Source organism: Stenella coeruleoalba (genome assembly GCF_951394435.1).
Source record: "Stenella coeruleoalba genome assembly, chromosome: 11".
Lineage (NCBI taxonomy): Eukaryota > Metazoa > Chordata > Mammalia > Artiodactyla > Delphinidae > Stenella > Stenella coeruleoalba.
This window is the reverse complement of record NC_137157.1, coordinates 49,307,993-49,380,081: the sequence shown is the minus strand read 5'-3', so window position 1 is coordinate 49,380,081 and position 72,089 is coordinate 49,307,993. Positions and strand designations below refer to the sequence as shown.

At 37.1% G+C, this 72,089-nt stretch overlaps 1 protein-coding gene across 2 annotated transcripts; it reads left to right on the top strand.

Moving 5' to 3' along the window:
* The first annotated feature begins 12,395 nt into the window (after positions 1-12,395).
* Positions 12,396-67,628, top strand: CAND1 (cullin associated and neddylation dissociated 1). Of its 2 annotated transcripts, XM_079936329.1 has the most exons (16): positions 12,396-12,794; positions 12,997-13,081; positions 35,439-35,582; positions 45,919-46,073; positions 47,886-48,009; positions 49,530-49,786; positions 49,867-49,972; positions 51,199-51,344; positions 54,555-54,847; positions 56,405-56,546; positions 56,900-58,393; positions 59,470-59,565; positions 61,954-62,123; positions 62,202-62,366; positions 63,496-63,603; positions 64,366-67,628. In XM_079936329.1, exons 3-16 carry the CDS (start codon positions 35,443-35,445, stop codon positions 64,588-64,590), a joined length of 3,621 nt encoding a protein of 1,206 aa, XP_079792455.1. In that variant the 5' UTR covers positions 12,396-12,794; positions 12,997-13,081; positions 35,439-35,442; the 3' UTR covers positions 64,591-67,628. The 2 variants fall into 2 exon arrangements, with proteins under 2 accessions (XP_079792455.1, XP_079792454.1); XM_079936328.1 differs by lacking the exon at positions 12,997-13,081 and having other exon boundaries at positions 12,397-12,794.
* Positions 67,629-72,089: the final 4,461 nt, after the last annotated feature.

Here is a 72,089-nt window from a genome sequence, read left to right as displayed (position 1 = left end):
ACAGGTGTGTGGGTTTATTTCTGGGCTCTCTATTCTATTCCATTGATCCATATGTCTGTTTTTATGCCAATAACATGCTGTTTTGATTACTGTAGCTTTGTAGTATTGTCTGAAGTCTGGGAGGGTTATGCCTCCTGCTTTGTCTTTTTTCCTCAGGATTGCTTTGGCAATTCTGGGTCTTTTACGGTTCCATACAAATTTTAGAATTATTTGTTCTAGTTCTGTGAAAAAATGTCATGGGTAATTTGATAGGGATTGCATTAAATCTGTAGATTGCTTTGGGTAGTATGGCCATTTTAACAATATTCTTCCAATCCAAGAGCATGGGATATTTTTCCATTTCTTTAAATCATCTTCAACTTCCTTTATTAATGTTTTATAGTTCTCAGTGCATAAATCTTTCACCTCCTTGGTCAGGTTTATTGAAGTTATTTTTAATACAAGCATTGGTTAAAAAGCATTTTTTTTAGATTAACCAAAATTTATGCTGGGAAAAAAATCAACCAGAGCATCCTTCATTCCCCCAATTGAGAGGATCTCTCATTAACAGCCTTCTTTTTTTCTTGGGGGGGGTGGGTGTCGGGGCAAGGGTGGTGGGTGGGGGAGGGGTGGTGTTGGTGGTCTGGGGCTTCCCACAGGAAGAGTTAACAAATGGTTTCTACATTCGAGATTAAAGTCCTCCTCTTCTGGAGCCAAGGCAGGTAAAAGAAGCCTATCACTGTGATCCATTATATTTTCCATGAGATCCAAAATTATTCAATAAGCAACAACAGTGTACTTTGTTTCATTATGAAGCTACTATTAATTACTTGTTATTGACAATCTCAAGCTGATAATCAAAACAGTACAAAGATATTTACTAAAACCAAGGCCATGGGATATAGAGTACTTTTGTGGTTTAAAACAAAACAAAGCAAAACAAAACAGCAAAACACCTACACCCGTGAAGCAAGTACAAAAGTCCAAATCTCACAAGTGTATCTAGTCTCTGACAGAAGATATGTTGAATGACATCGTGGGTCTGGCTTCTTCCTGCTGTGTAACCAACCCTGGCATAGTCCCCAGAGCACAAGATTCAAAAGGCACTAATTCTCCTTGTGCAGTGTTTCAGGACCGCAGCAGCTTCTGACAGGAGCACAGGGGTGGTGCCCACAGCCCACAGAATGAGGCAATCCAGGCTCTCTTGGACCTGATGCTGCATCTGCAAAATGGGAAGAAGGGGGTGTGATGTTTCTCCATTTCACCCCCCATCCAGTGTTTTTAATTGCATATCCCTAACATGTAAAAATGATTGAGCACATCCCCCCAATATAGGTAGATGTATTTATTTACAAATTGTATACATACATTACTATACTAATAAATGATGCACATAATAAAACTTATACAAATATAATTTTTTAATAAAAATACGTAAACCAAATTTCTCCTATTTTCCGGCTGTATCTCAACGGGTTGTTTTCAGCAATCCCTGGAGTGCACACACCCACCCTCCTCCCACTGTGTGCACCGCTGACCTGGATGGGACAAGTACAGGCTGGTCTGTCCTTTCTTTCAAATCTACGAGTTCCCCGATTAGCAACTATCTTGATGGCTTTAATTGTTAAGAACAATATGAAGCAACATTTGAAAAAATTACCACACTTATTTATTCAGGAACAACATTTCTAGAGACTGTGTGCCATGGTGAAAAAGAATTTTCCTGGTATCTAAGCTATTGGTCACATTGTGAAACATTCTGCTCAAAACAGAGTTAAAGCCAGTTTGAGGGCAGCCAGTAAAACACATTCAGGGCTATATAAGATTTTAATACAAGTTTAGTAAAAAGAATCTACTGGATAGAGATGGGACTAATGTGTGGAAATCCTCAGTTTTTACTTTAAAAGTAATTTTTGGCTAATTATATATTATAGTGAGTTTAAAATGTATGTATTTTGGGTTATATCAGATCATAACTTTTTCACAGCATATTCATTCGGATATTTCACAAAATATAAACAGTAAAAAAGCAGATTTATATATATATATATGTAGTCATAAAATAACATTTATATTATTTAAATGTTTAAGTCAAATAATAAGGCATAAATATTTTTAAACTTTGAGTGTTTTATTCATAAACCAAAAAATATTGTTTTTCTCCTGGCCCTGCTGCAGTTCCACCTTCTGTAGTCGTAGCCATGTTTCAAAGCTCCCCTCTAATTTTATTTCTTTATCAAGTACTTCGAAATCACTCCTATAGTCAGAACTAGTCACTTCCCTCTAGTCCACATGTTGCATATTGTGGTGCTTTTCATCATCAGCCTGAATAATATCAGCTATTTTGCTCAAGATCATAGTTTGTAAATGACAGATCTAAGAAGAGCTCAAGTCTATGTGACTGCAGAGGCCAAACCCCTCTGCATACAGCATCTTATGAAGTATAGCGACTATACTGGGATCCTCAAAGGCCTGGCATGGTAGTATTGCAGCATCTGACCATCTAACCACTAATGTATCATTAACCATCTACTGTGAATTGGGAAGAGTCAAAGAAGAACAAAAATTTTAGACATAGATTGTAAAATGAGCCCATTCTCTCAAGTGATGAATTTATTTTCTTTTCAGTATCTCCCCATCTAAATTGTATTCCCTTGTTTCCTGATCTTTTCCTTTAGAATAGTACATTATTGTAATCCACTGATTTTCTCCCCATATTCCTTTCCACATTCTTTCCCTTAAAAAACTAAAAAGGGTGTCCCTGGTGGCACAGTGGTTAAGAAACTGCCTGCCAATGCAGGGGACACGGGTTTGATCTCTGGTCTGGGAAGATCCCATGCTGCAGAGCAACTAAGCCCGTGCGCTGCAACTACTGAGCCTGTGCTCTAGAGCCCGTGAGCCACAACTACTGAGCCCATGTGCCACAACTATTGAAGCCCGCACGCCCTAGAGCCTGTACTCTGCAACAAGAGAAACCACCGCAATGAGAAGCCCGTGCACCGCAATGAAGAGTAGCCCCTGTGCACCGCAACTAGAGAAAGCCCGTGCAGAGCAACGAAGACCCAATGCAGGCAAAAGAAATAGATTTTTAAATGATTTTAAACAAATCAAAAGAAGAATATTTTATAACATGTGAAATGAATATAAAATCCCAAGATAGGTGCCCACAAATACTGTTCTATTGGAACAGTCACTCATTTATTTGTGTATTTTCTGTGGCTGCTTTTGTTCTGCCATGACAGAGTTAATGCAAGAGACTGCAGGCCCACAAAGCCTAAAATATTTACTGTGTCTTTACAGAAAAGGTTTGCCAATCTCTGATTGACAGTGATGAAGAAGAAAAGGGGAGGAATATAAAGTGATGAATAGGAATGCATAGAGAATTCTCCAGTGAGTTCATGAATTCATATTTAAGACTTGGAAAAATGTGAAAAGAAATATGAGGGAAAGGTTCATAAGGAGAAGGAGAGGAAGAAATAATTTGGAGAAGTAGCAGGAAGTGTATGGAAATGTCAGTGAGGCTAAAAGCTCAGAAGATTCTGAAGCTTGTGACAACTATAAACAGCAAGAAAAATGACTCTTGTTTATAAGTTAAGGAAACAAGAATGGTGTATAAGGCTACCACTTGGGGTGAACGGCACAATGCTACTGAATAGAGAAAATTAAGCTGATTACTCAACTCTCTAACTCTACTACCTCCCTAAGTATGTTTCTATCTTTTATATGAAGATTTATAATCATCTGAGAAGAACAAAATTAATAGTAATAAGAAATGGAGATTAACAGAGTAAAGTAGTGAAAAATACCCATCTACTCTAGTTTACCTCGGGCTTGGGTGAACAATATCTCAAGATTCCAAAAAGATATCATCATCTCAATCTACCAAAAAGCTATTGGTAATCTTCAGGAATTTGGAGAGAACTGAAAACGTGCTTAAAATATAGCGTTAGATTAAAAGTCTCATTAAAAAAAAAAAAAGAGCTGCAAACTATGGGACTGAGAGTTTGCTATGACTCCCAGTAAAACTGTACAATAAATTGTTGAGTCTTTAAGAACTGAGGAAGGAAACTTGCGATCAGGAAGAGAATAGGTTTATTAAGAAAATCATACCAGATAAAACCTCATATCAGTTTTAGATAGCATTATAATATATATCTTGATTTTAGAAAATCCTTTGATAGGTTCTCTCAAAATATCCTTTGTAGAAGATTTAGAAGGGATGATGTTTGCAGATTAGGAAGTATCATCAGTGCAGTTATGTGGATTTGTAATTAAAGTACTTGATTAACGATATTCTCCAAAGTGCTGACTAATGAATTAATGCCAAGCTATGGAGAATTCTCCAGGAGTATGTTACTATTTCCCTCTCTCTCTCTCTCTCTCTCTCTCACACACACACACACACACACACACAAATGATTCGGTTAAGGATATTGCTGCACAATACCTAAAGTTGCAGAAACTCAGTAGCAGCAAGGGGTACCTAGCATGTCTCATAGTAAAATCAAGATCCAAATAAGATCTTCAGAACCTGACGCAAATCCTACAATTAGATCCCAAACAAAACTAAGCAAAACATGAACAAACAAAACCAAAAGCAAACAAGCAAAACAAAATTGTGTTTCTCAATGCCAGTTGCACATTAGAATTAGAGATTATTATTTAATTGGTCTTGGGTGCAGCCTGAGCAGCAATAATTTTCAGAGGCATTCCAGTTGATTCTAAGTTCAGCCAGAGCTAAGAATCACTTGGAATACACTAACTATGAAAGATGAGGAGGGCGTGGTAAGTGGAATAACCACAGTCCAGTGCAAGTATGGAAATCTTTAGAGGATTCTGTGGACCATAAAATCAATGAAGCAATGGCAAGATGCGGCAACTTAAAAAGCTAAAATGGGGCTTCCCTGGTGGCGCAGGGGTTGAGAGTCCGCCTGCCGATGCAGGGGACACGGGTTCGTGCCCCGGTCCGGGAGGATCCCACATGCCGCGGAGCGGCTGGGCCCGTGAGCCATGGCCGCTGGGCCTGCGCGTCCGGAGCCTGTGCTCCGCAACGGGAGAGGCCACAGCAGTGAGAGGCCCGCGTACCGCAAAAAAAAAAAAAAAAAAAAAAAGCTAAAATGACTGTAAGTTATAAATATTGAACAGAATTAGGAAATCGTAAAAGTAGCACCCACTTGTCAGGCAATTACTCTTGTATCAGGCACAGTAAAAAGGACTTTTAGTGCATTATACAGTCATCCCCAATTTACAGTGGAGAAAACTAAAGTTTAATAAGGTTAACTAACTTGCCTAAATCACCCAGCTAGCATCTAGTGTGGCTAGAGTTTACTGAATTACTATATAGTAATGAATTGACGGCCTGAAGAGACTAATTGCACTGGGCATTTATTAGAAAGGGAAAACCTAAGTGTCATTTTAAGGAAGAATTTGTATTAAAGTGAATATAGATAATGAATATAGAATGTAGATAAATACAAAATTCAAATATTTCCCAAGATTTTCAGTCTAGGAGATTTGTAGGACCTATGAAGAGAAATGTGGTGGTAGGCAAGAGGGCTCAGTATTTGTAGAAAAATAATTTTGGTTTTTAATAATAGGTATTATTTATAAAGTACATGTGCCAAGCATTTTACATTCATCTCATTGAAACCTCGTACAATCCTAGGTTCTATTAACATTATTCTATTTTAGAGAAGTTGTCCAGATGGAATAAGTGGTATAGCCAGGATCTGAACCTAGGTCTTTGTGAGTTAGAGCCTGCACTCTGAATCACCTGGCTATACAGTATCACACAGTGAGTGTAAGGTGACTTTGTAATATCTAAGCAGAAAAATGCCAGAACAGTTGGAAATATGGGAGTAGAACACAGGCAAAATGATTGGATTATATGTTCAGGTAACTAATAGTTTATAAATATATCTACTAAGTCCTTTTATTTATTTATTTACTTACTTATTTAATTGAAGTATAGCTGATTTACAATGTTGTGTTAATTTCTGCTGTACAGCAAAGTGATTCAGTTATACATATATATACCTTCTTTTTTGTATTCTTTTGCATTATGGTTTATCACAGGGCATTGAATACAGTTCCCTGTGCTATACAGTAGGACCTTGTTGTTTATCCATTTCATATATAATAGCTTACATCTACTAACCCCAGCCTCCCAATCCATCCCTCCCCCACCCCCTCCCCCTTGGCAACCACAAGCCTGTTCTCTATGTCTATGAGTCTGTTTCTGTTTCATAAAGGTTCATTTGTGTCATATTTTAGATTCCACATACAAGTGATACCATATGGTGTTTGTCTTTCTCTTTCTGACTTAATGTGGTGGTAGGCAAACTTCACTTAGTATGATAATCTCTAGGTCCATTCATTTTGCTGAAAATGGCATTATTTCATTTTTTATGGCTGAGTAGTATTCCATTGTATATATGTACCACATCTTCTTTATTCATTCATCTGTTGATGGACATTTAAGTTGTTGCCATGTCTTGCCTATCGTGAATAGTGCTGCTATGAACACAGGGGTGCATGTATACCAACACTTGGTATGATCACCCTTTTTGATTTTAACTATTCTGATGTAGTAGTGTCTCATGTAGCTCTAAATTATCTTTCCCTGATACTAATGATATTGAGTACCTTTTCATTTGTCATCCTGTAGCTTCTTCTGTGAAGGGTCTGGTCAAATCTTGCTCATTTTAAGCAGGGATTTCTGTCTTCTTATTACGGAGTTATATAAGTTCTGAATAAAAGTCCTTTGTCAAATATATGTTCTACAAATATATTTTTCCTGTGTTAAGCCTTGGTTGTACTGTTAAAAGAAATAGTTTGCCCCTATCAATAAACATTTTCTTCTAAACCAATTCTAGGCTGCAACATATCTTAAGCGTTAATAACTACATCCATTATAACAAAACTCTCACATTTAGAAATTGATGGAAAAATATTATTGCATTCTCCATGAAGTAAAAAGAGTTTACCTGATCATATAGAAAATTCTGTATTTTCCAAAATGATATAAATAGAGCAAGAACACATTTTACATAATTGGCAACTTTTTTCTAGAATGTGATACTTTTACCACTTTATCTAATAGTATAAATAATAATGATGGACTTATTTCATTGTATAAATATTCATTGCTGAGGGAATCTCAGTACCACTTCATTTAATTTCTTTTCACTAAAGTTAGTATTTTTCCCCCGCCTCATTTTTTTTCAATTTTTTCCAATCCATGATCCTGTGGGCTAATAATTTCTCTTTAATTAGTCTTTCACACCTTTTTTTCCCCCAAATCAAAACTTTCATCTTGGTGGTAAGCAGAATACCTTTTTAAGCAGTGCTTCAAGTCATCAGCAAACATCTGTGTTTAAAGCAAAATGCAGCATTTGCTGAATTCTAGCCTTTTCTTCTGCCTCCTTCTGCCAAAACTGATAACGAGCTTTACATATGTAAAGTTATATTTTTAGTTGTTTGGAAATCCTGGACAGTGCTTTTATAAATTCATATTGGAAAATGTTACGATTTTAAAATGCCAGATGATGGTTAATACTACTATAAAAGTCAAAAGTGAGAATGAAATGGAAGATATTCTAAATGAAGCAACTTTGTGACTTAGTCTTTGTAATTTTCACTAATATGATGCAAATGTATTTCTAACTCTAAAAAAATAATTCCTTCATAGAGTAACAATTAAATTTGATTTAGAGTGCCACTAAAAATTAACCAAGAGCTTCTAGCAGTTGTTTAGAAGAGAGTAAATCATAGAAAAATTCTAGTTGCTGGGCTGTTTTCAATCAAATGGAAATCTTCTTAAGATTAGTGTTATATAGCATTTACTTCCTTTTGCATCTAAGTTGAATTCAGTGTTGACAAATGGTCTGTAACAGGAAGCATTTTGTGTCTGTTTATTTGTGTGCAAAGCTGTCTACACTGAAATGCAAATCAGAGCTGCCCTTTTCCTCTCTCGATAACATATCAGCTTTGACATTCAACAAAGAACTGTTTCAGAAACTAATAACTAGTTGAATAAATAGCTCTATTTTCTTTATTTCCTTTAACTCAATTTATAGCAAATGTATGAAGTAAGCACAGTCCACATTTACTTGGCATAAGGTTGTGCTAAAATGAACGTCAAATAAACTTATTTTCTACCAAGACTCTCCTCCTCCACACCACCCATTCATCATTCAGTTCAGAAAAAAAAAATATTACCAATGGAACAGTGATTTCCAAATTATGTTTTATGGTACTCTCATCCCTTGAGATGGTAATAGGTAGGACCTTAAAAAATTCTACACTTGAATATGTCAGGTAGCTGCACACTTGTATTAGTCAGCTTGGGCTGCCATAACAAAATACCATAGAGTTCTCTTCCTGGCTTTCAGATGGTTGCCTTCTTTCTGTGTCTTCATATGGCAGAGGGAAGGGGGAGTGGGGGGGACACTCAAACCGAACTTACTTTGGAGGGAGTTGTCTACTTTGCCTGCTGGAGACTCATGCATCCTTGCCACACTAAATGGAGGGAGTTGGTAGTACGACGGTAACAAGTCATTTCTAAATGGGGTGATTGGCACCCCCCTTGGTGTGTGTCTTTATAAGTAGGAGGGAGTGCAGCTGCTACAATGCAGTACCCCTCTCTATCCTCCATTTCTCTTCTTCCCTCCTCAAATGGGCACAAATCAGTAGGTGGCCAGCCAAGGGATGAATAATCTGAAGTTTTGAGGGTACCAACGTGAAATATTTCTTTGTTGTTTTGTTTTCCAATTACTGCTTTCTAACACACTCAGTCAAATATTTTCCTTCACCCAGAATAACATCTTGGGCAAACCTCAGAGCTTTCCAGGTCCTTCTCTTCCTATAGGGATTCTCATTTCCTCTGAGTGGTGGGGTTTTTTGTTTGTTTTGGTTTTTTTTTTTTTTTTTTTTTTGAGTGGGAAGGGAAGGAAAGACCCAGCACCCAGCACTCTGCCAACTAATAAGTATATTTCTCTTAGAATCCTCTCTTCCCATGGTGGTCCTGATATAGACAGGAGGGTGTGCTTGGCACAGTGTAGACACTCAATAAATGAGAAACAAGTTAAACTACTGGTTGATATTTGAAGAACCTCCCAACAGCTTGAAAGACTCCATTTTTATTTTTTTTACTTTTATCAAATTTCTTATCTCAGTTTTGCATTATAACCACTAAACAGAAAGAAAATTCTTAGAGGATAACCTTATCTAGACTTATTTCCTTTTGCACTTAACATTAATTTAGCATTTACAGATCCTTAAAGGAAAACATTTTCCCACTGTTTAGCAACAAGCTATATTCAGTGATACACAAATCAAATTTCTAAGTGGTCAAGAATACAAAATAAAATTAAGTACTATTGAGTGCCTATTACGAATTTGGCAAGGGCTAAGTACTTGAAAGAAGCAGAAGTGATTTCAAGTTGGTATAAGCTCTTAAGGAACTTACACTGTAGTTGGAGGCTAGCATATAAACACTATGACTGGTCAAGATCTTAGAAAGTGAGATAGGGGAGGTGAGAGGCCTTCCAGGTAGGGAGAGGCATTCCAGTACAGAGGTTTGGAGTATGGGCTCTGAAGCAACACTGCCTGGGTTTTCATCCTGACTGCTCTTTATTGCTGATCTTTGGCAAGTTACATAACCAGTCTGCGCCTCTCATACTTAAAAAGCAGATTAAATTAGTTAATGCAGCACCTCACCTATAAGTAAGTGCTCATTATTATGATGACCATAATGATGTACAAAAACTTGGAGCTGGGTCTTTGAGGTACTCAAAAAAATTGACCTGAGCAATTCCTATACTGTATTAGAATAGTGGGAGAAAGATCAGAAAGGGTTAGGGACAGATGAAGGAGGTCACTGATTGCAAACATTTGGACTTTATTTAGTAGCAGAAACCTGCTGAACTTTTAAAACTGGTGAGTAGCCCTATAAAAACAATGTTTTGGGAAACTCTAAACTGGCTATGTAGGATGGTTTGGGATAGGGACAAGACTGAGAATGTAGTAATAATAACAATAGCCAACTTTTATTAGATGTGTTCCATGACCTTTGTAAGTATGCAAAAAAATTAGTTATAAATATTATTATTATGTTCTGGACAATGTGCTGAGCACTTTATATGGGATATCTGTTACGGACTGAATTGTGTCATTCCCGCCCCCCCCATTCATATATTGAAGCCCTAACCTCCAGTATGACACTATTTGGAGATAGGTCCTTTAAAGAGGTAATTAAGGTTACATGAGGACACAATAAAGGCTAAATGAGGTTAAAAAGGTGGGGTCCTAATCCAGTATGATTGGTGTCCTTATAAGAAGAGAAAGAGATACCAGGCTGTGAGTGCATAGAGAAAAGGCTTTGTGAGAACAAAGGAAAAGGTGGCTGTCTGCAAGCCAAGGCCTCAGGAGAAACCCACCTTGCTAGCTCACTGACCTTGGACCACCAGCCTCAAGTGAGAAAATAAATTTCTGTTGTTTAAGCCACCCAATCCGTGGTATTTTGTTATGGCAACCCTGGCGGACTAAGACAATAGCTAATTTGACTCTTAAAACAGCTCTATGGGGAAATACTCTGATGATCATTGTGTTACCCATGAAGAAAGAGAGGTTCAGAGAGCTTAAAATGAATTGCCTACGACAGCTAATAAGTGGCAGTAAACAGGATTTATATTTAAGCTAACTACAAATATTATAGTTCAGTTGGAAATTGATAAATGAAAGACTTGTACATACAAAAGGAAAAAACATGACTTGGTTCTCATTAGATTCAGGCTAAAAAAAAGGTTATCACTAGATGATTGAGATTTTAGGCCTTGGGGTTCACACAAGATAAATGACTGGCTTGTTTGTGTGTGATGTGTCTGGGGTGTGTGTGTGTATAGTTTATATTAAATACTGTGAAAAGGTTGTTCAGAGCAGAATGGAATTGTGGCTGAAGCACTCATGGAACCTAATAATAGCTAACTTGGGTAAAGTACAGCATACATGTGGGTAAACGAGTAATGAGGGGAAATTTAAATATGAATTATTAGGTCAGAAAGTGTTTCATCTATTTTGTTATTGCCTATAACTATGCCTGTCTTTTCTAAGACACTAAATAACATTTGGTGAATATAGGAAAGAACGGTAAAGAAATGTTGAGATTTAATACCTGGAAGAAAGGAGCTATTTAAATTCTTTTTTCCCCCAACTAGAGGAATAACAGATTTAGACCGAATTTTCCTCGTCTCTTAACTGGGCTTTCTCTCTCTCTCTCTCTTTTTTTAAATTTTATTTTTAGGAAGGCCAGCTCCAATTCGAATGAAGGAGATAAAAACATGGATACTGAAACACATGATTCAGTATCTCCGATTGCTGTCTGTGTATGTTTTAGGGAACAATAAAATAGCTGCAGGATTATTAATTCCACAAATGCTGAATACAGAGAGTAATCATTTAGCTATTCCAGATAAAAGGAATAAGCCCTGAATACAATCATCGGTCATCGGCCCTTGGTCTTTCTATGGTCCTTATTGCTTTAGGGGGCTGGCTCTTCAATGCACGTTGGGAGTGCCCAGAAGAGGCTCAGCTGCCTTCAGAGGATGAGGCGACCGTCACTGTCATGGATTAGTGCTAGGAAGCCGCTACTAGGCCTCTGCCAAGAACATCAACTCATCCGCAATGCGCCTGCCCAGACCGCAGCAGCCTAGCTCTGCAGACACCCCACAACAGCCAAAAACAACTGTAAGTGAAAATTCGAATCTGCTGCAGAAATCTAATCCACCGTACTCCGAAGGATTTACTCAACACAGCTGCCTCGCCAGACTACAAATCCCAGCATTCAGGCCTCCCATGGAGCCAATGAGGAAGCTACAAGTTCCTTCAGCCAATCATATCTTGACCCAGTGTAACATGCGGACTGAATTCTGGGATTTGTGGTTTTCACGTGGCAACTTGCACCATCGTGGTTAAGGCAATGCAGGCCACGCGTCCGATTCAGAACGAAAGCTCCTTCTAATAACTCTTCTGTTCGCCCCGAGTCTAACCTGTTAATTAACTTTACTCCTAGGCCTTATGCGCCTTAAAAATCGTAAGCTTTTTCTCTTACTGTCGTACAGGAAAAACAAGTTATTTTCGGATGAAGGTCTCCTCCTCCCACTGGCCCCCAATCCTTTAACCGCCGCTTTCAAGTCTCGCGAGAACAGCCCCTTTTGGCCGTTGTCATGCCTCCTGAAGGGCGGGTACGCGAAGATTGACACAGGCTTCAGCCAACAGGATTGTCCTTTACCTAGCGTCTCCACAGCGTGCGTGGGGAGACTTCCTTGAACCCTGACCTCAGCTTTCCGTAGCGTCCCGCGTCTGCCGCGCCCTCCCCCGGAGCGAAGGAGGCGGGTTTTGGCCTCTTGCCTTAGGGAGCGAGTGCGGAGGGGAGTGGGAGTGGGACTGCCCCGAGTGGAAGTGGCTGCCTCTCCGGAGAGAGCCTGCTGTACTCCTCGCTGCTCATGAACTCGTTTTCCGGCGAGCAGCGCCGTCGTTAGGCCGGCCCCGTAGCCTCTGCTTCCCCCGGGACAGGCCCACGCCTCGCCGGGGAGGGGGCAGCCCGTCCAGGCGCCTCCCTTGTCAGCGTCTGCGTCGCCCTGCGACCCTGGAAGCGGGAGCCGCGGCGAGCGAGAGGAGGAGCCCCAGCGGCGGCGGCGGCGGGCAGCAGCACGAGCAGCGCCGGCGGGCGGGATCGAGGCCGGCAACATGGCGAGCGCCTCGTACCACATTTCCAATTTGCTGGAAAAAATGACATCCAGCGACAAGGACTTCAGGTGAGGCCGAAATCCGACCCTCAGCTCCCCTCGGGGTCCCCCATCCGCGGCCCTGGCCCTCACACAGGCCTTGCCCCACCCCTTTGGCCTTAACTGGTTGCTCGGCTTTGCGGAGGTCTCCAGGCCACCCTCCGCTCCCCGATCCCGGCAGGTCCCTTTCCTCGCCCACCTTCTAACCCCCTTCCCCCATTCTTTCCTCTAGGCCGTTGCCCGTCTCTGGTCCTAGGCCTCTTCTGCGTCCCCCACCGCATGCTCTGCCCTCCCAGGACGTGACTTTCGCGTCCCAGGTAGCGTGAAGGAGCGAGATCACGCACCATTGTGAGCAAGGGAGTCGCTCTACGCTTGGAGACCCGGAGGCCAGGCCTACCCGCCGGCCTGCCCGAGGCGCTAGGCCGCCCTGCTCCCGGGGCCAGAGCTGCTGCTGCTGCCCACTCGGGGTCCCAGCTGCCGCCTCCTTTCTCGCAGATGTGAGCGGGCCTAGGTGCATTCAGCTCGAACGATTTGCTTTCTTTTCCAGCCCTTCGGGGATTGGGCTATAAACTTTCTTTGGATTATCCCTTTCGTCAAGGTGGGAAGAAGGTGGAGGGGGAGCCAGGAGGGTGGAAACTTGACTCGTAGGGTTTTCCCGCCAGCATTTCTTGTCATTTTCCCTCGTCAGGCAAAAACCCAAGCAGGATCTCGGGGTTTCAGTCTCATTTCCTTAGATCCAAAATTACTGCCAGAAAGGTGAATTACTGAACCTGAAACAAAAAGGTGCAACAAGCAAATGGGTCTTATTGAAAGGAGTTTTCTAACATGGGGATGGTGAATGTGAAGGTTTGTTATAAAGTTCTGTTCCAGGAGACTTGTACGGTTGGTTCCAAACCTTGGTCACATGCATATTGAAGAATTGTTATATTTTCACGGGTAATCTTGGTTTCTCTCCCTCTTTTTTTTTTGCACTACAGAAATTGTTACATTCTTTCCTTCCCGCCTTCTATCCCATCACAAAATCAATCAACTCCCGATCTAATTAGCTTTTTATAGCTTGGATACTTGTTTTGTTCTCTAGTGGTTTTATTTTCTGTGCACTTTAAAGGGAAGAAAAAATAGTCTTCAATTTAAATTGTGGCTGACGGGCTTATTTGTTTTTTTTGTATGAACGGTACGTTTTAACACCTGAAAACACGCCCAAACCTTATGTACTGGGGAAATAATTTTTGATTTGTGAAAGGAGAACCAAGAAAAATGTAATAATCTGTTCCTAATTAAGTTAATATGCTGGCATATTAAAATAGCCAATGACATTTTGGTTCTGTGACTTCATAGCCAGAAATGATTCTCAAAAAGTTTTGCTATCTAGGGAGTTTTTAAGTATTGTATTCAAAAGTTTTAAAATTAGTTTGCTAATAATAAAGGTTCGAGTGTTCGTTTTTGGAAGAGACGTGTTTATTTTGGGCATTAATATTTTTAGATTTGTGAGTTCTAGGGTCAAAATCAGGATTAAAATAAATAAAAGGTTTTGTTTGTTTTTTAAAGGATTAGAATGCTGTTTACTTCCCTTTGGAGCTTTGCTTGCTCCCAATGCAAGCCATTAAAATTTAAATAAACATTTGAATGGAACATACATAAAAAACTTTAAGTAGGTAGAATGTGTGGTGTGATTTTTACCCCCTCCCATTTCTGTCAGTTTGGCTCATTCTGTAAAAGTACTGACTTTCATTCTGATTGTGTTCAGTTTTAGTCTAAAGATAGGACTTTCCCTATAATAGTACAGTTTTGTTCCACTAGTCAGACTTGTGTGTGGATAATATGTTTAGAATAAAGAAGTCAAGTCATGTGATAATACTGCATATGTGATTATTGACTGAAGCTTTCTTTCTTACATTTCCTCTAAAGGAAAGGTAATACGTACATGCCTGAGGAGTTTTTTGTTTTTGTTTTTTCTAATTATATGGAAGAGTAATGCTCTGATGTTAAGATATACTAGTGTTGAACTTGATAAGGATTATCTACCAATTTGGGCTTGAATAAGTTAAAACATTGCTTGGAGGATTACTCCTAAAAATGTGATACTGATAATATTTTTAATAGTTGGTGAATATTATAGAAGATATGCCTAAGAACAGTAAATGACTTCCAGTAATTTGTCATTAAGATATTTTTAACAACTAAGTTTTTAAGACTTAATACGCTCAGACCATTCAGTAATAGACAAGTCTTGGGAACCAAAGCACTATATATATTAGATTACTGACACTTAAGAGATTAATTAAAATAACGTTTGCGGTCAAGTGTTTTGAAGATTTTTCCGTATTTGAGTACATGTGTTCTATTTTTAAATGATGCTTTCTAATTTCTCACTAGAAATTTATTTACTTGTTTATTTTGCTGTAAATATCATAGTTATTGTTACATGTTTTAAAATACCTAGTGCTAGAAGGATCTTGAGGACAAGATTAACATTATAGAAAATCTAACATGTGCAGACCACTCTACCTTGTGCTAAGGGGAGAAGAAGATATTACATCCAAAAGGAAGAAAAAACCATTTTTCTCATGGTGGAATCCAAAGGGAATATGACCTACCAGTTACAAATATGGGTTCTAGTCCTGTAGGATTCTTTGCTGTGTACTATCTGATATCTTGGCCAGGCTACTTAGTTTGGGATTAAATTCACTTTTGAGAGACTTGTACATGGGTAATTACAAAAGGTCCCTTATAGGCCCAAATTTTCAGGTCTCTGAATAACTAAATAGTTTTTTTAATGTAAAGAAGGTAAAGAAATGGATGCAGACTTCAAAATTTTGGAATGTCAACGTTTTTAAAGATTTTTTTTTTTTGGTAGGACTTAAATTATAGGCGCAATTTATTGGGGGGAAAAAACCCTAGTGTCCTTTTTTCTTTCATGTTTTAGTGTTCTTCGAAGGTAGGATACTATGGTTTAGTGGCAGTAAGTAGTGATTCTGTAGATAACAGAATGAAAATTTTAATGTGTATAAACAAAGTGAATGCTGCACCTATAAATATTAATACTGAATATTCAGTAGGTTGAGGTAACTAATAAGGTTCTGCTTTTATTTTCATATGCTTCATCACCAGCTTTTATTTTCATATGCTTCATTACCAGCTGAATTCCAGTATTCCAAGGAATCAAGAGCTAAAAAAATTTTTTTACCGTTCTTTTATTTCTCTGTACATAATTGTTAATGCTTACTGTGGACTTTATACACTTGATCCTTACAACTTTAGTAAAGTGGATACTAGTAGCAATCTCTGTTTCAGCTGAGGAAACTTCAATCTGGTGATGCTGAGTGCTTGCCCAAGGCCAGTTAAACAGTAGTAGATCAGGGATTTCCAGATACCCCCAGAGCATGAACTCTAAATTACCATATTCTACTTCTGCAAGATTTTGACTAGGGGACATTAAGAGTAAGACCTTAAATTTCAGTTCCCTCTAAGTTAGGCTTAGGGAGTATTTTGTGCTAGAAGATTAAATAATTCCCTGAGAGGGACGACAAAAAGTTGAAGATAGTGCTTGCCTTCAGTATTCTCTGCATGCTTGTTGAGTGGTTAAGGCATTTGTAAAAACATAAATAACCCAGGGCAGTATATAGTGTTCAGGCTTAAGTGGCAGAGAAGATGAAAGCAAGGAGATTCATTCATGTTCAAGGAGTGATCTGAGCTAGGTCTTGAAGTTCTAGGTAGGTGTGAAAGCACACAATACAAACAGCACTCTTGGGGTGGGGATAGGAACGGGTAGGGACCTTGTCTTACTGAACTGGATTCTCCACTTTATTTAGTGCCTTGGCCATGTGAGTTCTCAATAGATAACTTGTTTTAGTTGAATTTGATTTTAATTCCAGAGTAAAAAAAGCATGTAAGGATTGGGGAAGTTTAAGAAGTCATTGTAAAATCTACCAATCTATTATTTTTAAATACCATTTGATACAATCTTAAAATAATTCACTGCATTGTAGAATTTCCTAGCTTGATTATGGTTTATGTCACCAAATATATTTATGTGTTTTGCCTATTGGAAGGCATATGCCCTTGGAAACTGTTTAAAATGCTAATAAAAATCTCGGGCCTGTTACAGAATCATCAGTTTTCAGAGTTGGAAGGGAGCTTAGAGATCCCATAACATAGCTGAAAGTACTGTGTGGGCATTTACAATAATGTAACAGGAAAGACTACATTATCTGGACTGCTTGTGCTTGAAGAAAAGTAAGTTTAATCCGAAGAAATAGATTTGCAGAGATTAAGAAGGTGATTTCTGAGCATTTTCTAAGTTCTTTGTACATTGATGGCATTAAGTTACACGATTTCACTTGTGATTTGGTGGGGAGGGATACAGGTATAGTACTGCTAACGCTTATTATCAGCAATGATTAGGGCTCACTACTGAAAAAGAGGAGAAAGGGACCTCATTGAGGAAACTGAAGAAGAAAGATGACTAATAATTAGTTTTATTTACGAGAACGATATTAAGACTGTCCCAAGTTAATTCATAACTCTAAGAGAATAAATGAGAAAAAATGAGAACAGCAGTGTGGTGTGTACAAGATATATGAAAGATAATTGGTTCACTGGGTGATGCAGTTGGCCCATAGCATTTAGATTTGTTGGAAACAAGGGTAAAATTGTGTTTATATAATAAGGGAAGGGTTTTGGAAACCACTCATTGTGCAGTACAAAGGATCTATTTCTACCATTATTTTTTTTTTTAACATCTTGATTGGAGTATGATTGCTTTACAATGGTGTGTTAGTTTCTGCTTTACAACAAAATGAATCAGTTATATATATACATAAGTTCCCATATCTCTTCCCTCTTGCGTCTCCCTCCCTCCCACCCTCCCTATCCCACCCCTCCAGGTGGTCACAAAGCACGCAGCTGATCTCCCTGTGCTATGCGGCTGCTTCCCACTAGCTATCTACCTTACGTTTGGTAGTGTATATATGTCCATGCCTCTCCCTCGCTTTGTCACAGCTTACCCTTCGCCCTCCCCATATCCTCAAGTCCATTCTTTAGTAAGTCTGTGTCTTTATTCCTGTCCTACCCCTAGGTTCTTCATGACATTTTTTTTTCTTAAATTCCATATATATGTGTTAGCATACGGTATTTGTGTGTCTCTCTCTTTCTGACTTACTTCGCTCTGTATGACAGACTCTAGGTCTATCCACCTCATTACAAATAGTTCAATTTCGTTTCTTTTTATGGCTGAGTAATATTCCATTGTATATATGTGCCACATCTTCTTTATCTGTTCATCTGATGATGGACACTTAGGTTGTTTCCATCTCCGGGCTATTGTAAATAGAGCTGCAGTGAACATTTTGGTACATGACTCTTTTTGAATTATGGTTTTCTCAGGGTATATGCCCAGGAGTGGGATTGCTGGGTCATATGGGAGTTCTATTTGTAGTTTTTTAAGGAACCTCCATACTGTTCTCCACAGTGACTGTATCAATTTACATTCCCACCAACAGTGCAAGAGGGTTCCCTTTTCTCCACACCCTCTCCAGCATTTATTGTTTCTAGATTTTTTGATGATGGCCATTCTGACTGGTGTGAGATGATATCTCATTGTACTTTTGATTTACATTTCTCTAATGATTAGTGATGTTGAACATTCTTTCATGTGTTTGTTGGCAGTCTGTGTATCTTCTTTGGAGAAATGTCTATTTAGGTCAGCCCATTTTTGGATTGGGTTGTTTGTTTTTTTGTTATTAAGCTGCATGAGCTGCTTATAAATTTTGGAGATTAATCCTTTGTCAGTTGCTTCATTTGCAAATATTTTCTCCCATTCTGAGGGTTGTCTTTTGGTCTTGTTTATGGTTTCCTTTGCTGTGCAAAAGCTTTGAAGTTTCATTAGGTCCCATTTGTTTATTTTTGTTTTTATTTCCATTTCTCTAGGAGATGGGTCAAAAAGGATCTTGCTGTGATTTATGTCATAGAGTGTCCTGACTATATTTTCCTATAAGAGTTTGATAGTTTCTGGCCTTACATTTAGGTCTTTACTCCATTTTGAGCTTATTTTTGTGTATGGTGTTAGGGAGTGATCAAATCTCATACTTTTATGTGTACCTGTCCAGTTTTCCCAGCACCACTTATTGAAGAGGCTGTCCTTTCTCCACTGTACATTCCTGCCTCCTTTATCAAAGATAAGGTGACCATATGTGCGTGGGTTTATCTCTGGGCTTTCTATCCTGTTCCATTGATCTGTATTTCTGTTTTTGTGCCAGAACCATACTGTCTTGGTTACTGTAGCTTTGTAGTATAGTCTGAAGTCAGAGAGCCTGATTCCTCCAGCTCCGTTTTTCATTCTCAAGATTGCTTTGGCTATTCGGGGTCTTTTGTGTTTCCATACAAATTGTGAAATTTTTTGTCCTAGTTCTGTGAAAAATGCCAGTGGTAGTTTGATAGGGATTGCATTGAATCTGTAGATTGCTTTGGGTAGTAGAGTCATTTTCACAATGTTGATTCTTCCAATCCAAGAACATGGTATATCTCTCCATCTATTTGTATCATCTTTAATTTCTTTCATCAGTGTCTTATAATTTTCTGCATACAGGTCTTTTGTCTCCTTAGGTAGGTTTATTCCTAGATATTTTATTCTTTTTATTGCAGTGGTAAATGGGAGTGTTTTCTTGATTTCACTTTCAGAGTTTTCATCCTTAGTGTATAGGAATGCCAGAGATTTCTGTGTATTAATTTTGTATCCTGCTACTTTGCCAAATTCATTGATTAGTTCTAGTAGTTTTCTGGTAGCATCTTTAGGATTCTCTATGTATAGTGTCATGTCATCTGCAAACAGTGACACCTTTACTTCTTTTCTGATTTGGATTCCTTTTATTTCCTTTTCTTCTTTGATTGCTGTGGCTAAAACTTCCAAGACTATGTTGAATAAGAGTGGTGAGAGTGGGCAATCTTGTCTTGTTCCTGATCTTAGTGGAAATGGTTTCAGTTTTTCACCATTGAGGATGATGTTGGCTGTGGGTTTGTCATATATGGCCTTTATTATGTTGAGGAAAGTTCCCTCTATGCCTACTTTCTGTAGGGTTTTTAATCATAAATCGGTGTTGAATTTTGTCGAAAGCTTTCTCTGCATCTATTGAGATGATCATATGGTTTTTCTCCTTCAGTTTGTTAATATGGTGTATCACGTTGATTGATTTGCGTATATTGAAGAATCCTTGCATTCCTGGAATAAACCCCACTTGATCATGGTGTATGATCCGTTTAATGTGATGTTGGATTCTGTTTGCTAGTATTTTGTTGAGGATTTTTGCATCTGTGTTCATCGGTGATATTGGCCTGTAGTTTTCTTTCTTTGTGACATCCTTGTCTGGTTTTGGTATCAGGGTGATGGTGGCCATGTAGAATGAGTTTGGGAGTGTTCCTCCCTCTGCTATATTTTGGAGGAGTTTGAGAAGGATAGGTGTTAGCTCTTCTCTAAATGTTTGAAAGAATTCCCCTGTGAAGCCGTCTGGTCCTGGGCTTTTGTTTGTTGGAACATTTTTTTTTTTTTTTTTTTTTTTGCGGTACACGGGCCTCTCGCTGTTGTGGCCCCTCCCATTGCGGAGCACAGGCTCCGGACGCGCAGGCTCAGCCGCCATGGCTCACAGGCCCAGCCGCTCCGCAGCATGTGGGATCTTCCCGGACCAGGGCACGAACCCGTGTCCCCTGCATCGGCAGGCGGACTCTCAACCACTGCGCCACCAGGGAAGCCCTGTTGGAACATTTTTAATCACAGTTTCAATTTCAGTGCTTGTGATTGGTCTGTTCATATTTTCTATTTCTTTCTGGTTCAGTCTTGGCAGGTTGTGCATATCTAAGAATTTGTCCATTTCTTCCAGGTTGTCCATTTTATTGGCATAGAGTTGCTTGTAGTAATCTCTCATGATCTTTTGTATTTCTGTTGTTACTTCTCCTTTTTCATTTCTAATTCTGTTGATTTGAGTCTTCTCCCTTATTTTCTTGATGAGTCTGGCTAATGGTTTATCAATTTTGTTTATCTTCTCAAAGAACCAGCTTTTAGTTTTATTGATCTTTGCTATCGTTTTCTTCATTTCTTTTTCATTTATTTCTGATCTGACTTTTATGATTTCTTTCCTTCTGCTAACTTTGGGGTTTTTTTGTTCTTCTTTCTCCAATTGCTTTAGGTGCAAGGTTAGGTTGTTTATTCGAGATGTTTCCTGTTTCTTAAGGTAGGATTGTATTGCTATAAACTTCCCTCTTAGAACTGCTTTTGCTGCATCCCATAGATTTTGGGTCGTTGTGTCTCCATTGTCATTTGTTTCTAGGTATTTTTTTATTTGCTCTTTGATTTCTTCAGTGATCACTTTGTTATTAAGTAGTGTATTGTTTAGCCTCCATGTGTTTGTATTTTTTACAGATCTTTTCTTGTAATTGATATCTAGTCTCATGGCGTTGTGGTCGGAAAAGATACTTGATACAATTTCAGTTTTCTTAAATATACCAAGGCTTGATTTGTGACCCAAGATATTATCTCTCCTGGAGAATGTTCCATGAGCACTAGAGAAAAATGTGTATTCTGTTGTTTTTGGATGGAATGTCCTATAAATATCAATTAAGTTCATCTTGTTCAATGTATTATTTAAAGCTTGTGTTTCCTTATTTATTTTCATTTTGGATGATCTGTCTATTGGTGAAAGTGGGGTGTTAAAGTCCCCTACTATGAATGTGTTACTGTCCATTTCCCCTTTTATGGCTGTTAGTATTTGCCTTATGTATTGAGGTGCTCCTATGTTGGGTGCATAAATATTTATAATTGTTATATCTTCTTCCTGGATCGATCCCTTGATCATTATGTAGTGTCCTTCTTTGTCTCTTCTAATAGTCTTTATTTTAAATTCTATTTTGTCTGATATGAGAATTGCTACTCCAGCTTTCTTTTGGTTTCCATTTGCATGAAATATCTTTTTCCATCCCCTTACTTTCAGTCTGTATGTGTCTCTAGGTCTGAAGTGGGTCTCTTGTAGACAGCAAATATATGGGTCTTGTTTTTGTATCCATTCAGCCAATCTGTGTCTTTTGGTGGGAGCATTTAGTCCATTTACATTTAAGGTAATTATTGATATGTATGTTCCTATTCCCATTTTCTTAATTGTTTTGGGCTCGTTATTGTAGGTCTTTTCCTTCTCTTGTGTTTCTTGTCTAGAGAAGTTCCTTTAGCAGTTGTTGTAGAGCTGGTTTGGTGGTGCTGAACTCTCTCAGCTTTTGCTTGTCTGTAAAGGTTTTAATTTCTCCATCAAATCTGAATGAAATCCTTGCTGCGTAGAATAATTTTAGTTGCAGGTTTTTCTCCTTCATCACTTTAAATATGTCCTGCCAGTCCCTTCTGGCTTGCAGAGTTTCTGCTGAAAGATCAGCTGTTAACCTTATGGGGATTCCTTTGTGTGTATTTTTCCCTTGCTGCTTTTAATATGTTTTCTTTGTATTTAATTTTTGACAGTTTGATTAATATGTGTCTTGGCTTATTTCTCCTTGGATTTATCTTGTATGGGACTCTCTGTGCTTCCTGGACTTGATTAACTATTTCCTTTCCCATATTAGGGAAGTTTTCAACTATAATCTCTTCAAATATTTTCTCAGTCTCTTTCTTTTTCTCTTCTTCTTCTGGAACCCCTATAATTCGAATGATGGTGCGTTTAATGTTGTCCCAGAGGTCTCTGAGACTGTCCTCAGTTCTTTTCATTCTTTTTTCTTTATTCTGCTCTGCAGTAGTTATTTCCACTATTTTATCTTCCAGGTCACTTATCCATTCTTCTGCTTCAGTTATTCTGCTATTGATCCCATCTAGAGTATTTTTCATTTCATTTATTGTGTTGTTCATCGTTGTTTGTTTCATCTTTAGTTCTTCTAGGTCCTTATTAAATGTTTTTTGCATTTTGTCTATTCTATTTCCAAGATTTTGGATCATCTTTACTATCATTATTCTGAATTCTTTTTCAGGTAGACTGCCTATTTCCTCTTCATTTGTTAGGTCTGGCGGGTTTTTATCTTGCTCCTTCATCTGCTGTGTGTTTTTCTGTGTTCTCATTTTGCTTATCTTACTGTGTTTGGGGTCTCCTTTTTGCAGGCTGCAGGTTCGTAGTTCCCGTTGTTTTTGGTGTCTGTCCCCAGTGGCTAAGGTTGGTTCAGTGGGTTGTGTAGGCTTCCTGGTGCAGGAGTTAGTGCCTGTGTTCTGGTGGATGAAGCTGGATCTTGTCCTTCTGGTGGGCAGGTCCACCTCTGGTGGTGTGTTTTGGGGTGTCTGTGGACTTACTGTGATTTTAGCCAGCCTCTCTGCTAATGGGTGGGGTTGTGTTCCTGTCTTGCTAGTTGTTTGGCATAGGATGTCCAGCACTGTAGCTTGCTGGTCGTTGAGTGAAGCTGCGTGCTGGTTTTGAGATGGAGATCTCTGGGCGATTTTTGCCGTTTGATATTATGTGGAGCTGGGAGGTCTCTTGTGGACCAGTGTCCTGAAGTTGGCTCTCCCACCTCAGAGGCACAGCATTGACTCCTGACTGCAGCACCAAGAGCCTTTCATCCACACGGCTCAGAATAAAAGGGAGAAAAAGTAGAAAGAAAGAATTAGAAGAAAGAAAGAAAGAAAGGAAGGAGGGAGGGAGGGAGGGAGGAGGGAAGGAAGGAAAAAAAGAAAGAAGGAAGATAAAGTAATATAAAATAAAGTAAGATAAAACATGAAGTTATTAAAATGAAAAAACAAAACAAAAAAGGACGGATAGAGCCCTAGGACAAATGGTGGAAGCAAAGCTATACAGACAAAATCTCACATAGAAGCATACACATACACACTCACAAAAAGAGGGAAAGGGGAAAAAAATAATAAATCTTGCTCTCAAAGTCCACCTCCTCAATTGGTGATGATTCGTTGTCTAAAGGAGGGAAGGAAGGAAAGAAAGAACGAAGATAAAGTAAAATAAAATAGTTATTAAAATAAAAAGTAATTATTAAGAAAAAAATTTTTCAAAAAACAAAATACGGACGGATAGAACCCTAGGACAAATGGTGGAATCAAAGCTATACAGACAAAATCTCACATAGAAGCATACACATACACACTCACAAAAAAAAGAAAAGGGGAAAAAAATCATAAATCTTGCTCTCAAAGTCCACCTCCTTAATTTGGTATGATTCGTTGTCTATTCATGTATTCCACAGATGCAGGGTACATCAAATTGATTGTGGAGGTTTAATCCGCTGCTTCTGAGGCTGCTAGGAGAGATTTCCCTTTCTCTTCTTTGTTCTCACAGCTCCCAGGGGCTCAGCTTTGGATTTGGCCCCGCCTCTGTGTGTAGGTCGCCGGGGGGCCTCTGTTTTTCCGCTCAGAGAGGATGGGGTTAAAGGAGCAGCTGATTCCAGGGCTCTGGCTACTCAGCCGGGGGGGCGGTGGGCATGGAGTGTGGGGGGAGCCTGCGGCAGCAGAGGCCAGCGTGACGTTGCACCAGCCTGAGGCGTGCCGTGCGTTCTCCCGGGGGAGTGTCCCTGAATCCCGGGACCCTGCACAGGCGGGCTGCACAGGCTCCCTGGAAGGGGGTGTGGATAGTGACCTGTGCTCGCACACAGGCTTTTTGGTGGCGGCAGCAGCAGCTTTAGCGTCTCATGCCCGTCTCTGGGGTCCATGCTTTTAGCCGCGGCTCGCGCCGTCTCTGGAGCTCCTTTAAGCAGCGCTCTTAATCCCCTCTCCTCGTGCATCAGGAAACAAAGAGGTAAGAAAAAGTCTCTTGCCTCTTTGGCAGGTACAGACTTTTCCCCGGACTCCCTCCCGGCCAGCCGTGGCGCACTAACCCCCTGCAGGATGTGTTCACGCCGCCAACCCCAGCCGTCTCCTGCGCTCCGACCGAAGCCCGAGTCTTAGCTCGCAGCCCCGCCCGCCCCGGCGGGGGAGCAGACAAGCCTCTCGGGCTGGTGAGTGCCGGTCGGCACCGATCCTCTGTGCGGGAATCTCTCCGCTTTGTCCCCCGCACCCCTGTTGCTGTGCTCTCCTCCGCGGCTCCGAAGCTTTCCCACTGTGCCACCCGCAGTCCCTGCCCGTGAAGGGGCTTCCTAGTGTGTGGAAACCTTTCCTCCTTCACAGCTCCCTCCCACTGGTGCAGGTCCTGTCCCTATCCTTTTGTCTCTGTTTATTCTTTTTTTTTTGCCCTACCCAGGTATGTGGGGGGTTTCTTGCCTTTTGGGAAGTCTGAGGTCTTCTGCCAGTGTTCAGTAGGTGTTCTGTAGGAGTTGTTCCATGTGTAGATGTATTTCTGGTGTATCTGTGGGGAGGAAGGTGATCTCCGCGACTTACTCTTCCGCCATCTTCGCTCATTTTACCATTATTTTTGCTTCTCTAATTGGATTTACTAAAGATGAATAAGTTCTGTCCTCAGTAAACTTTCAGTCGCCAAGTGTGTGTGTTGCAGTCTGACTGTCTTGCTCATAAGTTTTTGCAGAGCCTGGCACAGTTTCTAATGATGGTACCCCCCAAATACTTGAATAAATCAATGAGATGGCACTGCCTGTAGGTTAATCCACCTGGGACTCCCATAAAAGTCTGAAAGTTAACATCTTAACTTCCTCCTCTCCCACCTTAAACCTTTTTTATTCTTATTTTGTTGTGTTATATTACCATCCACCAAATGTCCCAGTTGGAAAGCTTGATGTCACCCTTTCCGCTTTACCTTAGTTCCCTGGTGAGTATTTCTCAAATTAGTCTCTCTCAGGCCTCTTTTTAATCCAATCTTTTGGTAATTCTTCCATTAGAATTTTCTTTGTAAATATCACAGCTGATCGTTGCCTTTTGCACTAATTCCCATAGACTACGAGATAAACTCTAAACTTAGAGGTTGCCCTCCTAGGCTTACTGAAATTACTCTCCCTCAAATCCCTCACAATCTCCAGGTAACTAATTTAGTGGGTGTTTTCTTTGCTCTTCTATTTGATATGTAATGTAAGCACTGTTTACCACATTTTCTTCTTGATATTCTCTTATATGTATAGATGTCCCTCACAGGTTTGGTTTCTTACCATGTAGTGAGGGAGAACACATACTATGGGATATCTCAGTAAGAGGGTGTTAGGACCTATTTGGGTAATTTTTGGAAGGAAGCAGAGGTTTGCTTTAGATAGGATGTTGTCAGAAAGGGGCAATTCTTTTTATTTTTTTTATTATTACTTTTTATACAGCAGATTCTTATTAGTCATCAGTTTTATACACATCAGTGTATACATGTCAATCCCAATCGCCCAGTTTAGTACACCACCATCCCCACCCCGCCGGGGTTTCCCCCCCTTGGTGTCCATATGTTTGTGCTCTACATCTGTGTCTCAACTTCTGCCCTGCAAACCGGTTCATCTGTACCATTTTTCTAGGTTCCAGGTACATGCGTTAATATATGATATTTGTTTTTCTCTTTCTGACTTACTTCACTCTGTATGACAGTCTCTAGGTCCATCCATTTCACAACAAATGACTCAATTTCGTTCCTTTTTATGGCTGAGTAATATTCCATTGTATATATGTACCACATCTTTTTTATCCATTCATCTGTCGATGGGCATTTAGGTTGCTTCCATGACCTGGCTATTGTAAATAGCGCTGCAGTGAACATTGGGGTGCGAGTGTCTTTTTGAATTATGGTTTTCTCTGGGTATATGCCCACTAGTGAGATTGCTGGATCATATGGTAATTCTATTTTTAGTTTTTTAAAGAACCTCCATACTGTTCTCCATAGTGGCTGTATCAATTTACATTCCCACCAACAGTGCAAGAGGGTTCCCTTTTCTCCACACCCTCTCCAGCATTTATTGTTTATAGATTTTGAAATGATGGCCATTCTTACTGGTGTGAGGTGATACCTCATTGTAGTTTTGATTTGCATTTCTCTAATAATTAGTGATGTTGAGCAGCTAGCTTTCCATGTGCTTCTTGGCCATCTGTATGTCTTCTTTGGAGAAATGTCTATTTAGGTCTTCTGCCCATTTTTGGATTGGGTTGTTTGTTTCTTTAATATTGAGCTGCATGAGCTGCTTATAAATTTTGGAGATTAATCCTTTGTCAGTTGCTTCATTTGCAAATATTTTCTCCCATTCTAAGGGTTGTCTTTTTGTCTTGTTTATGGTTTTCTTTGCTGTGCAAAAGCTTTGAAGTTTCATTTAGGTCCCATTTGTTTATTTTTGTTTTCATTTCCATTACTTTAGGAGGTGGATCAAAAAAGATCTTGCTGTGATTTATGTCAGAGTGTTCTTCCTATGTTTTCCTCTAAGGGTTTTATAGTGTTTGGTCTTACATTGAGGTCTGGAATCCATTTTGAGTTTATTTTGTGTATGGTGTTAGGGAGTGTTCTAATTTCATTCATTTACATGTAGCTGTCCAGTTTTTCCAGCACTACTTATTGAAGAGACTGTCTTTTCTCCATTGTATATCCTTGCCTCCTTTGTCATACATTAGTTGACCATAGGTGTGTGGGTTTATATCTGGGCTTTCTATCTTGTTCCACTGATCTATGTTTCTCTTTTTGTGCCAGTATCATATTGTCTTGATTACTGTAGCTTTGTAATATAGTCTGAAGTCAGGGAGTCTGATTCCTCCAGGTCCGTTTTATTCCCTCAAGACTGCTTTGGCTATTTGGGGTCTTTTGTGTTTCCATACAAATTGTGAAATTTTTTGTTCTAGTTCTGTGAAAAATGCCAGTGGTAGTTTGATAGGGATTGCATTGAATCTGTAGATTGCTTTGGGTAGTAGAGTCATTTTCACAATGTTGATTCTTCCAATCCAAGAACATGGTATATCTCTCCATCTATTTGTATCATCTTTAATTTCTTTCATCGCTGTCTTATAGTTTTCTGCATACAGGTCTTTTGTCTCCTAGGTACGTTTATTCCTAGGTATTTTATTCTTTTTGTTGCAATGGTAAATGGGAGTGTTTGCTTAATTTCTCTTTCAGATTTTTCATCCTTAGTGTATAGGAATGCCAGAGATTTCTGTGCATTAATTTTGTATCCTGCAACTTTACCAAATTCATTGATTAGCTGTAGTAGTTTTCTGGTGGCAGTTTTAGGATTCTCTATTTATAGTATCATGTCATCTGCAAACAGTGACAGTTTTACTTTTTCTTTTCCAATTTGTATTCCTTTTATTTCTTTTTCTTCTTTGATTGCCGTGGCTAGGACTTCCAAGACTATGTTGAATAATAGTGGTGAGAGTGGACATCCTTGTCTTGTTCCTGATCTTAGAGGAAATGCTTTCAGTTTTTCTCCATTGAGAATGTTTGCTGTGGGTTTGTTGTATATGGCTTTTGCTATGTTGAGGTACGTTCCCTCTATGCCCACTTTCTGGAGAGTTTTTATCATAAATGGGTGTTGAATTTTGTTAAAAGCTTTTTCTGCATCTTTTGAGATGATCATATGGTTTTTATTCTTCAAAATGTTAATATGGTGTATCACATTGATTGATTTGTGTATATTGAAGAATCCTTGCATCCCTGGTATAAATCCCACTTGATCATGGTATATGATCCTTTTAATGTGTTGTTGGATTCTGTTTGCTAGTGTTTTGTTGAGGATTTTGGCTTTTTTGTTTCGTTTTGTTTTTTGCAATGCGCGGGCCTCTCACTGTCGTGGCCTCTCCTGTTGCGGAGCACAGCCTCCAGATGCGCAGGCTCAGCGGCCATGGCTCACGGGCTCAGCCACTCTGCGGCATGTGGGATCTTCCCAGACCGGGGCACAACCCGTGTCCCTTGTATCGGCAAGCGGACTCTCAACCACTGCGCCACTAGAGAAGCCCTTGTTGAGGATTTTTGCATCTATATTCATCAGTGATATTGGTCTGTAATTTTCTTTTTTTGTGGTATCTTTGTCTGGTTTTGGTGTTAGGGTGATGGTGGCCTCATAGAATGAGTTTGGGAGTATTCCTTCCTCGGCAATTTTTTGGAGGAGTTTGAGAAGGATAGGTGTTAGCTCTTCTCTAAATGTTTGATACAATTCCCCTGTGAAGCCATCTGGTCCTGGACTTTTGTTTGTTGGAAGACTTTTAATCACAGTTTCAATTTCATTACCTGTGATTGGTCTGTTCATATTCTCTATTTCTTCCTGGTTCAGTCTTGGAATGTTATACCTTTCTAAGAATTTGTCCATTTCTTCCAGGTTGTCCATTTTATTGGCATGGAGCTGCTTGTAGTAGTCTCTTAGGATGCTTTGTATTTCTGCGGTGTCTGTTGTAACTTCTCCTTTTTCATTTCTAATTTTATTGATTTGAGTCTTCTCCCTTATTTTCTTGATGAGTCTAGCTAATGGTTTATCAATTTTGTTTATATTCTCAAAGAACCAGCTTTTAGTTTTTTTGATCTTTGCTATTGTTTTCTTTGTATTTCATTTATTTCTGCTCTGATCTTTATGATTTCTTTCCTTCTGCTAACTTTTGGGTTTGTTTGTTCTTCTTTCTCTAGTTCCTTTAGGTGTAAGGTTAGATTTTTTATTTGAGATATTTCTTGTTTCTTGAGGTAGGCTTGTATAGCTATAAACTTCCCTCTTAGAACTCCTTTTGCTGCATCCCAGTTGGATCGTCGTGTTTTCATCGTCATTTGTCTCTAGGTATTTTTTGACTTCCTCTTTGATTTCTTCAGTGATCTCTTGGTTATTTAGTAATGTATTGTTTAGCCTCCATGTGTTTGTGTTTTTAATGTTTTTTTCCCTGTAGTTCATTTCTAATCTCATAGTGTTGTGGTCAGAAAAGATGCTTGATATGATTTCAATATTCTTAAATTTACTGAGGCTTGTTTTGTGACCCAAGATGTGATCTATCCTGGAGAATGTTCCGTGTGCACTTGAGAAGAAAGTGTAATCTGCTGTTTTTGGAGGGAATGACCTATAAATATCAATTAAATCCATCTTGTTCAACGTGTTATTTAAAGCTTGTATTTGCTTATTTATTTTCATTTTGGATGATCTGTCCATTGGTGTAAGTGAGGTGTTAAAGTCTCCCACTATTATTGTGTTACTGTCAATTTCCTCCTTTATAGCTGTTAGCAGTTGCCTTATGTATTGAGGTACTCCTGTGTTGGGTGCATATATATTTATAATTGTTATGTCTTCTTCTTGGATTGATCCCTTGATCATTATGTAGTGTCCTTCTTTGTCTCTTGTAACATCCTTTATTTTAAAGTCTATTTTTTCTGATGTGAGTATAGCTACTCCAGCTTTCTTTTGATTTCCATTTGCATGGAATGTCTTTTTCCATCCCCTCACTTTCAGTCTGTGTGTGTCCCTAGGTCTGAAGTGGGTCTCTTTTAGACAGCATATATATGGGTCTTGTTTTTGTATCCATTCAGCAAGCCTGTGTATTTTGGTTGGAGCATTTAATCCATTCACACTTAAGGTAATTATCAATATGTATGTTCCTATGACCATTTTCCTAATTGTTTTGGGTTTGTTTTTGTAGGTCCTTTTCTTCTCTTGTATTTCCCACTTAGAGACGTTCCTTTAGTATTTGTTGTAGAGCTGGTTTGGTGGTGCTGAATTCTCTTAGCTTTTGCGTGTCTGTAAAGCTTTTGATTTCTTCATCAAATCTGAATGAAATCCTTGCTTCGTTGAGTAATCTTGGTTGTAGGTTCTTCCCTTTCATCACTTTAAGTATATCATGCCACTCCCTCTGGCTTGTAGAGTTTCTGCTGAGAAATCAGCTATTAACCTTATGGGAGTTCCCTTGTATGTTGTTTGTCGTTTTCCCCTTGCTGCTTTAAGTAATTTTTCTTTGTCTTTAATTTTTGCCAGTTTGATTACTATGTGTCTCTGCGTGTTTCTCCTGTATGGGACTCAGTGTGCTTCCTGGACTTGGGTGGCTATTTCCTTTCCCATGTTAGGGAAGTTTTCGACTGTAATCTCTTTAAATATTTTCTCAGGTCCTTTCTCTCTCTTTTCTCCTTCTGGGACCCCTATAATGTGAATGTTGTTGCATTTAATGTTGTCCCAGAGGTCTCTTAGGCTGTCTTCATTTCTTTTCATTCTTTTTTCTTTATTCTGTTCTGCAGCAGTGAATTCCACCATTCTGTCTTCCAGGTCAGTTATCCGTTCTTCTGCCTCAGTTATTCTGCTATTGATTCCTTCTAGTGTAGTTTTCACTTCAGTTATTGTGTTGTTCATCTCTGTTTGTTCGTTTAATTCTTCTAGGTCTTTGTTAAATATTTCTTGCATCTTCTCGATCTTTGCCTCCATTGTTTTTCCAAAGTCCTGGATCATCTTCACTATCATTCTGAATTCTCTTTCTTTCTATCTCCACTTCATTTAGTTGTTTTTCTGGGGTTTTTATCTTGTTCCTTCATCTGGTACATAGCCCTCTGCCTTTTCATCTTGTCTATCTTTTTGTGAATGTCAGAAAGGGGTAATTCTGTCATTTGACATCTTAATAAATGTTATAAGGAGGGCATAGTAAAGCAGAGGGAAAGCTATAATTGGTAAAGAAGTAGCAGTCACTCATTTAGTTAGGAGCATGTTTGGTATTTTATGTTGCTAAGTGAACTTACCTGAAATGGATGTTCTGTGTGTTTATGCCCAGGAAAAACATATGCTTTCCCTGAAAGCATCAGATCTGTTTGGGTTATTCATTTGGATGTTATCATTGAAGTTTAGGTATGAGCCTTAGAACAGTTCCTGGACTGTAGGGGCTGCTGGGTCACCCCCGCCCCCCGCCCCCGGCAGTCCTTACTTTTGGCCAAGGGCAGACAAAGTTGGTCTGAAGGGCAGTAAGTCACGTTGTTGATGTCTTCAATTTGGTTGGGATTTTGCTGATTAGGATCAGAGGAGTGGCCATTCAGTATAGTCTGTAGTTGAACCAGGCTTGTTAAATCTCTCTTCCTGTGTTGTAAGATGAATGGTTGAACCGTCTAATGTGTGACAGTGGTTATTCAATAACACTAAGACTGGACAGAATGTATACTGACTATAACACCCAAGTCCTGTGGTTTCCCTTCTACTTCTTTGTCCTTTTCCTAACTCATCCTTTACCATCCCCATATCTAATCCATTTCAAAGACCTACAAACTTTAACCTTGTAAATCTCAAATAGGGTTTGTTATCATTATATTATTCACGGTAGTTACTTATCTAACATGTACTTTTTCTGGAAGACACATCATGGCCTTCTTGTATTTAGGAACACTAGATAGCACTTCAACACCATGCTTGGGGGTCATTTTAAACAGCAAAATTACCAACAGAAAGCACAAACATGCAAAAAAAAAAAAAAAACGAAAAAAAACACATGGCTCCAGATAGACTGAGAAGAGGATGCTTGTTTACAGTATGAGAGCTGAAATAGGCAGAGTGTCACCTGGTGCAGTGTCAGCTGGGAGTGTGTGCAGAATGTGTGCTTTGGGTGATTCAAATATTTCCTGGTTCTTCGCATGTCTGCAAATGTCTTGAAAGCGCTGCAGAATTGATTTGGGGGTTACAACAAATTTTACTCTGCTAATAATGAGAACTGACTGTGTGTACATTTTTTCCGTCTCCATTTATTGTCATAACCCTAATTCTGGCTACCATCATTTCTCACTTAGACTGCTGCATAGCTCTCGTAACTGTTCTCTATCCAGTCTGCTAAATGAAGTTTGGTTCTCTCAAACTGTTTTCCACAGTGTAGATGGAGTAATACTTCTGAAATGTAAATCTGATCATTCCATTTACTCCCCATCTCTACCTCAGATGAGTAGCTTTCCATCACTTTTATTTTATCATCATTATTTTTTAATTTTAAAAAATTGTCTGGCCACGCTGTGCAGCGTGTGAGATCTTAGATCCCAGACCAGGGATCGAACCTGCTCCCTCTGCATTGGAAGCATGGAGTGTTAACCACTGGACTGCCAGGGAAGTTCCTCCCATCACTTTTATTTATTTATTTATTTTAAAACATCTTTATTGGAGTATAATTGCTTTACAGTGATGTGTTAGTTTCTGCTTTATAACAAAGTAAATCAGCTATACATATACATATATCCCCATATCCCCTTCCTCTTGCGTCTCCCTCCCGCCCTTCCTATCCCACCCCTCTAGGTGGTCACAAAGCACCAAGCTGATCTCCCTGTGCTATGTGGCTGCTTCCCACTAGCTGTTTTGCATTTGGTAGTGTATATATGTCAATGCTACTCTCTCACTTCGTCCCAGCTTACCCTTCCCCCTCCCTGTGTCCTCAAGTCCATTCTCTGCGGCTGCGTCTTTATTCTTGTCCTGTCCCTAGGTTCTTCAGAACCATCCTCCCATCACTTTTAGAATAAAGACTAGAATCCTAGTAAGATCTTCAAATGTCTTTAATCTTTTGGCCCCTGCCTACTTGGCCATAACCTCCCCACCCCCCACACACAGTTTCCTTCTCATGCTTAGGATCTCAGTCTTCCCTGATACACAACTTTCATTCCAGTCTAGGTCATGTTACTTTGTTATCCCATTATCTTTTCTTTATGCCATATTCCTTTCCCTCATAGCATTTATCTCAGTTCATAACTACATATGTAAGTACTCATGTATGTAGTTTTAAAAAATCAGTATGCCTCTATTCAGCTGTTATGTAAGTTCCAAGATAGCAGGAAACAACTGTGTTTGCTTTTGCCAGCCCTTGTATCCATAGTACCTAGCACAGTAACTGACAAATAAAAGGTTCTCAGTACATAGTGAATGAGTATATACAACCTTTCCCATCTTGACCTCAGCCTACATTTCCATCTTCCTGTTAGGTTTCTATTTCCCTGTGCCTCAGACACACTGAATTGCTTCACTCTGAGGTATTATGCTCCTCACCACCACCACCACCATGCACACAAATACATTTAAAATCCCGAACCAGCTTTCCTCATGCAAGCCCTGGTAATCCTTTGAGATCCAAACTAACTATCGGTTCTTTGGTGTGATCCTTGCCAAACACCCTTGAGTGTTTTAGAAAATTTGTGTGAGATTATTCCATTTACCTGTCTGCTGTGTTAGATGAATAAGTTAAGAGGGGACTGAGTATAAATTTATCATCTCAGCCCTTAGACCCATACCTAAAGCAGTAAATGCCTAAGAGACGTTTTACAAATTGACTTTTGAATCTTCCATAGACAGCTTTCAAACTGGTCAAACAATTTCCTTATAAAATTTATAGTGCAAACCTTTTAACACATGAACAGAAGGAACTTTCTGGTTTCAGGGTCACAATTAAAAAGTAGTTCTTCTTATAACCTCATACTATCTCAATCCAGGTTTTCTGAGTTTAAAAAATATTATCTATTGCTAATTTTGCCGGTGCTCATTTCAACTTTCAAAAAATGTTTAACTGTTAATTATTGATTTTTGAAAATCAGTAGACTTGTTTATTAGAGTATAAGCTCTCTGAGGCTAGGAGTCAAGACTTACGTCTTATCTGTTCTTTGCTCATAGTCCAGCCTTTGTAGCATCATAACAGGCAGTGAATAAATAAATGGTAAATAAAGGAAGGAATCTGTGTACCAGTATAGTTTCTTCAGAACTATAAAGTAACTTTTTTTTTTATTGGGATTACATGCTTTTTTACTTAAATTGATGATCACTATGTTTTCTCTTCAACCAGATGATTAACATTTCAGGGGTTCTTAGAGGTCCTAACTGGTATGGTTGTTTAATGGATTTTATCTAAGTAAAATACTTAAGGTGCTTTTCATGCTTTGTGTGTAGAAGTGCCTGCATTAGTGTTCTATTCAGTTGTTCTTTTAACTTTCTAGAATATTGTGTGGTTTTAATTTCATTTTGTCATCATATAAAATGGGGAGGGGCTTCCAATTAGAAGAACGATGTTAATTTTTAAAAGGCCCATGCTTAATTTACCTTGTATTATCCCAATTTGAACATATGCTTTTCTTTATAAGCAGTTTAATAAGACTTGATAAGAATTGTGCTTGCGCATAGTTTAAAACTTTGTCCTTTGGTAGTGGTTCTTAAGGAAAGGGGGCTGTATGTCTGTTGGAATAACTTTTGGAATCACCTCTTCATCGTTTTGAAAATACATTTGATCCTGGTTGTGGGAGTTGGGGTGGAGGTGAGAATTTGCATTTTGGAATTTTCCCAGTGATTTGTAATATGTAACTCCCAATCCAACAACACAACAGTATTACACGGGAAGGTATTCTTAATGTTAGTTAAAGACTTCCTAGATAAAATTCAAATCACATGCAACGAAAAAGTAAAGAGGAGCTTTTCTTCCCCTAAAAGCAGTGATGCAATTACAGCTGACCCCTGAACAATGGGTTTGATCTGCACGGGTTCACTTATATGGGAAATTTTTTCAATAAATATGTACTACATGTACTACACGATCTGTGGTCAGTTGAATCTGCAGATGCAGAAGTGCAGATGTGGACGGTGACTGTAAAGTTATACATGGATTTTTAGCGAGGTGGGGGGAGGGTGACCCCCTTGACCGCCACGTTGTTCAGTGGTCAACTTTATTAGAATGAAAGAGCATTCATTGAAGGTCCGGTCAGTAAATTTGAAATCAACACTAACCCGGGGAAAATAATTTTAGCCAATGATACCTTGTTTAGAAGACTAGATCAGGACTTAGATATGAATGATAGCATTGGATTTGAAAACTGTGATTTTTTTTATTAGTGCTTAAAAATTTTTAATTACCAACAAATTTTAATTTTTTGACAGGTTTATGGCTACAAATGATTTGATGACAGAACTGCAGAAAGATTCCATCAAGTTGGATGATGATAGTGAAAGGAAGGTAGTGAAAATGATTTTGAAGTTACTGGAAGATAAAAATGGAGAGGTACAGAATTTAGCTGTCAAATGGTAAGTTGTTTTTTACTTGCTTCCTACCGCCTTCACTTTCCTTTAAAAAATTCAGTGTAATAACTGGTAGATTATCTTAGTCTTGTACTATGTCTTTCTGGAGTTTTTCTTTAGAATTTGTAGGTGATTTGGTTTAGTATTTGTACTTGGTACATGAGACACATTTCCTTATATGTAGTTTCTGTATTGGCTGGACATGTTATTTTAATTTTTATGAAATACATGTAGGAAACTCCAGAAAGAGTAATTCTCTTACTTGTTTGGCCAGGTTTTTTAGCTAGGTTAAAAGGCCTATCCATCTCTGTATTCCGGGGAGGAGGGGTGGTTTTAAGAACCAATGACAAGGAAGTAAAAAATAAGACTTGATAAAGGATAACAACAGTTAAAACCATAGTTTAATTGACACTGATGATACAGTAGTTACAAAGAATCTCCTAAAAATTGAGAATTCCAGTTACCTTTGTGTGTATGGTGCATTGACAGCATCTTGTTAGGTGTGATATTGACCACTGGACTCTTATTCTTAGTTAAAGGTACAGAATTTGAGTTCTTGGTAAATTGTATTAGTGCATCTATTTAATTTATGCATACCAAACATTAGAAACCCTTAAAAATTTATAAGTAAGTTATTAGTAAGTATAACTTCTGGTTTCATATAAAAATTAAATTATAGAATTTTATGTCATTTTGTATGGCATATAATATCTGGTATCAATTTAAATAAAGTATTGTCTCATTACCTTTGTTGGATTTTCTTATAAAGGTTTTACATTTATTTTAGGCTAAGCTTTTACATATCCTCTGTAAAAAGAGGCAAAAGTATGAGAAATCATTGGTCAGCATAGAATTTCTAGACATGTAGTACAACTTTCTTTAACTTGGAACATTAGCAAGTTTAAAATCAAATGGGTCTTCAAAAAATGGTAAATTGCAGAATAATGCGAATGAGTCTAGTTTTACTTAAATAATTATTTTTCATCTTTTGTTTCTTTTGCCATGTGCTTATTAATAAACAAAATTGTTTGGTTCAAATTATGTGCTGAGCAATAAGCAGCCTTTAAAAATGATAATAAAATGTAGGCTTTGTCCCAGATTGAGAGGTGAGAGGTACACAGGTCTTTATTCACTTGAGTATGAATCTTGTTAGAAACCTGATCGTTTGAGCTTTTGATGATCTTTTATACTTAAAATTTAACAGGTTGGGGGGAAAATGATGTATATTCAGGAAAATAAGAAAGGAATTAAGATATTAACAAAAGTAATATATTAGGTGATAAAACCCAAGAACTGATTCTTGGAGGAGGGAAAATCCTAATAGATAGAAATTGGAAAATTTATCAAAGAACTCATCACCCAAAAGAAACTCATGCCCAGAAATCTTTCACACAACTCTTTGAAACCTCGAAGAGCAGATAATTCCAGTATAGATAGTTTTTGAACTATTTCAGAACATAAAGTATGAAAACTTTCCAGTCTTATTTTTAAACCAAATACTGATGATAAATTCTGACTAAATACAACACTAAAAAAGAAAACTACACACCAGTTTCATTTAAATGTTCAAAATAAAATCCAACAATACATTAAGTATAATATACTTTGACCAAGTGAGGTTCATTCATCCCAAGAGTATAAGGACAGTTTAATATTATGTGCTTTATTAATATTTTTATTCTATCATGTTAATAGATCAGAGGAAGAAAAGAATAATGTAAACAGTAAGAATTCAATGAAGGAACTGGATGTAAAATTAATGAACAAAAATAAGTAGCCTTCACATAAGCAAATAACCAGTTAGAAGATATGGAAACAAATGTCCATTTATTATAGTAACAGAAAGACAAAATGCCTAGCAATAAATGTGACAAGAAATGTTACAGTGGTGACCTTGGGTGGGGGTGTTGCATGGTTTAAGGTAAGGTTACAATTTTCTTTTTAAAAACTTTCTTTTATAGAAGAAAAACTTTACTCTTGACCAATAACAAAAACATACTCTCAGAAAAATGTACTTGGAACCAATGGAAAGACATCTCAGGTCCTTGGATAGGATAACTCAACAGGGTTGTCAGTTCTCTCCGGGTTATTTTAATGCTAACTTAATTCTAAAAATCAGTAAGTTTTTCCCACAAGCTAGACAAGTTGATTCTAAAGTATATTTTCGTGGAAGGGAGAAGAGGGACAGGGTATTTGCTCAAGATAGACAAAAAATTCCCTGAAAATTTCTGGAGTTGGAGGTGTGTTGGCTAGCCCTACTAGATACGAAAACATACTATTACGTTTATCTAAAATGAAAGCAGTGAGGTAGTGAGGCATTAATAGACCAGTAGTGTAAAACAGAATGGAAAATACTCGTTACATGATGCAGTTGGTGGCATCATGAGAAAAGCTGGACCTTTTTTCAAAACACTGGATAACCATTTGAAAAAGAAAATTGTGTCCTTACCTCACAACTTCCCTACTTAAGGTCAACATTGTTCACCTTTAATTGGTTTTATGTTGGATGTATTAGGCTATTGTGAATAAAGAGACAGTGAACATTCTTGTGTGAGTCCTTTTCAGGACATGTGTCTTTATTTCTTAGGAAGAATGAAATTGCTTTTGTCCATTTAGATTTTTAAGAAACTGTGGAATTGTTTGCCAAAGTATTTTTACCATTTTACGTGAAAGTACCAGTTGTTCCACATTATCATCAGCAGTTGGTTGTGTCACTCTTCTTTTTTTTTTTGGGCCGCGGCATGCGGGATCTTAGTTCCCCTACCAGGCGTGGAAGCCTGTAGTCTTAACCACTGGACCACCAAGAAAATCCCGGTTGTGTCACTCCTTAATTTTAGCTATTCCAGTTGGTGTATAGGTGTAGTTTTAATTTACATTACCCTGATGACTAATGATGTCTAATGTCATTTTGTCTATTGGCCATTTATTTATTTTTTTGTGGACTTTTCCCTGTTTTTAAAATTGAGGCTGTCTTTTTACTATTGAATTATAGGAGTTCATATATTCTGGATATAGGTCCTTTGGCACATATATGTCTTATAGTATTTTCTCCCAATTTGATGATCTTAAGTTTTTAATTTATTTTAAAATTTAGTTTAGTTTGATTTAATTTATAAATTAATTTCAACCTTCATGGTTATTGCTTTCTGTGCTGAAGAAATCTTTTATGTTGCAAAGATTTTTCTCTTGTGTTTTCATCTAAAAGCTTTGTAGTTTCAGCTTTTATTTTTAGTCCTGTGATCTAGAATTAATTTTTGTGAAGTAGGAATTGAGCTGTTTTTTTTTCTATATGGAAATACAGTTGTTGAAGTACCAATTTATTGAAAACATCTTCGTTTCGGTACTGAATTGCTTTGACATCTCTGTCAAAGTCAGTTGACTATAGAAGTGTAAGTCTATTTCTAGACTATTCTGTTCCACCGATCTATTTGTCTGTTCTAATGCCAGTACCATACAGTTTTATTAGCATAGCTCAGGCTTTTTCAGGCTTGGCACTGTTGAGTTTTGGGGCCAGATAATTCTTTGTTATGGCGAGGTATCTTGTGTATTGCGTGTGTTGTTGGATGTTTAGCAGTATCTGAGCATTTACCCACTATTTTTGCCAGTAGCATTCCTTCATCCTCCAGTAGGAACAACCAAAAATGTCTCCAGACTTTGCCAAATGTCTGTGGAAGGGCAGAAGTCACCCCTGGTTGAGAAACACTGGTGTAGATCTATAGAAGTCTGAAGTAAGGTAGTGTAAGTTCTCTAGCTTCATTCTTTTCTCAAGAGTATTTTGATTTTTTAAGTTCTCTGTATTTCCATGTAAACTTTAGAATGTTAGTTTCTGTTTTAAAAGTAAGCTTGCTCAAATTTTGATTGAGATTGTGTTGAAGCTATAGAAATATTTGGAGAGAATCAACAATTAACAATACTGAATCTCGTAACTGCAAACCGTACTATCTCTTAATTATTACAGTAATTTTTGTTGATTCCTGGGGATAGTCTGTCTAAACAATCGTCATCAGTGAATATCCCCCTCTTTCGATCCTGATTTTGGTAATTTGTGATTTCTCTTTTTTTCCCCCCTCAATTCATTTAATCAGGGATTTACCAACTTTACTAATCTTATCAAAGAACTGACTTTAGGGTTTGTTATTTTCCCTATTGTCTGTTGCCTTATTTAACTGATTGCTTCTCTTTTATTATTCCTTTCTTTCCACTCATTTTTTTCCTTTCTAATTCTTAAACATTTAAAGGTATATATTCTCTAAGTAAATTGTGGTATTTTTATTATTCGGTTTGAAATATTTTTAATCTCCATTGTGATTAGAAGCAATTTTCAAATATTTGGAGACTATCTAGATCTTTATTTTTATCTTTAATGGTTTCTAATTTAATTGCATATGGTCAGAGAACCATACTCTTTAAGGTTTCAGGGAGGTTTATTTGTTTTGGTTTCTTTTGTCTCCTCATTGAGATTGGTTTTATGGTTCAGCATATGATAGGTCTTGGTGGATGAGGATGTTCCCTGTCCACTTGAAAGCGTATTCTACAGTAGTTGGGTATGGTATATTATAAATGTTAGGTCAGGGTAGCTGATAGTGTTGTTCAGATTTATATCCTTTGTGATTGTTTTTTCTTTTCTTAATATTAAATACTGAGAAAGGAGTGTTAAAATTTCCAACTATAATTGTCAGTTTATCTGTTTTTCTCTTTAATGCCAATTTTTGCTTCATGTATTTTAAAGTATGATTAGGGGCATACGCATTTATAATTATGTCTTCCTAATGTTTGATGTTTTTATGAGTATAAAATGTTTCTTTGTAAATACATTTGGAATATATTTTTTCTTGGAATATATTTTTTCTTATGTTCACATAGCTGCTCCAGTTTTTTTTAAGATTAGTGTATCTTTCTCTATTTCAGTTTTTAATCTGTTTTTATTTGTATTTGTTTATTTTTTGGCTGCATTGGGTCTTTGTTGCTGCTCGCGTGGGCTTTCTCTAGTTGAGGCGAGTGGGGGCTACTCTTCATTGTTGTGCACCGGCTTCTTGTTGTGGTGGCTTCCCTTGTTGTGGAGCACCGGCTCTAGGTGTGCGGGCTTCAGTAGTTGTGGCACGCGGGCTCAGTAGCTGTGGCTCACGGGCTGTAGAGCGCAGGCTCGGTGGTTGTGGCGCACGGGTTTAGTTGCTCCGTGGCATGTGGGATCTTCCCGGACCAGGGATCGAACCCGTGTCCCCTGCATTGGCAGGAGGATTCTTAACCTTTGTGCCACCAGGGAAGTCCTGTGTTTTAAAATTATGCGTCTTGTAGACAGCAGATGGTTAGGTCTTGCTTTTTTTTCTTCTATTCAGTTTCATAATTTCTTCCCTTTGATATGAGTGTTTTAGTCCATTGTTGTTTATTGTTAAGTATTGATATAGTTAGATTTAGGTGTGCCATTTTACTTTTTTTTTTTCCATTTGTTTCTTTTGTTGTGTGTTTTTTTGGGGGGAGTTTGTTTTTAATTGTTTTTTTTCATGCCTTCTTTTGGGTTAATCAAATATTTTATAGCAGCAGTTCTCAAAGTTTGATTTGGGGGTCCCTGGGACATCTGTGACCACGAAAGTTCAAAACTGTAATATGAATGATACTAAGGTGTTATTCACCCTTTGATGCTCATTTTCCCATAAGTATACGGTATAATTTGCTCATTTTCCCATAAGTATACGGTATAATTTCCACAGGCTACATGACACATTATATCACAAAAAATTGAATGCAAAAGCAGATGTGAGAATCCAGTTATTTTAAGCCCAAACATTAATTTGCAAAAATGTGAAACAGCTGTTTTTCTCATTTTTTGTTTTTTGGAAAATATAGTTTTTCCTTTAAAATGTTAAATTTATGTTAACATGTGCCTTTATTATTGTTACTTTTAATTTTTAATGTGGTAAGCATTGACAGATACATACAGCCCACATAAAGAAAAATTCTTTGGGGTCTTCATTGATTTTCAAACTGTTAAAAGGGTTCCTGAAACCAAAAGTTGGGAAGTGTCTTGTTTTATAATATTTAATTTTGATTTCGTCTGTTGACTTTTCAGATACATCATCTTTGTGTTATTTTAAAAATTGTCACTCTAGGCTATGGATTATAAATTGCATCTTAAATTTACCACAGTCTTAAAAGTTAATATTGTACCACTTGATATAAATTATATAAACCTTGAAATAACATTTTTCCATTTACCTTCCTCCTGGCTATCTGCTACTATTATTTTTTAAATTTGTGTGTGTGTGTCCATAATACAGTATTATTGATAGTTGTGAGAAAAAATACATAGTCTCTTAAATGTAGCCTTTTAGGTATACACACATTTACCATTTCTGGTGATCTTTATTCCTTTCTGTAAATCTGAGTTATCATTTGGTTTAATTTACCTTTAGCCTAAAGAACTTCCCTTGGCAATTTCTGTAGTATAGGTCTGGTTGCCATGTAGTCTCAGCTTTTATCTGAAGTTGTTTTTAATATAAATTTTTATTATTCTACATTTTTAAAGGGTGATTTCACGGAATATGGAATTCTAGGTAGACACTTTTTCCCATCTGTTTTTAGTTCCATCATTATGCATTCAAATTGTTTTCTAAAATAGAGTTTTAGAGATTTTGTAATTGTTATCTGCAGGAGGTTTAGTCCAACAAAGCTATTTTGCCATTTTAGAAGCTACAAGTCTTTAAATTCATTTTTGGAATTCCTTTTATTTCAAATCCCAATTTGTATTGTTTCACATTAGGTCTCTGCATATATGCCATGTCTCTTATTATCATTTCCATCCATTTGGATTGCGCTGTTCTTGGATTTCTCCAACATTTCTGTTTATTTTTCTTCTTTCTTTTTCTTAAATTTATTTTTTATTTATTTACATCTTTATTTACATCTTTATTAGAGTATAATTGCTTTACAATTGTGTGTTAGTTTCTGCTTTATAACAAAGTGAATCAGTTATACATATACATATGTTCCCATATCTCTTCCCTCTTGCGTCGCCCTCCCTCCCACCCTCCCTATCCCACCCCTCTAGGCGGTCGCAAAGCACCGAGCTGATCTCCCTGTGGTATGCGGCTGCTTCCCACTAGCTATCTACCTTACATTTGGTAGTGTATATATGTCCATGCCTCTCTCTCACTTTGTCACAGCTTACCCTTCCCCCTCCCCATATCCTCAAGTCCATTCTGTAGTAGGTCTGTGTCTTCATTCCTGTGTTAACCCTAGGTTCTTCATGACATTTTTTTTTTCTTAAATTCCATATATATGTGTTAGCATACGGTATTTGTCTTTCTCTTACAGACTTACTTCACTCTGTATGACAGACTCTAGGTCTATCCACCTCATTACAAATAGCTCGATTTTGTTTCTTTTTATGGCTGAGTAATATTCCATTGTATATATGTGCCACATCTTTATCCATTCATCCGATGATGGACACTTAGGTTGTTTCCATCTCTGGGCTATTGTAAATAGAGCTGCAATGACCATTTTGGTACATGACTCTTTTTGAATTATGGTTTTCTCAGGGTATATGCCCAGTAGTGGGATTGCTGGGTCATATGGTAGTTCTATTTGTAGCTTTTTAAGGAACCTCCATACTGTTCTCCATAGTGGCTGTACCAATTCACATTCCCACCAGCAAGAGGGTTCCCTTTTCTCCACACCCTCTCCAGCATTTATTGTTTCTAGATTTTTTGATGATGGCCATTCTGACTGGTGTGAGATGATATCTCATTGTAGTTTTGATTTGCATTTCTCTAACGATTAATGATGTTGAGCATTCTTTCATGTGTTTGTTGGCAATCTGTATGTCTTCTTTGGAGAAATGTCTATTTAGGTCTTCTGCCCATTTTTGGATTGGGTTGTTTGTTTTTTCGTTACTGAGCTGCATGAGCTGCTTATAAATTTTGGAAATTAATCCTTCGTCAGTTGCTTCATTTGCAAATATTTTCTCCCATTCTGAGGGTTGTCTTTTGGTCTTGTTTATGGTTTCCTTTGCTGTGCGAAAGCTTTGAAGATTCATTAGGTCCCATTTGTTTAGTTTTGTTTTTATTACCATTTCTCTAGGAGGTGGGTCAAAAAGGGTCTTGCTGTGATTTTCATAGAGTGTTCTGCCTGTGTTTTCCTCTAAGAGTTTGATAGTTTCTGGCCTTACATTTAGGTCTTTACTCCATTTTGAGCTTATTTTTGTGTATGGTGTTAGGGAGTGATCAAATCTCATACTTTTACGTGTACCTGTCCAGTTTTCCCAGCACCACTTATTGAAGAGGCTGTCCTTTCTCCACTGTACATTCCTGCCTCCTTTATCAAAGATAAGGTGACCATATGTGCGTGGGTTTATCTCTGGGCTTTCTATCCTGTTCCATTGATCTGTCTTTCTGTTTTTGTGCTAGTAGCATACTGTCTTGATTACTGTAGCTTTGTAGTAGAGGCTGAAGTCAGGGAGCCTGATTCCTCCAGCTCCGTTTTTCGTTCTCAAGATTGCTTTGGCTATTCGGGGTCTTTTGTGTTTCCCTACAAATTGTGAAATTTTTTGTTCTAGTTCTGTGAAAAATGCCAGTGGTAGTTTGATAGGGATTGCATTGAATCTGTAGATTGCTTTGGGTAGTTGAGTCATTTTCACAATGTTGATTCTTCCAATCCAAGAACATGGTATATCTCTCCATCTATTTGTATCATCTTTAATTTCTTTCATCAGTGTCTTTTCTGCATACAGGTCTTTTGTCTCCTTAGGTAGATTTATTCCTAGATATTTTATTCTTTTTGTTGCAATGGTAAATGGGAGTGTTTTCTTGATTTCACTTTCAGATTTTTCATCATTAGTGTATAGGAATGCCAGAGATTTCTGTGCATTAATTTTGTATCCTGCTACTTTCCCAGATTCATTGATTAGCTCTAGTAGTTTTCTGGTAGCATCTTTAGGATTCTCTATGTATAGTATCATGTCATCTGCAAACAGTGACACCTTTACTTCTTCTTTTCCGATTTGGATTCCTTTTATTTCCTTTTCTTCTCTGATTGCTGTGGCTAAAACTTCCAAAACTTTATTGAATAAGAGTGGTGAGAGTGGGCAACCTTGTCTTGTTCCTGATCTTAGTGGAAATGGTTTCAGTTTTTCACCATTGAGGACGATGTTGGCTGTGGGTTTGTCATATATGGCCTTTATTATGTTGAGGAAAGTTCCCTCTAATTCCCCAGATCATACTGCCTACTACTTTTCTAGTCAGGCAGTCAGTCAGCTGTTATTTATTGAGAATCTGTATGTGAAACAATGATCTGAGCATTTATCAAATTAAATTATTTTCATCATGTCACTAATGCTTGAGAAAATGCATTGGCTCCCAACTTTACCACATCACATTTAAATTCATTGGCCTAACTTTAAAGATTCTCCTTAATATCCCAGGTGTTTGCCTTTCCTATTTTGTGTTTCATCTGCCTTTTGCATCAAGCAATTCTTTTGACTTCTCATTTCTTTCAGCATGTATTCTATTCATTCTAGTCTCTCATTTGAAGTGCTCTTTTTTCTAACTATACTTCATAAATACAAGTACCTAAAAATCTGTCTCCAAGGTGCAGTCTCCTGTCTGTAAATAAATACTAACATTGAAATTAAAAGTTGTTTTCTTTTTTTTAATTGTGCAGAGTAGTGAATGCCTGCATCATTTCTAAAGTAGTTATGTGAGTTCCTTACCTCACCAACCAGATGGTAAAGTTTTGAAGATAGGGGCCATACTTTTGTTATTCAATACAGTCTTGAATACAATGGCTCCTCAATGAATAGTCATGCAATAAACATTATCTCCGATGTGCTAAATTCTGTGGCAAGGACACGGTGGAAGAGCTTTTCCCAGTTACTTGATACTTTAAAAATTTAAACAAGAAAATAAAAAGAATATAAATTTTTTGGTTCATGAGTTGGAGTTGATGATAGATGGTAGGAAGGAAGGGTCACAGTTGGGAAAATGTGATACACTGGATGGAATTTCTATTGCAGGTAAATCATAGGATCCTTGTTAGGAGCAGACTCCTAATTAGCCTTCTTATTATTAAAGGATGTTGTGTGTATTTGAAGGGTTTGTCGGGAGAAGGTGAAAGCATCTTCGAGTTTCATGATACTGTGATGAAAATAAGTGGGAAAAAATTGGAAACTGCAAAGAGCTTATTAAGAATTTTTTAACACTCTTATTCATATACTATCTATGTTACAGGCATAGCATTTATTTCGTGTTGACAGTTGCTAGGCAGAAAAGTTAATGTTTTCACTCATCTGTTTTTCTGTTTTTGTTTATCTAGATTTAAAAAATGTTTTTTCTTCCTTATGTTACAGTCTTGGCCCTTTAGTGAGTAAAGTGAAAGAATACCAAGTAGAGACAATTGTAGATACCCTCTGCACTAACATGCTTTCTGATAAGGAGCAACTTCGAGATATTTCGAGTATTGGTCTTAAAACAGTAATTGGAGAACTCCCTCCAGCTTCCAGTGGTAAGCAAGAATGCTTTTTTCTCCTATTTCTCTTTTATAAATGGAGGTATTTCTCCTCCACCGTTTTTTTTTTTTTTTTCCCTCCTGACCAGGGAGGGAGAGAGGTATCTATCCCTAAAAGATCTTTGTAAAAAAAAGTCCGGAGTCTTATTTTTGCTTAAAAATATTATTTTGATTGAATTTAAGTATCTCTTTGGAATACCAGTTCTGAAGGATTTTTATGTTGGAATAAGATTTTATATTGTATTAAATGTGACTTGCAGAATAGAGTTAAGCCAGCCTATGCAATGAGAGAAAAGATAACCAAAATCATGAGTTATTTCTGATTAGCTTTCTATTTTCAATGTTAATTTTGCTTTGCTGTAGAATTTATGATGTAAAACTTAGCACCATTAAGACAGCTGTGAAAGAGTTCAGTTTACTAGTATCTTTAATTAAGGCTGAGCCTTTTATAGCTACTTACAATTTTTTTAAAATTTAAAACTACAATTAACGAATTTGTCAAGTAATTAGCTTTTGACCTCTGACAGATGTTCATGTAATGTAAGTTTTAGAATTTGTCTTGACTGCTAAGCTACAGGCTAAAATTTCAGGCTAAAGTTACTGTCTCATCTGCAAATGGGGTGAAATTACTCTCTTTCATGGAAAGAGGTATATTGGTAATAATGTAGTCTTAGTATGTAGTTTTCACTCATTTACTTAATAAATATTATTCTCTATGCTAGGTATCATGCTAGATAGTGCGTGTATATTATTTCACTGTCTAAAAATGTCAGTCATATGGGAGGTCTTAAATGTAGATTGTTGATAAGGGAACTGAAATTCAGAGATTAAGTTAATTCATCCAAAGTTTTGATTACCTGGTTGGACGAAGATTCATACCCATTATCTTTTAATCCAAAGGTGATGGTTTTTTTTCACTGTATCATGCCAATGTTACTTTATTTCACCAACTCTGAAGTATGTTATTTATAGTTGTATTAGCTACATTGATATTTTCCTTATTTTTTTCCCTCTCATTGAAACATGTTTGTTTTTAGCTGATTTCTGGCTCTAACAAGAATTCTATTAACCATTCAGATTTTTACTTTCACAGTTTTTTGTTTCCTTTTTTTTTCTCCCTGGTCAGTAACAACACAGATCTACTTTAAAATAGTCATAATCTTTATTGATGAGTCTCCTGGAACAACATTTCTACTTTGTTTGGATTGGAAAGGATCTTATTAGGTTACTAGTAAAGAGGACTTAAATAGAGAAAAATGTCATCACTGCTTTCCAATCTAGAGGTGTAAGCACTACAGTTACTGTTAGCTCCATAGCTGGCATTCATGCCAGTGCACAGAAATAGTTGTCCAGTAGACTCTACTGAATCGATACTGTTTTCCCTGTTTTGTGTACTCCTGCAGTGGGGTCTAATTCTTACTTATGTCTAATAAATTATTTGATTGAAAAACCTGTTTTGAAACATATTTTTCTTCTTTAAGATTTTTTTTGATGTGGACCATTTTTAAAGTTTTTATTGAATTTTTTACAATATTGCTTCTGTTTTATGTTTTGGTTTTTTGGCCTCGAGGCATGTGGGATCTTAGCTCTCCAACCAGGAATCGAACCCGCGCCACCTGCGTTGGAAGGCGAAGTCTTAACCACTGGACCGCCAGGGAAGTCCCTTGAAACATATTTTTCTGACATGGATCTCTTGAGTCAGTTTTAAAATCAAGTTTAGAGTTGCTGAGTATTTGCTAACTAGCATGAATATAAGGTGGAATTCAACATACTTGCCTTGAAATCATAATCGGTTTCTTATTCATGCAGGCTCTGCATTAGCTGCTAATGTATGTAAAAAGATTACTGGGCGTCTTACCAGTGCAATAGCAAAGCAGGAAGATGTCTCTGTTCAGCTAGAAGCCTTGGATATTATGGCTGATATGTTGAGCAGGTAAACATGACTTGTTTGTATTACTTATAATACAAATATTTGTGCATTTATTAAGAACCCTTTCGGATAAATATAATAAAACTTGGTCTAAAATTATTCATGTTTAAATTGTGTCTGTTTTATAAATGTGTGTGGTTAGGAGTGAGGGAAGAAAAAAGCTAATTATATTATGTAATACTGCATAGCAAGCATATTTCTTGTAGTTTTGAAAAATAATAAAATTTGTGACTTAAACATTTCAGCAGAGTTTTTATATTTTGTTTTACTCTTTGATGTTCTTGAATACAATGATCTACTTGGATAAGGAAATGTGCTGGTAGGAGTGGCAAGTTTTCCAGTTAAAATAATGCTGGTATTCTTCAGCAGCCATGTTTTTTTAGAGCATGTGTTGTGAGGGTGGAAGGAACTTGGCTTTATATATTTGTTGCTTTTCTACTTTTCCTCTGGAAGTCAAACTTGGGAATATAGAAAGAGATCTAAGCAACTCCAACGGGGAAGTAACCTTAAAAGACCTGTCAGTTTCAGTTTGTCCCTGATTCTTACAATCATTATACGTCATCATTATTTGTCTGTTATTTGTGGCTAATTCACTTGAACTTGAAAATAATCAAGTGCCTTCATGTGGTACAAATATATAGTAAAAGTGAAGAGCTATCATCCTAGCCCACAAAGAGCTTATACTTTGCGATAGGAGGTAAGAACACAAATGGCTATAATGTAAGGCAGAATTGGACTAAATATTAACGGAGAGTATAGTGTATTTGGGGGTTTAAAATGGAAGGATCCAAGAAAGTTTGTTATGGAAACAGTGGCATTTGAATTTAGTTTTGAAAAGTGGGTAGGGCACAGGTGTCTATGCTTAAACATAGAATATATCAGAATATGTAAGTAGTCTTGAGTTGGGAAACATTGTATTCTAATTTTCCAGAATATAGAATGAATAGAAAAGTGGTAGGAGATCATTTTGATACATTGGAGTCTTGTTGAGGAGGGTGAGGAATTTATGCTTAATTTGATAAGTAGTGAAAATTCAGTTAGACCTTTTTTTTTTTTTTTGCGATACATGGGCCTCTCACCGTTGTGGCCTCTCCCATTGCGGAGCACAGGCTCCGGACGCGCAGGCTCAGCGGCCATGGCTCACGGGCCCAGCCGCTTCGCGGCATGTGGGATCTTCCTGGACCGGGGCACGAACCCGTGTCCCCTGCCTTGGCAGGCAGACCCTCAACCACTGCGTCACCAGGGAAGCCCCTCAGTTAGACCTTTTGTCCTGCGTGTGACTTGATCACTAGCACTGTCCTGGCAGGACACAGACGTTTGACTGCTATTGAGTCATTGAACTGCACATGTGAAATGATTTGAAAGAGAGGGTTGGACCAACAAGATCGTTGAAACTTAGTGTGTAGATTTGTAGAGGAAAGACAATAGGGAGAAGGGGTAATCAAGAGATGGTCAGAGGGCAGACATTTCAGTAGTACTTGGACATTTTGTATTTATTTGTTTTCTTTTTATTTTATTTTAAGGCAAGGAGGACTTCTTGTTAATTTCCATCCTTCAATTCTGACCTGTCTGCTCCCCCAGTTGACCAGCCCTAGACTTGCAGTGAGGAAAAGAACCATTATTGCTCTTGGCCATCTGGTTATGAGCTGTGGAAATATAGTTTTTGTTGATCTTATTGAACATCTTTTGTCAGAGTTGTCCAAAAATGATTCCATGTCAACAACAAGAACCTACATACAATGTATTGCTGCTATTAGTAGGCAAGCTGGTCATAGAATAGGTAAGAAATATTTATGTATTGAAAAGTTTTCTTTAAAAAATATTAACGAATGTTTATAAGAACTAATATGCTTTTCTTAGGTGAATACCTTGAGAAGATAATTCCTTTGGTGGTAAAATTTTGTAATGTAGATGACGATGAATTAAGAGAGTACTGCATTCAAGCCTTTGAATCATTTGTGAGAAGGCAAGTTTTTAAGATCTATATTTTTCAAATAAAAATTTTTCTTAAGAATAGAGTAATAATTAAGATGTAGATTAGGTGGGTGAGGAGAAATGGGTTTTAATGACAGCTGGGATTGAGTTTTGGATTTCAAATGTGTTTTAATTAAGTTTTTATTAAATAATAACTGATAACCAATACAGTATTTGAAGTGAATATCATCTTTATTTTAAAATACAATCCTTACATTTATTTTGAAATGTTTCCTTCTTATTGTTAGGACTTTCCTTAAAGAACTTGGGAAAGGTATTTATAATTGTCTTTCAGTTTACTTTAATGATGTAGTCTTTATCCTGAGAGAGTACCAGGATAAATTAATTATCTGGTCAGAAATGTATACTAGTGAATTTCATCTCTCTTCAACAGTTTTTGAGATGTGTTACAGCCATTTTGCTAGGGCAGTGATTCTCAGTTTTGGAACCTTGGTTCTAATAATAAAAACTGTATTTATGTACAAGAAGGCCATACTGGCTAAGTAGTGAGATTTGGGGTGTTTTTTTTTTTGCTTTTGGCTAGAATTGACAGTGTAGTAGCACAGTGTCTTGAGACTTCACTGTTGTTATTTGCAGTAATTATAAGTAGTTATTTGCCACTCATGGTTTTTGATAAGGAGCTTTTATAGTCATATCAAATTGTTAAAATCAGAAATTGTGGGATGCATTTCTGTCCTTTTAATTGAGAAATACAAATTATTTCTTTATTGTTGGGCATTTATTATATGTTCTGTCTTTTCTCAACATAAAGTTAGAAGACCAAGCCTAGATGAATGTACACTGGCATTTTCACCAATAATCCTAGTTACTGAAGATACATTTATCTGGGCTTGGTGTTCTAGCCGTGTGTTGAGAAGATAGAGCGTATACAGATTTCTCTGTATGACCCCACACTAACTACGTCATACCATTTATTATAAGAATCATCTGACTTCAGAGATGTTAAAGTGTGTGTGGGGGTGTGGAGTTCATCTTAAAATTGATTTAATAAGAGTAATTTGAAAAGTAAATCTTTTTTAAAACATGAAGTCAGTGGGAGGGAAAGATGAAGGATCATTGGTGTTGAGGGCTGGAAACCACTTTCCTATACTATGGTAAAGGGAAGGGAAAAATATCTGGTAATAAAGCAAAATTGGCAGATACTGAATCAAGGAAAAAAGTATAATTATTCAAGGCAGCTTTTGTTTTTTTCTTCAGATGTCCTAAGGAAGTATATCCTCATGTTTCTACCATTATAAATATATGTCTTAAGTATCTTACTTATGATCCAAATTATAATTATGATGATGAAGATGAAGATGAAAATGCCATGGATGCAGATGGTGGTGATGATGATGACCAAGGTATTTCAAATTAAATAGAAGGAATTTGTTACATTTTCATGAAAGACCCAGTGTTATAGATGGAGGTGATTCTTACCCAGATTGTACTGTGTTTGTTTGTTTGCTTATGACAGTGAAAGCGGAAATAACCACAATATTCAACAAGAGCAAATTGATAAAAAAAATTATGGGGCATCCATGTATTGAACTGCTATGCAACATGTTCAAAATCATGTTCTTGTTAAAGCAGTTAATAAGTTGAATGAAAAGTGGGTAGCAAAAATTACTGTCCCAGTTTTATTTTTTTAAATATGGTGAAAAAAATGTTACTAGTGTTTTTCTCTTGGCAAGCAATTATAAGTGACTTTTGTTCTTTATTTTTCAAATTTTCTACAAAGTGTTTTTGTAAGGAGGGAAATGAATGTTATTTTAAAAATTGTACCTATAGATAACATTCATAGCAGTTTGGTTGGTTTCATACATAGTTACTTTAATGAGAAATCCTAAATATTGTTTGAGGCTCCATTTAACTTTCATGAATAATTTAAGCATTTCTGAGGCTCGTATGATTGATGTCATTGTGCTGTGATTTGTGGTATTTACTCTGGAAAGGAGTAGCACTTCAAGGACACAGGGTTGCTCATGTTTAGTTGTTTCTGCTAGTATTAAAAGAATCATAATAGAAATGTTTAAGTTATTGGGTATATGCATCGGTGGATTTCCTGTTAGTTATACTTTTAAGTTTGATTCTTTGAATGAATTTAGGTAATGACTTGGCTCTAAAGTCTGTAATTTCATCCATCTTTTTTTTTAAAAAAAGGGTGGAAAAAACCTCTCTTAATCCCATTTTAGAGTCAAGCAGATACTGCCCAGTTTCTCTACCCTACAACAGAACTCTTCAAAAGAATGAATGCTCTCCAACTCCTTTTTTCCTCTTTTCTCTTAAATCCAGTCTTCTGGTGATTGCCAGTGACCTCAGATGTTTGAGTCTGCCTATTCCTCAGTTCTCAGCAGCATTTCTGTATTTAACTTCCAGGATACCACACCCTCCTATCTTTGTGATTACTCCTTTTCAGTCTCTGTGCTGGTTCCTCTTCATCACCCTGACCACTATACTTTGGAGTATTTCCGGGCTTAGTCCTTGACTTCTCTGTTATGTTCTTATGATCTTGTTGATTTCATCTAGTCTCTTAGCTTTAATATCAATATGCTGAAAAGCCAAATTTTACCTTTATACCAGACCTTTCCTGTGAATTCCAGGTTCATATATGCAACTGCTTAACTGATTTACTGCTTAGATGTCTAAAATATCTTCTCTCCACCCTTCCCCCACTGCCTGCCCGACCCTGTTTCTTCTTTAGACTTCTCCATCTCAGAATGGCACCTCCATTCTTCTTAGTTTTTCAGGCCAAAAACTTTGGGGTTATACCTGATCGCTTCTTTTACACACCCTCCTCGTCCAGTCTCCCATCTCAGGGCTTTCCCCTTACTTCATACTCATATCTATCTCCCTTTGCAGCATTTTTATTTTCTTCATTACACCTAATCATTTTCTGATACACTGAAATTATTTTCTACCGTACCAGGATGTAAGCTTCATGAAGGAAGAGATTTTATTTTAGTCTTTCTTTATCAGTTGCTTTATCCCAGTGCCTAGGACAGTGCTTGACACACATTAGACACTCAGTAAATGTGTTATATTAACGAAGGGAAACCTTAGCTTATAATAGGAATATCCTTTGAAAAAAGGAGTAGCATTTTATGTTCCAGATTTTTTGATTGTTGGCTTTTTTAGTGTGGTAAGTACTGATGCTGAATAACAAACCAGGTCCTTCGGCTGCTTTATCAGGTACATGGATTATACCTAATAAATATCTTTTTATCATAGTGTTATTGTAACTTATAAAACCAACATAATTTTCGTGATTAAGCTGTTTAATTTTTTATAACCTTTAAGTATATTTCTGTAAAGTAATTCCTATAGTTGGGTTACCATTGGAAATTTTTCATTTATTTATGTGCTTTAAAGTAATCTATTTGGTAGTACCCTATAATTTTTCTTCAAATAGGTATTGGTGAATAAATCAAATGCCTTAGTTTAGCAGTATTTGGTTGGGTTTTACTATAAACTGCTAAGACGAAATTAAGTAAGCCTTCTGGAGATTGGAAAATTTTCCAAGGCATAGTTGGCTACATTTAGCTGTCACTAAGCTAATTGGAATATAAGCCAAAGAAGTGATGGTATCTTTTTTCTCCCACTGAGGAATCATTTCAGGACTATAGTTCTTATATCTAAGAATAACGAAATTATTGTTAGTAATTTTAGACTGTCCTGAGAACTGCTAATATGTAGGCCATCTTTCTGACTTCACGTTACCCAACTGATTCGGCTTGATGTTGTTAGAAGGAAATAATTTTCAGAGATTTCACACACACAAAAGTTAGCAAGAATAGTAAGTGAGAGAGAATTGTTAATGCTTATGCTTGGAATATTGCTTTAATGTTTAACAGGAGTTTGGAGAAGCTGGTGCTCTGTTATGTGGGCAGAATTTTCTTGTTATAATTGAGAAAGTATAGTTTATTTAAGCTGTATTAAGATAATATCTTGAAAGGTTGAGAATATGCATATTCGTTCCTAATAGCCCATCAACAAATTTAATGAAAAGCCTTGTAGTCACAAAGAAAGCTGCTGTCAGGATTCTTTTTCTCCCCTGAAAAATTAGTTTCACAGCATGACCTGGGATTGGTGATCATTCTTTTTATCACATCATCTATATCACAAATCTATTTTATAGTTTATCTTATAAACTCCCCAGTTGTTTGTTTGATTTTCCTGTAGTGTCAAGTGAATCTTTTGAATTGAACTTCCATTCACATTATTTTAAAAGGCTGGGACATTTATGATTTTACAAATATTTATAATCTGAAAAAGTTTAATGTATTAATAAATGATTTTAAAGAGTTAATAAGCAGCTCATTACCCATAAATGAGAAAATGTTTAACAAATTAAAAACACAATCAGATAATTTTTCTTTAGAGGTTTGTTTATGTGTAAATTTTTATAAGTAAATTCTGCCTCCGATTTAAGTACTAGTTCTTTTTAAACCTATCTATTGCTGTATATCTTAGTGGAAAGTTAGAAAACTATCTTAGTTATGAATATCAGTTCACTTTCTATATTAAACTTTTCTTATGATTAATAGCCTGTTAACATTAAAACTTCTCTTTAGGGAGTGATGATGAATACAGTGACGATGATGACATGAGTTGGAAAGTGAGACGTGCAGCTGCTAAGTGCTTGGATGCTGTAGTTAGCACAAGGCATGAAATGCTTCCAGAATTCTACAAGACCGTCTCTCCTGCACTGATATCCAGATTTAAAGAGCGTGAAGAGAATGTAAAGGCAGATGTTTTTCATGCATACCTTTCTCTTTTGAAGCAAACTCGTCCTGTGCAAAGTTGGCTGTGTGACCCTGATGCAATGGAACAGGGAGAAACACCTTTAACAATGCTTCAGAGTCAGGTCAGTTTAAAAGTGTGTTTTAAAAGTCATGCTAATAAATGTGATCTTTTAAAGTGGTGTTTTTATATGGAAATATGAGTTCCAGAATAGCTTTAGAGAAACAGTTCTGGGATGTGTTTGTATAGTAGTTTATGGATGCTCATATTACATTACTTGTAAATAATTTATTCTGATTGAAGTTTTCTTGATTTTTCCTGGCTAAACAATATTAGCTTTAAGATTCAGTGAAGTAGTCTTTATCTTTGATCAATGGAGAAATCTTAGGGCGGTGGAATTAGACAACTTGTGTTCATAGCTTCCTTCCCTCCTAATTTAGCTGTGTGATCTTGGACAAGTTATTTAGACATTTTATTAAGCCTCACTTTTCTCATTTGTAGTAAGGGTTTACTTAGAACTGTCTACCCAAGGTAGAGATGATATGATCTATGTAAACATACAGTGAAGCCTGCTACATAGTATTTATATATACCAGCTATTGTTATTGATAAAATACATATTTTTTTCACTTGAGGACATCTTTTCTAAGATCCTAAATGTTAGCTCTGTATAGCCCCCATTTGTTGAATATTTAGTACATGCTAGGTATTTTCCTATCTTATATGCAGTCTCTACAGCAGCCCTATGGGGTACATATTTGTCCATTTTTGTAGATTACAAAACAGATGTTGAGAGGGACTGAACAACTAAACCAGAGGAGGGGATGTACATGCCATATCTATCTTGTTTTCAAGTAGTAAAAATTTTAAAAGTTTGTGGTGAACTTAAAGGTGAACACTGAAGATTAATTGTAGAAGGAAAAGATAAAGTGTATGGAGGACATAAGCAATTGACTAAGTATATGGAAAGCAGATAAAAATCACAGGAAATTTTGATGATGCTGTGGTGAATTAATTAGATAGATATTTTCTTTTGCCTCTAGTTCTCTCACATCATTGTTCGATATGGTATGTGTCTGTTTCCTGGCATCCATAAGATTTATTGGTAAATTCCCTGTTTAGGATTTACTGACTGACATTAGGAAGTTTAGAAGCAGATGTCTTTGAATCTTATTCCTGCCGCTTGTAACTACATTTGAAGTGAGGTTGATTTCATTGTAACAGCCAACGAAAAGCAAACACAAGGACCCATTTAATGGTTTCTTTTCTATAATTTGTCTTTTTTCTTTAATTGCTTGTATGTGCTATTTCAGTTTCAAAAACCATTTATAAATTATGCTCCTAAAGTTTTGGTTGAAAATTATTTTATTGTTTAGATCTCTATTTAGTCTTGTGCATTTCGTAAGTAAAATTAATCAAGGAAGACTTTTGTTGCTCTGTAGAAAGCTAATGATAGCTTTGCTCTGCTCTCTTATTTATCAGTATCAAGCAAATATAGTTTCAAGAGAACATATATAGTAGATGCAACAAAGTTTGTATTGTACAAATTGTTGACAGTTAGTGGAATTAGGAATTTGACCAAAAAAATTCTTCCATTTGTCCCCAGCCCCTGTAATTTGTGTTAAGTGTATTGAGGAAGTACCAGTAGCTGAACCAGCTAATGAGCACTTGATAATTACAGGTTCCCAACATTGTTAAAGCTCTGCACAAACAGATGAAAGAAAAAAGTGTGAAGACCCGACAGTGTTGTTTTAACATGTTAACTGAACTGGTAAATGTATTACCTGGGGCCCTAACACAACACATTCCTGTACTTGTACCAGGTATGAAAGAAATAGTAAATCACTTTTGGGACTTATTATAGACTTTATTAAGACTTAGATAAGCTTAAATAATTGTTTCCTTGAAAAGGATAATTTGTGACAACTTTGCACATGTAACTAACTTTTTTACAGAACCATTGAATACCTAAAGTTAAAAGTTTAAAATCGTACCCTAAAATTTTTTACTTTAATATTTATCATAGCTTGTGGAATTTCGACTGCTTTAGAGATAATATATAGTGGGAACTTTAGCAATCTTTTAGGGATTCGTTTTAAATTTTAAAACTAGCTTTAAATTCATAAAGGTGGCATGGATAAAAATACTGGATTTTTCTTTTTTGGTTGGGTTTTAGGAATCATTTTCTCACTGAATGATAAATCAAGCTCATCAAATTTGAAGATTGATGCTTTGTCCTGTCTATATGTAATCCTCTGTAACCACTCTCCTCAAGTCTTCCATCCTCATGTTCAAGCTTTGGTCCCTCCAGTGGTGGCTTGTGTTGGAGATCCATTTTACAAGATTACATCTGAAGCGCTTCTTGTTACTCAACAGCTTGTCAAAGTAATTCGTCCTTTAGATCAGCCTTCCTCGTTTGATGCGACTCCTTACATCAAAGATCTATTTACCTGTACCATTAAGAGGTTAAAAGCAGCTGACATTGATCAGGAAGTCAAGGAAAGGGCTATTTCCTGTATGGGACAAATTATTTGCAACCTCGGAGACAATTTGGGCTCTGACTTGCCTAATACCCTTCAGATTTTCTTGGAGAGACTGAAGAATGAGATTACGCGGTTAACTACAGTGAAGGCGTTGACACTGATTGCTGGGTCGCCTTTGAAGATAGATTTGAGGCCCGTCCTGGGAGAAGGGGTTCCTATCCTTGCTTCATTTCTCAGGAAAAACCAGAGAGCTTTGAAACTGGGTACCCTTTCTGCTCTAGATATTCTAATTAAAAACTATAGTGATAGCCTGACAGCTGCCATGATTGATGCAGTTCTAGATGAGCTCCCACCTCTTATCAGCGAAAGTGATATGCATGTTTCACAGATGGCTATCAGTTTTCTTACCACACTGGCAAAAGTGTATCCCTCCTCCCTTTCAAAGATAAGTGGATCCATTCTCAATGAACTTATTGGACTTGTTAGATCACCTTTATTGCAAGGGGGAGCTCTTAGCGCCATGCTAGACTTTTTCCAAGCTCTGGTTGTCACTGGAACAAATAACCTAGGATACATGGATTTGTTGCGCATGCTGACTGGTCCAGTTTATTCTCAGAGCACAGCTCTTACTCATAAGCAGTCTTATTATTCCATTGCCAAATGTGTAGCTGCTCTTACTCGAGCATGCCCTAAAGAAGGACCAGCTGTAGTGGGTCAGTTTATTCAAGATGTCAAGAACTCAAGGTCTACAGATTCTATTCGCCTCTTAGCTCTACTTTCTCTTGGAGAAGTTGGGCATCATATTGACTTAAGTGGGCAGCTGGAACTAAAATCTGTCATATTAGAAGCCTTCTCATCTCCTAGTGAAGAAGTCAAATCAGCTGCATCCTATGCATTAGGCAGCATTAGTGTGGGCAACCTTCCTGAATATCTACCATTTGTCTTACAAGAAATAACCAGTCAACCCAAAAGGCAGTATCTACTGCTTCATTCCTTGAAGGAAATTATTAGCTCTGCATCAGTGGTGGGCCTTAAACCATATGTTGAAAACATCTGGGCCTTATTGCTAAAGCACTGTGAGTGTGCAGAAGAAGGAACCAGAAATGTTGTTGCTGAATGTCTAGGCAAACTCACTCTAATTGATCCAGAAACTCTCCTTCCACGGCTTAAGGGGTATTTAATATCAGGTGGGTACCTAGATTTTCTTATCTAAAAAATTTTTGTTTATTAGCAGTTGTTGCCTGGAAAGATGGCTAATGCCGAAGTTAAAACATTTCTGTATCTTGTTATATGTAGAACCTATTGCCTTATGTTATTGATATGGAGCCATATTCAAATGACACCTTGTTGTTTAAAAGGATAAAGAGAGTGTAGTTAGATAATGATTAAATAAATCTGTTGTAGTTTCTAGTGTTTAATGTATTTTAATGTTACTCTTGTCTTAATGTGGGACAGATGTCTCTTGAATTAATATAGCCAGAGGACCTTGCTAGAATTAATTACAGTACTGAAATTGGTGAACTAACCTGGTTCAAATGAAAGATTCTAGAAGAGTTTTCAGATTACCAGTGTCAACCCCTGTTGTCCCAGGAGAAGATAATAAAGGCCATTCATTCTTAGAAATTGCTTTCATTTTTAATAAAAATCTTGACAGTCATATAGTGGTTTAACCAGTTCCCTTTCGTGAGGGATAGAGCCTCCACTGCTGGTCACGCAGGCTGCCTCCTTCCTGGTAGAGATTGTTCCTTTTGAAATCTAGTGGAATTATGTTTCATAAGATGAGTAAACTTTGCTTCATTAGTATCCTGGAAGTAATAAGAAATACCCCTCTTGACCAAAGAAAGGTTTTTTTTGTTTATTATTATTTTTGGCTGTGTTGGGTCTTCGTTGTGGTGTGCGGGCTTCTCACTGTGGCGGCTTGTCTTGTTGCGGAGCACGGGCTCTAGGCGCGGGCTTCAGTAGTTGTGGCACATGGGCTTAGCAGCTGTGGCTCACGGGCTTTAGAGCACAGGCTCAGTAGTTGTGGCGCACGGGCTTGGTTGCTCTGTGGCATGTGGGATCTTCCCGGACCAGGGCTCGAACCCGTGTCCTCTGCGTTGGCAGGCAGGTTCTTAAGCACTGCGCCACCAGGGGAGCCCAACCAAAGAGAGTTTTAAGGAATGAAAGACCCTGGTGTTATTTGAAGTGGTTTGAAAATGATAAAGGTGTCCATGGATTTTAGTTGACTTAAATACCAATAGACTTAAAATTTATTTTTAATTAGGCTCATCATATGCCCGAAGCTCAGTGGTTACAGCTGTGAAGTTTACTATTTCTGATCATCCACAGCCTATTGACCCACTATTAAAGAACTGCATAGGTAAGTGGAAATGAAGATGAATATACTGAATAACTAGTTGATAGGTAAGTGTCAAAAAACGAATCATTTCAATAGCTAAATATATCACCAAGGAACTAAAATGCTTTTAAGGGTCTGGTAATTCTTTCATAAAAAAAATAATTTTGCAAATAGCTGAAATGTAGTAAATATGCTAGGATGTCTTTAAAGTCAACTACACAGTTGATAATCATATTTTGGGAATGACCTAAAGTAAACTAATGGGTAAAGGAAAAAGATGTATGATCTCTCTGACTAATCTGAAGTTCTTCCCAGTTGTAAATGAATCACATTTGAGCTTGTGATGGCCCCAGGTCTTCGTTATTACTTGTATCTCTCCAGCTCCCAAGGGGATCTTTGGAGGCTTTTAAATTTAAGGTAGAAATTTAAGAATAAAAAAGATAATTCTGTGGTAATTAGTTCTACCAACCTAAGAGGAGCTATCCAAGAAAGAAAAGGGCCATCTCTTTCTATGAAGACAAGAATTAGCTTTTAGTGTTATTTTTCATGATTTTATAACTTCCCTGTGTTGTTTTCATCATCAGTTTTCCTAGAGCTTTTAGTAACTAAACTCTCTGGTGTTTTTTGAAGACAAGAATGGGGATACCAGCAGAGAGGATAGAGGGATATGGCAAAGAAGCTTTGCAGTTTCATGCCATTTAAAAAACACAGTCTAAAAGAAAAGAACTACCGAAAGGGATTACCAATTCAGAGCAAGGGGGACATGGGGGATAAATGGGTGCCAACGCTGAGACCTAGAATTAATTCAAAGAAAGTCTCTATCAGAAGATTCTTGCCTTTGTTCCCCTCGCCTCTTTTTGCTTTGATATATTTACTCACATTTTTGTCATTGTACAAGATACAGCAAAGGAAGAGACCTGTGCCAGATCTTTAGAGACATCTTTCTAGGTTGACAACAGTCAACCAGTGTGCATCATTGGTATAGTTATTCAGTCAGATGATTATCATTCTGTTTGTTTAAAATTGAAATTCCTAGACCAGGTTGTTGGGGACCACTGATCCTAGACCACGTCACCATTTGTCTATCATAATAGCAATACTTTTTGTGCTTTACTGAAAGCAATTCACCATGATAGTAATTCTAAGCAAACAGAGGTGAGGAGGTTTAGTCTGGTACATTTAAATTCTTTTTGAACCCAAGCTACCTCTTAACCTTTTTTGTAGTCAGAACTTTCCTGGGTGGTCAACCTTGAGTTTACCAATCTATGGTGTCTGAAGTATTTTTTTCCCCCTCCCATTTCTTCAAATTGCTGTTGTGATACATTTAAGTCTTCTCATACCTTTTTTCCCCTGTGTATTCTAAAAGATTGCTTATGGTAGGGTTGAGATGACATAATGATGAGTAGCTCTGTGTGAATATCACATGTGTACCAGACACTGTGTTCAGTAATGTACGTATAAAATTCTCATTTTATAAACTGGGAAACTGAAGCTCTTGCCTACAGTAACTTGCCAGAAGTCGGTCATACAGTTGACAAGTGAAGCAGTGTGGATCACCGTCTGTATGACTCCAAAGATCTTTGCACTATAATTTCTGTCCCCCGTGTGGAAGAAAAACCAGACTTATATCTGTGTTTAAAGTGGCTAGGTGCTTTCTTTAGCTCTTTGTCCTGTGGTAGGTTTCAGTTTCTTCCTTTTTGTATTCTTAGACCTCTTATCTATTTCTTGTTAAAGATAAAAATAGGCTTTGGGAGGCACATTTCTCCGTCATCTGATAAATTATATACTTGTTAACAGTATTCCATCTTTATCAAGCAGTGGATCTGTCCCCACCTTGCTTATCTTTTGAACTCAGGTTTTTAAATTTCACTTTTGGAATTTAAAATTTAAAGTAAATATAATGTAAACTTCATCTGAGCATAAATTTATTTGACTTGTCCACAGCTGTATCCCCACTGCTTCATGCCATAAATGCTCAATAAATGTTTTTTGAATGAGTGAAAAAAAAAATTCCATTTTTGTTGGTGCTTTTTTAGTGCGAGTACTAATTTTGAATTTTAAGGAGACTCATTCAAGTTACTAGTCCTTGTGGTTGCTGGCTCCGTCACTCTTCTATGTCACCCACCTGTTAAATCAACTATCTATAAAAGTAATGGGGAGCTTTTGGGGCTCTCACTCCTTACCTTTTGCGTTTAAAGGTGCTGAGAATAGGTTTATCAATTAAGTCCACTCACATTCAGACATAATAGTTTACCTGTTGTCAAAAGAAATTATATAGCTCACTTAGGATTTCATCATATTCCATGACCCACATTGAAGAAGTAACAATAATAAACTATCAATTTAGGAAAATAATATAATGCATATTTTAAGCTTACCATAACTGTTGCTTCTCTTTCAATTTTTCAGGTGATTTCCTAAAAACTTTGGAAGACCCAGATTTGAATGTAAGAAGAGTGGCCTTGGTCACATTCAACTCAGCAGCACATAATAAGCCATCATTAATAAGGGATCTTCTAGATACTGTTCTTCCACATCTTTATAATGAAACAAAAGTTAGAAAGGAGCTTATAAGAGAGGTAAGTTAGATTGCACTGTTTACCTAAGCTTGTCTTTTACTTTCTAGTATATCTACATATTCTGTTTTATTTCAACAGGTAGAAATGGGTCCATTTAAGCATACAGTTGATGACGGCCTGGATATTAGAAAGGCAGCTTTTGAGTGTATGTACACACTTCTAGACAGTTGTCTGGATAGACTTGATATCTTTGAATTTCTAAATCATGTTGAAGATGGTTTGAAGGACCATTATGATATTAAGGTAAGATGTTTGTGCCTGTTTATAGAATGTTTTAGAAGAAGACTTTGCTAGTGACTTTCACCTTTGTAATCTACTCGTTATTAAGTGAGAAAGATTGGTTTGCTTGTCATGATTTTAGTGTGTTATAAACTAATATGCAAAATAGCGATGCAATGTGACATCAGTTGACATACAGGAAAAATCCAGAAACCTTTTCATTGGAAGAGGAAGTCAATATCAAGAGGTTTGTTAAAGGATAAGAGGAAGAACTGTTTTCAGATACACAAAGCAATCTGTAGAAGCAACCATAGAGAAATTATACTTCATGCTACTTAGGTTTAGAGCATGAACTTTGCTCATAACTGCTTTTTGTTTTCCTGTTTGCTTAAGTCCGTTTAAAATGTGAACTATAAAAGGGTGATTTGAAAAATCTTTTTCTTCTAGTCAGGACCTTTGGTCAAGCAGGGCAAAAGTGGTAGTTGAGCAGTAACTCATCCATACTATCAGAACTCCAGCTTTCACGTTTCCATAATGTAATATGGAATAACCTGACCCCTCCGGAACTCAGTGAAAAGAGCCCTGAAAGAATAGGATCCTTTTATTTCTACAGTTTATGGTCTAAGAGAAAAGATTATGGGTTACTGGACTTTATATGGGTTACTGGACTTTATATGGATTAATCTGAATAAGCAGGCTTTTTGTTTTGTTTTTTAGTGAAATTTGCAAAGACAGTAGAAACTTCTTATAAAGCTTTTCTTCTGGTTCAATTATTTTCTTATTCACTGATGCACATGAGCTTTTTAAAAAATACTGAGTCTGTGGCCCTATCCCGATGACTGAAGTAAAAATAGGTATATTTGTTAAGCTCCCCAGCTGTAATGTGTGGTCAGGATTGAGAACCACTCTTTTAGTTCTGTACTCTAGGATCGTGCCCATCGATCATGATAGATAAGGTAACTCTAGTACTCGTAGGTAAAATTCCTTAGACAAGATTTGAGGCAATTCTGTGTGATTCCAATGGCAGATTACATTAAAATGAAACTTAATGGTACAGGTTAGTCATTTTCCTTTCAAAAGCTTTGTCAGAATTTGGGATTTGTCTTTAGAAAATAATGCAAAATCTAAATTTTGTCTCTTTTATTCATAATAGATGCTAACATTTTTAATGTTGGTGAGACTCTCTACCCTTTGTCCAAGTGCCGTACTGCAGAGGTTGGACCGACTTGTTGAGCCATTACGTGCTACATGTACAACTAAGGTAATGTTGATGTCATTGATTTAGGCCAGACTTAGTATGTTCAGGATCCCTAGTTGATTCTATACTGTGGTTTTCCAAATTTAACTATGCTAGCACCCTTATGTAGCAGTTTGTTTCAAAAGTTAACTTATTATTCCTATTCCTCACTTCCTTCAAATGTGGATGTTTTAGAAAGCTTAGCACTGTTAAATGCTATTCTTAAAAGCTTGTTATAACAATCTGACACATATTTTTAAAGTACTGATATGGGTTAAAGTGTGATAGGGCCACAAAAGAGGAGGAAATGTTTAATTCTGGTGGAGGAGGGGGTGGGGGTCACAGAAGGCTTCATATGCACGTGACAGCGTTTAAAATGCACCTTGAGAAGTCAGGATTGTTTTAGGTCCAGAAGGTGAAACAGGACTTTTCATACAAAAATAATTATATGAATTAAGGCACAGAGATGTCAGTACATGACATGTTTGAAGAATAATGAATAAACAAGGTAGCTAGAGGGGTAGTTTCTTGATAGAGGACAAAGTAGGACTTGCTAATAAGCAGATCCCACTCTTGGTTTTTATAATGGGCCTTGTATAGAATATTCCCTTAAAAGGAGATACATAGCTACTACTAAAAAGAAGTTTCAGAGCAACTCTGCTTGAAGAATAATGTGCCTTTTGGATCTATGAAAGAGTAGCTTTGCTTTATTTATATGTGCTTAAATTTTGTTTGTATAAGAACTGCCTTTTATAGCATGTAATATAAATTTACTCACTGTTACAGGTAAAAGCAAACTCAGTAAAGCAGGAGTTTGAAAAGCAAGATGAACTAAAGCGATCTGCCATGAGAGCAGTAGCAGCACTGCTAACCATTCCAGAAGCAGAGAAGAGTCCACTGATGAGTGAATTCCAGTCACAGATCAGTTCTAACCCTGAGCTGGCAGCCATCTTTGAAAGTATCCAAAAAGATTCATCATCCACTAACTTGGAATCAATGGACACTAGTTAGATGTTGGTTCAACCTGGGGACCATTACATTGACCATATGATGCACTGAATTGACAGGTTAATCATAAGACATGGAAAGAGAAGTAAAGCTTCAAAATGTTCCACTTTTTTTTTTTCCTTCGTGGAGACAGTTTGACTTTCTTCCATTGTTGTTTTTGTAGCATTTATTTCAGAAATAACGTATTTCCATAATCCAGAGGTTGTAAAACCACTAATGTTTTAGTGGTTAGGGCAACATTTAAAATGACATCTAAAAGTTAGGATTGATGGAGATAGGGTCCAGTATCTATTTACCCTGTAATGTTTAGGATTAAAATGTTAAAATTTTGTGACCATGAATTTTCTTTCTTTTATAAATTTTCTCTTATTTAAAAATCAAAAATTCTGCAAGACAAAAACCATGTTTCTTTTTCTTGTATAACTTTTTGTTTCAGCAACACAAATTGATTTTTAGCTGTGGCAGACAAGAATATCTGTGTAAGATTTGTTACATTTCGGAGGGGTTGGCAGTTTAAAAGAGATGATATCATTTTTTTAGGTATGGGGATTAACAGTATCCCTGTTGCGCACACTAATTTTGCATGAGCAAGTTTACAAATATGTATTGTCTGTAAAGCAGCATGTGCAGATTATTCATAATACAAAAGTAAAAATAAGTATTATTGTATTAGTGCAATTTTCAGATATTTATTTTTGCACAGAAAACATATCTGGAGAGAAAGAGAGAGGAGTAAATTTTTGAAACTTTGGTTTTCTTAATGCCAGTGTGAATTTGCAGATGTTTTCAGCAAATCAGGTCATGATAACAATTCGCCACTTCTTTTTCTATTATAAATTTCGTATACATTTAAAATTTGAATATTTAAGTACTCAGTTTTTCTCAGTTACCCATTTGTGTGCGTGTGTTTCCACTTAGAAATTCTTAAAGCCAGATTTTTCTTTCATTTCCTTTGTATCTCTACATTCCTTATCGAAAGAGTCAAATAACTATATGCTTTTGAATTTTACTTTTAGGAAAATTCTGAAGCTGGCTATCACAGGTTTGTTAGCTAATAATAGTATTTTCTTTTAGTTGAGTTAGATTTTCCCCCTTTCTTGGAGAGCTAATTTACATATTGTATTCGGTAAGCGTTGACTACTTTTCCTGATTAAAGGGTCTGTGCTTGGGGGAAACAGTACCTTATATTGTAGTTAAGATTTTATTTAACATATCCTTCAGTGAGCTCATTTCACACTGTAGCCTCTTCCTTCAAATTTGTGGTGCTCCTGTAACAGTAAGAACTAATTTCTGAAATAAAAGACATCTCCTAATGCTGTGCAAACATAGTTTACATGTATTGAAGGAGGCAGTTGTTAAATTGAGTGACCAATTTTAAGCATTCAGATATTTGAAAACTGCACCCTTTATTTTTGAAACTGTGAATTAGAAGTATTTTTCCTGCTGTATTACTTAACCTGCTTTAACATCCAAATATGCGGTGATTTTAATTGGTAACATACTGTGGTTATTAGATTAACAGCTTGACTTGAGATATTCAGATGATAATGCATAAGACATCATTACCAGTAAGGATTTTGATTAGGACATGGACCATTACATGAAGTTGGTGCCATTTCAGAATGTGGCAGGTGATAATCATACCATAATTTGCATAAAACTGTAATAGAAATTTATTTTGAGCTGTTGGTATATTATGTACTATGCATTACCGTGATATAGATGTTGTGGATATATTTAAGTATTTGGTTACATGGTTTCACAATAAATTACAATACTGCAGGCTCTAGGACCATATAGGAGACTGACATGCATATGTTGTGTGAATGTCTTAGTTAAGTGTCTGAAGTTAAATCCATATACTTTTCATGTATTGGATTTCTCCATTCTTTAACTTCTAAAATGCTTACAGGTTTTTTTTTGTTTTTTTGAGTCTTGCAAAATGGCTAACTTTTCTAATATAGCTGAAATTCTATCTTCTAACGAAAGATTCTGCTCTTTTCTAGTAGTAGATATGGTTTTAGTGTTTATATATATATAATATATATTATATGTATATACTCACATATATAACAAAATTAGTAAAAGTAGAATACTCAGATTTTAAATGCTGAGTCATACTAATTAACTTCATACTTCTAGTGGTAATGTCCTGATACTGGAATGGAAGTTGCAAGGTGTGGCGTTCAGTCATAATCTGCCACTCATACTGCTTACTGGTCTTTTAAATATTAGGAAGTTCTGCTTAGCAATTCTGCATATGTAGGTTCCTCAGGAGATCTACAATAGTAAGAGAACAGCTGCTCTCTGATTTTCTTGAGAACGTTTAAATTGTTAAGATCTACCCAATTTCTTTTTATTTTTTTTTTTTAATTATTTTTTATTTTTTTGTGGTACGCGGGCCTCTCACTGCTGTGGCCTCTCCCGTCGCGGAGCACAGGCTCCAGACGAGCAGGCCCAGCGGCCATGGCCCACGGGCTCGGCCGCTCCGCGGCATGTGGGATCCTTCTGGACCAGGGCACAAACCCGTGTCCCCTGCATCGGCAGGCGGACTCTCAACCACTGCGCCACCAGGGAAGCCCCCCAATTTCTTTTTAAAGAAAGCTCAGTATGGGGTTGTGTTTTTAGGTTAGGTTATTTTATGAAACTAAGGCAGAAAGGAAATTTGCTATGGCAAAGACTAAACTAAAAATTTTAAATCATTAGCACTGAATGATTTTTTAAATGTGGTCATGTATTCATTAATGATATCTAAATCTGCTTAACCCCTGGGAATTAGAATTCTTAAAATATTGGAGTATGGAGACTTCAACAAATGTTTGAATATTTATATAATTTTTATGTAACCATAAGTAACCAAATCATGTTTTTTTGTTTTTTGTTTTTTTACACTTTTGTTGGGTAAATGGTAAAGAAATAACATATGGGCATATCTCATTTAACCAGTTTTAAGGGATATCTTTATATCTAGCTCAGTCTCAGATATATGAATATGATTATATAGGCATGATTGAAGTTTAAAATGATGAAATATACAAAATCCTCAGTCACTGAAAAATTCAGTTAACTGGTTAACTAATAAACCTTGTAAGGTGTGTTTAGCCACATGTCAAATACTTGACAATTTTTTAGAAGTTGAAATAACATTTCCTGCCCAAATCAAAAATTTTACCAAAAATTTCAGTTGTTAAAATTAACTGCCAATCTCTAGATATATTATGCTTAGTAAATATTTTGATATTAAAGAGCTTAAAAATTTCAGTAAATGTTGATTCTAGCTCTATCTTAAATATTGAATCCCAATTTTCAAACTACTGCCACCCCAGATTCACATCTGTTTTTGAAATCTTAATTAATTCTCTGTGAAATGGAAAATGGACAATAACGACAACAGTTCATTTTACTGTTTGGGAAAAGGATATTCTGGTTTTAGCTGATTTTTTTCCAGTTAATTAAGTAAAACTCCTCTGATGCCTTTGGCTGCAAAATGCAACACATTGGAAGTATTACGTGGCAAGCTGCCAAAATCTCACCAGATATGGCCATTTTCTTAAGAAACATGTACAATGAAATTACATATTTTCCCTTTACAATACAGTAAGTTGCTTATTTTCCTATTAATACTAGAAAAATAGGACTTTGTGAACACCTACACTGTAATTTAGGACAAGAGTTACCAGCAACATGTTTTTGGCTCTTTGTAACAACTTTGAAAGTTAGCACTTTTCATAAAAACCAACTTCAATTAAAACTAAGGGGAGTATTGCAGATAATTTTACTTTGTTAGACTCTGTAATGTTAATGTGTCAGTATGCTTTTTTTAGTAGAGGGAGTCTTAATACCCTGACCGCTTTGTACTTTAGTTCTGATGTTAAGTGATTGTCAGTGATTTTGGCAAATTGAATTGTTTCACTTAAGTCTTAGATGAGAAAAAGCTATCTGTGAACTGAAATTCTTTCTAGATTAGGATGTATTGGAATTAGTGTATTTAGCCATTATCAGTAAATAATGGCTGATGCACACTGAGTGATTTTATTCTAGAATGCTCTCTCACAAGAAAAATCTGAAGAATTGTATTTTAGAACTGGTTAATGTATGATAACCACGATAACCTCATGATTTAGTAGCCCGTAATAATCCTGTTACTTTGAAAAACTATTTTACTTGTTTCATAGACATTTCACTTTTAATATAAACCCAACTGCTTACTTAGGTAAGAGCAGCTAAATGTGTGTGGTGGTATTTTACTGTAATCCTAATGTAGTATTTTTAAGACACCAAATGTGTACTTTACTTGGAATCCTTACCATCCATGAACTAAATTAGGCTTTCCTAAAAGGTCTGGAAATAAACACCTAGTTTCTTGTTCTAGAAATAAAACCCATGCTTTCCTCCAGACTTGATACTTAAGTAGAAAAATGCATGTTCTTTTTAGATCAGGATTTCTCAACCTAGCACTATGACATTTTGGACTGAGTAATTCTGTGTCATGGCAGCTGCCCTGTGCATTGTAAGATAACAACATCCCTCGCCTCTACCCACTTAGATACCAGTAGTACCATCACCACCCCCAGTTGTGACAACCAAAATTGTCTCCAGATATTGCCAAATGTCCCCAGTGGAGTAGGGGAAGAGGGAGAGAGTGCAAAATTGCCCCAGTTAAGAACCACTACTCTAGAGAGCTTTTGTTTCTTGTTAGTAGGTAAAACCAACTGAGATTCTATACATGCAGAAGTTTTCAGACATTCTTAGTGTCAGTTCTTCATCTTCCTAACTAAATTTAAGTACTGTTTTTAACCTATTTTCTTCCACCAGTTAATTAGAACTATCATGATTTAGTGAAAATAGGTTTCTATTCTATATATTACCTCCTCTGATTTAAATGGATGGTCTGTATTAAATCCCTTAACATACTTTTTTTTTTTCTGGCTATAAAATGCTTTCTCTTACTTAAAGAAATATGAGTATAAAGGGGGCTTCTACTACGCAGGGGAATATGAGGCAATGTGAGTGCTTTGCAATTGGGGTACTGTATAAAAAGGCAACTAGTACATTTTACTTGAATTCTTGAAAAAGAATAAGTGGATTTTCAAAATTACTCATTTACATTCTCTTCAAGAGAACAGTTTGTTCACTACTTTCTTGAACTAAAGACTTGCTTTCAGTACAGGTAATTTCCTGTTTAGCTGTAATATTTAAAGACATGCCAAACAGTGATGGGGGGTATTAGGTATTATTTCAAAACTATATATTTGAGCTTTGAAAGTAAATTGTAAAAGTAAAGGTGACTCTAGCAGATTTTTGCTATTTTTCTAGGATTAGTTGATGTTTAGAGACAAGAAAATCCTTCTTATGAATCTTGATAACCACCCATGAGATTTTAAAGACTGAATGGTGGTAGGCAAGTGGCAGGAAAACTTATCCAAATCAAATTGCTTACTCTTTGAAATAAGACCATTGAATGAGTCATCTTTCAAGCTTCTGAACCATTTTAGTCCCACTTAGCAGAATTGGCATAAACAAAAATAAAAGTTAATTTCCTTTTACATGATGTTTTTTGAAGTATTAAATGAGGCTGATTGGTCAGCAGTTTTAGTAAGTTCAGAATGCTGAGTTTGGAAACCTTGGAAAATCTAGTCTTTAAAACCTGCATTTAAAAGACTTTTGAAATTTGTTTCAGCATCAGTTGCCCTCTGAAGCAGAGTCAAGCACTGTCAGATGACCATGTGTGTAAGAGAGGCCCCACTGCTGATCTGCATTGCTGTAGCCCCTGCTCGCCGTGCTCTACCTGTCAAGCTTTACGTAAAACTTACTGCCACGCCTCCATCCTTGTAAACGGATCGAAGGCAAAGCTAATTACCTTTCTCCCTCCTTCCTTTGGTGCCTCTCTACTCTTTAGTACTATGTGCTTAACCCTGGGGACAGTATGGGGGAAACACTACATAGTTACTGTTAAGTAGTGTTTCAACAGGGGAAATGCCGTTAGGGCTCTGTATGATCTGTGGCACAGATTCCTGGTCTGGGGATCGGGACAAGCCTAAGCCAAGGGTGCCGTGTACTCCATGTAGTGGGAATAGAATTAGCAACAGCATAGAGACAAGAGGTCCTGCTGTATTCAGAAGCTGGAGATGGCTGTAGTCTGGAATATGAGGGAGAACAGTAAGAAGCTAGGAAGGGCAGATTATAGAGGGCCTTGTAAACGTTTTGGATTTAATTTCAGGGATGATGGCAAGCCTAGAAATACTTAAAAGCCAGTCATGTGATCAGATTTGTAATTTTGAAAGATTAGCTGCCGTATAGAGAATGGACTGGAAGGAAGGAAAGACACTTGGTGAGTTAGGATGTTAATGGAATAATATATGTGAAAGGGAATGTTGTGCTGAACCAGTGTAGATCTGGAGGGGAAGTCAGGGTGTTCGAGATAAAACTGACAGGACAACAACTGATTGGATGTTGGAAATATGGACAGTTAGGCTGCAATACATACAGTCCCCCAAACAGGTGGTTTAGAATACATTATCCTGCATAGCTATGGTGGATAGCATGGGGGTCTGCTTCCCACCTCACTGGGACCCTGGATAACGAAGCTGCCACTGGGAATGTGGTCAGTTACTGTGGCAGAGGGAAAGTGAGAAGTGAGTCACATCTGTCACACAGTGCTTTCGCTTGACAATGACACACACCACTGCTGATCACATTTTGGTGACCAAGAAGTCTTACGGTCATACCTAACAGCTGAACACTCATTCACCAGGCATTGGTAAGAACAGTCAGCTCTGTTGAGCTGTGGAGTGGTCCTTTTTTAAGAGGCGAAATGTGGGCAGAAGAGTTAGGTCACATTGCACACCCCACTGCAAACAACTCAAAATTAGACGTTCCCACCGATTCTTACAAGTTCTTTTCAACCACCCTGCCACTGAGTTTCTCCTAAGCTCCTTCTCCACTCACTGTCTGCCTCCTCTCCTTTCATCTCTTCTTTCTTCCATGCCCTCCTACAACCATCCTCACACCTTCCACAGTAGCAATCAAATTGTTAGCGACTTTTTAAGCTGTGGCACCCAGGGCCATGGGAAGTGGCCCATCTACCTCAGGCATTTCCCCCCACCCAGAGTTCAGCTGTATTTTTCCAGACAAAAACAGCAGTCTCCTAAAAGTGCCAGCAATTTTGATGTTTTCTGAAATGTACTTATGTAGGTATCACTCAATATTCCAACCCTATAATTCTTGCTTTTATCAATCTTTATCTCTTCTATTTTGACCAACAACTCCGAAGGCTACAAGCCAAGATATTTTCATCCAGAGCTGTTTGAAATTCTAGTATCCTACTCTAACTATAACATCAAGCTCTGCCCTCACTTGCTGTAAACTGATTTTTGACCTCACAGAGTCCTGTGATCGATTTTTCCCACCATTTTCTCTGTTTCTTTTAGCCTTCTGTCATTATCTAATCTGGATATCCTGGTTTTTGCAAATGATTTATTCATAAAATTACTTGTCCTTTT

Bases quoted from the DNA above. Each gene is read 5' to 3' on its own strand.
- CAND1 (XM_079936328.1), top strand. From the start codon at position 12,727: ATGGCGAGCGCCTCGTACCACATTTCCAATTTGCTGGAAAAAATGACA. The intron at 35,583-45,918 runs GTAAGTTGTTTT...CTTATGTTACAG, and splicing joins CAGAATTTAGCTGTCAAATG to TCTTGGCCCTTTAGTGAGTA. The intron at 62,367-63,495 runs GTAAGATGTTTG...TATTCATAATAG, and splicing joins AGGACCATTATGATATTAAG to ATGCTAACATTTTTAATGTT.